Source organism: Coloeus monedula (genome assembly GCF_965178545.1).
Source record: "Coloeus monedula genome assembly, chromosome: 23".
Lineage (NCBI taxonomy): Eukaryota > Metazoa > Chordata > Aves > Passeriformes > Corvidae > Coloeus > Coloeus monedula.
In genome coordinates, this window is record NC_138803.1 from 1,167,307 (window position 1) to 1,237,951 (window position 70,645).

Consider the following 70,645-nt stretch of genomic DNA (forward strand, 5'->3'; position numbering starts at 1 on the left):
CTGGTGTCCCCCTGTCCCCTACATTTGCCACCAAAAGGGGCAGCAAAGGCAGGGAACCAGGAATGTGAGCCCATGGAGGTCCAGCTGACAAGGGCAAGGGCTTGGCCTGCCCTTCAACCCCAAGGTGGTCCGGACTGGAAAACAGGAAACAAAGGAAAGGCTAGGAGAGCTGGGTTTGCTCAAATTGGAGAAGGGAAAGTTTGGAGAGATCTTACAGCTCTCTGCAGCCAAGTAACAGAGTTGACAGAGAAGATGGAGCAAGAGGCCATGGAGATACCCCAAGGGCTGAAGCCCCTCTGGTCTGGAGCCAGGCTGAGAGAGATGGGGATGTAGACCTGAAGAAGAGGAGGCTCCACCTCAGAGCTCCTTCCAGTGCCTAAAGGGGCCCCAAGAGAGCTGGAGAGGGACTGGGGACAAGGGCCTGGAGGGACAGGACCATTCCCAAGGGGGAATGGCTTCCCACTGCCAGAGGGCAGGGTTAGATGGGATTTTGGGATGGAATTGTTCCCAGGCACAGGGTGCCCAGAGCAGCTGTGGCTGCCCCATCCCTGGGAGTGTCCAAGGCCAGGCTGGACTGGGCTTGGAGCAGCCTGGGATGGTGGAAGGGGGTGGAACAGGATGAGCTTTGAGGTCCCTTCCAAGACAATCCATTCTGGGATTCTGTGATGATGGAATCACACCTTCCAAGGTGCATGGGGAGAGGAGAGACAACTGGAACAAGCTGGGACATGGGAAATTCCTTTTCGATACCTGAAAAGCAATTCACCATGAGGACAGTCAAATACTGGGAGAGAGGCCTGAGAGGCTGTGGAATGTCCATCAAACCTCCCCAGGACAAGGTCTGGAGCAACTGGGCCCTGACTTGGTTCAGCCCTGTGCTGGGCAGAGGGGCAGCCCCTTCCTAACTCACTCATTCCATATTTCTGTCAGGGAACACCCCAGTGATGTTCCTGGGTCTTTTATCTCCCCTGCACAGCCCAGGCTTTCAGCTGGCCAGATGTAGCTGCTCTGCCTGAGGCATCCTTCTGTTTTGGGAAGAAATCAAGGATTTCCTTACTTTCCAAGATCCCATGCACACTGGGAGATCTCTGGGACTGGAGAAGTGTCCCTGCTTTGCCAGGGGCCAGCCCATGACCTGCCTGGCACTGTTGCCTTCTTGTCCTCTCACAGCACCACCCCAAAAACCTCTCAGTGCCACACATGTGCAAGGAGTGGAGGGGAGGTTTTGCTCAAGAACAACCTGGCCACAAGTCTCAGCAGGCTTCTGCCTGGCTTTCCTCACCATGGCAGCTCTCTGTTCCCTTCCAGCTGGATCCTGTTACTCTGTTGGATCTGAGCTCTCCATCTGCCCCCTTCCTGTGGTGCTTTCTGGTCCCACAAAAGAGACACTTTCAAGGCAGGCAGAGTGAAACCAAGGTGTGCAAATCTGAAGGGCAGGTTTCCTCTTGGAGAAACCTTGCCAGGCTCTGTTAAGTCTCAGCTGTGCTGGGGCGAGGATGAATCACTGCTCAGAAAATGGCATTATCCTGGGAAATACAAGAAATTCCCAGCATCCGCACCTCTGCCCCTCCTGGCGACCACCTTCCCGGAGGAAGGATCAACCCTCAGTGCTGAAATAGGCCCCAAGAGCTGGACTTCCTGACAGCAGGGCTGGGGGCAGTCATTCCCCCCAGCAGAATTCGAGCGCTCTGCAGACACTTCAGCTCAGGAGCGCCCGACAAGTTTGAACAGGGAACCTGCGCCTCTCTGGGAGCAGCATTGGGCCAGCGAGCGCTTTGATTGCGATCAGGCAGCTGGCAGGAATCCCAGGAACTCGCACAAAAATGCTTTGAAGAGCCCAGATGCACAGGGCGTGTCCCGGAGTGGGTGCGGAGCGTGAGTCACAGCCTCGCCAGCGCTGCTGGCCGCGCTCGGGCAGCGCCGGGACCCCCGAGCCCCCAGAGCACCGCCCGCGTCCCGATGGCACCGCTTCCATCGACCCTCCCATCTCTGCCCATCGCACCCCGAGTGCGGCACGGGGGGTGCGTCCCTGTCAGCCTTGCCCGCTCTGCCCGTGAGCTCCAGACACAAAGGCAGACAGGGAATTCGCTCGGGGCGCTGCTGGATGAAAGCTCTGCTGCTGCTGCTGCTGCTGCTGCGCCGGGGCTGCGCTGGGCTGGCTGGGCTGATGTTCCCCGTGCCCCGCTCAGAGACACCCCCAGCCCGACACCAGAACCGCAGTTTGCACAGGACTGCAATAAAAGCCTTTGTTTGGGCACCTTTTGCTCTTCCAAATGCGGGTTTGGAATCTGTTGAAGAATCCTGGGAGATTCCCTCCCTTGGGCTAAACCGTGCGAACTCGCCCCAAGAAACCATTGTTTCCTGAAAGCCTCCCTAAGCTCCTTGTCCGCAGCTCCGCAGCCCAGCTCAGCATTTTGGGCGAGTTATGAAACAGGGAGATGCCAGAGCGCAGTGACGGGATGCGATAAACACGCGGCTCTCCCTCGCGGGGACAAGGGACAGGGCTGTTCCTCGCCCCGGGCCAAGTGACATTACAGGTTTGCGAGAGCTGGCACTTTGTTGTGCAGGAGCCACCTGACGCTGACAGCCTGTCATTGATTTGCGAAAACACCGCTTGGCATCGATATTGAGCTTTCAGGAGAAACAAGTGGGGCAGAGGAAAACAACAGCTGGGCTTGGCTGCGCTGCTCCTGCCCGCACCGGGAGAGCACGGCCTGATCCCCGCCTCGTGAAACGCTCAGGAGCAGCGGGAAAGGAGGGCACCCACTCGCTCCATCCACTCCATCCCACTGGGCAGCACCCACCCGGCCCTGGGCAGCACCCACCCACCTCCAGGCTGGCCTTGCCTGGACATGGTCTAAAAGTCCTGCCTGGTTGGGTGATGGAGCAGAGTAAAGCCTCACCTTGGTGAGGTGTCAAGGTGGGGAGAGGGGACCAAAGGCAAATAAATACCCTGCAGTTGCTCTACTGTGTCTTACTGACAAAACCTGGCTTTCTACTCCTGGGTTTCATGGGAGGAGCATCCTGGAGCATGGAAAAGGACAGTGCACAAAGCTTATCTTTCCCAGGAGCCTGCTCTGTGCTTTCTGATGCTGCTCTGGTTCCTATAAAACATGAAATGGGGACACAAATCACCAGGGAAACACAAAACCTGATGGATGGGAGTGAAATGAAGCACCAGGCCTGAAGGCAGCCAGACCCTGGGCACTGCTGATGCCCACTGGAGAGAAACTCCACACATCCTTTCTTCCACAGCTGATCCGTCTGGCAGCACGAAGGGCTCTGCTCCTCTGGCTGAGTGTTGGCACAAACACCCAGCTCCTGGTCCTGGGACACTCAGGAAGCCTCTGCCCTGGGCATCTTCCCCTCGGCCACCCTCCTGATGGGGACTGTTCCTCTTCTCCTGTATCAGCCTCTTGTGGCTTGGCAGGAGCTTTGTCAGCACTTGCTGTGACCTGAAACTGGTCACACCAGCAGCGAGGTGCTCAGTTCTCTGCAGACGAGTTGCTGCAGTGTGGCTTGGCAGAGGGAGAGCTCTCTGCTCGCAGTCATAGCCTGGCGTGTCATTTCTTGCACAGCCATTTTATCTCCTACTCTTGCTAAATGTCCTCTTTTCCTCCCTGCTAGCCCAAGCTGCATGCAAAGATTGCCCCAATTGTGCCCCGATTTCTTCATAGGCCCGTCCCTCAGATGAGTGGGACACCCTTTAGGGAGAGGTCCTTGACTCTCCAGGGCACTTCATCAGGATCCTCCCTGACCCCTAGAGCCGGTGTTCTGCAGGAATCCTGCATTCCTGGGCTCAGAGGGGTGGATTTGCAACCTGTGCAGGTAGAGCTGGGATCTGGAATGGGTGCTGTGGGCAGTGTTGCTCCTACAGGCAGGGCCACCTCTTGCCACTGTGACACGGGGTTGGTGCAGTTTGGACTGAGGGAAACACTGGAACCCAAGAGGAGCCGTGTGGGAGATGCCCCAGCCCCCCGGCAGCCGGGGAGCACCGTTTCCTACCCAGACCCACTGAGCCTCACCCCGGACCCTGCGCAGGGACCATGTCCGTGCCCAGCCCTCGAGCCCCCACCTCGCCCACTCCCCACTGGCCCCTCCACGTGCCGCGGGCCCCGCGGGGCTGGGCAGGGGCTGGGGGAGGTCCGGGAGCTGCCCCGCAGCGGCGCGGGGGTGCCGGGGCTGGCGGGGAGCGCGTGGGTGTGTGCGGGCAGGGCTGTATATCCAGTCTGGCAGAGGGTGTGACTGCTCACACGCCGGGGAGCCGAGCTGCGAGCAGCAGCCCTGAGACACCCTGGGCCAGGGGACGTATGGCAAGGAGGGGTTTGGGGGACTAAGCCCAGCACAGACGGTGTTTGGCGGCCTCGTGTTGTCCGTGTGAGTGACGTGCAGCCCCTGTGCCCGCGCTCTCCAGCCATGCTCCACTCCCCGCTGAAAACCGCGCTGGCCTACGAGTGCTTCCAGGACCAGGCCAGCTCCACGCTGGCCCTGCCCTCGGACCACAAGCTGAAAACCAAGGGCACGGGGAAGCAGCGGGTCCAGGAGCAGGTGATGATGACGGTCAAGAGGCAGAAGCAAAAGTCGTCGGTGTCATCAAGCGTGGGCCACTCCAACCGAGGTAAAGTCCCACAGCGAGAGGGGCCCTCTGGGACAGGGCTGGTGCTCTGGGGTGCTGTGGTGGGGTTTGTGGGGAGGGGACAGACCGCTTTGCTTCTCTTCTGGGTCACCTCAGGCAGGCGGTGCCAAAATCTCTTGCACTGGATGGAAGGGTTTAGGACAGGACACAGAGCTGGATGCATCAACTCCTTCCTGGCTGGAGCTGATCGCTGGGAATGCTGCTCTGCTCCACATCCCTGAGGCACTTGGACATTTCAGTGTGGTGCGATAACCAATTTTTCCCTGGCTCTAAAGCTGAAGTAGCTGTCTGGTTTTGCAGATCCTTCCTCTGCAAGTGCCCCCATGGCTGGAATTCCCCAGCACCCCCTCCCGTGGATGGGCAAAGCTGGCAGTGCTCCTCCTCCACCCTGCCATGGGCTGGAGCTGGGGCTTTGCTGCCTTCTGAGCGCTGGGCAGCTGCAGAGGAGGAGGCTGTGCCCGCACACAGGACACAGACCTCGGCTCGGGACTTGCCTCTGGAATCCCAGCGCATCTCCCATTTGCAGGCTGAGAAGTGTGGAGTCTCTGGGAGCCTGGTGGGAGTGGTAGGAAGGAGATGAGTTGGGAGAAGTGTCCCTGGTGTTGGTTGGTGGGGGTGTCTCACAGCCCCCTCCACTTTGCCACTGTTGGGGTGCAGGCAGCCGTTCCACCTCTGTGCACTGAGTCTGTGCCACGGAAAGGAGCAATCAGCTGAGCCCTGCAGCCTGGTGTCCCGCTGGAACCCCTTCCTCTTTGGATCAAGGCTTGGCAAATGGTTGTCTCTGCCATCCTTGTGTCTGGAGAAATCTGGGCTGGAGGTAAAGCCCAACTTTCCCCAGCTGGAAGCTGCAAACCCAGAGGGTTGTGACAACCTCTGCGCAAAACCTTCTGGCTCTTGGAGGTTTCTCCAGCAGCCACAGACCTCTGGCCTGGCTGAGTCCACCAGGGAGAGGAAATCCCGAGGCTGTGGGGGTCATGGGGGTGCTGGATCTGGGACTGAGCATTCAGAAGAGTCTGGAGTGAGCAGCGTGGAGAGGGGTGCTGGGTGAGCTGGGCCAGGCTCTGATACCTCCTCCAGGAGCTGTGCCTTGTCCAGCAGCTCTTCCAAGCTGGATTGTGAGGCTGAATCCTGTGCTGGTGAGGTGCCATGGTCCAGGGACGTGTTTGGGGCTGGATTACCAAGAGGAGCTGGGTGGCTGTAGGCTGCTGGGGGAAGTGTGGAGGTGGTGCCTCCACAGGAGCCATCCCTGCTCTGGGAATTGCAGTTGCTGGAACAGAGAGAGTGGAGCAGCTCCACAGCAAGCGCAGGGGGGCTCTGCCAGGAACAAATCCCTGCTTCCTCTGGTTTTGTGGACACAGACTCCAACGGGTGAGGGGGGACTGGGGCAAGGAGAGCTTTCCTCTGCCACCAAAGTGGAAGATGGGGATCTCCTCCCACCTCTGGAGGGTTTGTTGCTTAAGGTGTCACAGTACCAGACCTGACAAAATAAAATACACAGCAGGATGAGCTGAGGGGCTCTGGACGGAGAGGGAAGCGGGCAGAGGGATCCATACGCAGGAAGGAAGGGAGGCAGAGGGGGATTATCCTGCTTGGAGAGGAGCCCAGGTGAAACCTGGGGAAAGGGAAAAGGGAAAAAAAAAAGGCACATTCCCAAACTGCCTGTTTCTGCTCAGCAAGCTAAACCCCTCCTCCAGACACTTTGGGGAATGTCTGGGAATGGGAATTGCGTGGAGATGTGCAGCTCTGGTTTCTGTGTCCCAGGGAAGCTGAGTCACATCCCACTCCCAGGAGTTGCCTCCAAACACAGGGCCCAGGGCCCCCCTCCCCCAGTTCCCACTGGGGGTGATTGGCCTGGGCTGATTCATCCCAGTGCATTCCTGGATGGAATCCCAGGAGGGTGAGAAGCTGCTGTTTGTTCCCAGGGCTGTCTCCTGCTTGGTGTTGGAGAGAGTCAGGCTCAGCTTTCAGGTGTTGGGTTTTACTGCTCTTGCCCAAAGACCAGCTGGGCAGCCCCGATGAGAAAAATTAGTTCTTCCTACAGAGAGGCTGTGTGGATTCTGCCTGTCCAAACCCTCCTCCAGCTTGAGCTCCCTGCATTCCCTGGGATTTCTCAGGATGCTCCTCAGAGGCAGCACAAGCTGGGGAATTCCCAAAGCCCCCTGACAAGTGCCTGAGTGCTTCGTTCCCTCTGCTCCCAGACAGTCCCACAGTGGGGCTGGGCAGGGGTTGGGCCGGGTCCAGGTTTATTGCTGTGTTTGGAGCTGTGGTTTGAGCTGGAGCTGGAGCAGGGCCCAGAGCTTCCCCCAGCTGCAGAAACCATGTCCTGGTGTGTGTAGGATGGGGAACATGGACACGGAGCTCTCATGCACACAGCAGGGTGGGGGTGTTGTATCCCATCACTGGAGTTCCTTTAGGGGCTTGGCACACACTCCCTCAGTGTCCCAGGGATTGATGGAGCCATAAATGACTGGTGATTTGGAGTCCAGCAGCTCAAGGTGTTGTGGCCACTTTGGAGATCTGGTGTCCCTCAGGGCAAGGTGGCCAATCTGGGCCCAAACTGGTGTGCACTGGGCTGGGACAGTGAGCAGAAACCTGCTGCCAGCAGAATACTCCTGCACCCAGTGCGGCCTTGGCTCAGCACAGCAGCTTCAGCTGCTGCCAAGGGTGACTGGAGTCTGGCATCTGTGGAGTCTGTGGGGTCTGTCCTTCTTGGGGGTTGGGTCTGTGGGCTCTGCTGCTGGGCTTATCTGTCCTTCTCCCCATGGCAATACCAAACTAGATGCCTCCCCCTGAATTTGTGAGTAATGCAAATTTCCAGGGAAAATTAATTTCAGTGGCATGGCAGAGGAAAAGGCCAGGCCAGGCTGAACCAGCTCCTCATAGCCAACAGCTCTGCTCTGCAAAGTCCTCTGGCTAAAGGAAAGTTTTGCCAGTGATTTGTCACTGAGGAGACAAATCCAAGGAGTGTCAGATCCAACTGTCCTATGGCTGAGCTGGGATTGAGAAGCTTCTGTGCTGGCTGTGGCTAAGAGGAGAGAAATTGCACCAAGCTCTGGTGGGATCTCACCTGGCTTTGGTGGGGATCAGGACTCTGATGTGAAAGGAAGAGGAGATTTGGGGGATGAAAAATCTTTTGAAGACTTCGGTAACTTCCCCCAGCATGAGATGATTCAGTGAAAGGTTCCACTCTTCCACAAACCTCAGATTATTGGGATACAAAAAAATCCCCAAGCCCATTAGCTCATAGGCTGGAAGGCAGAACTGGAGTTTTGTCATTCCTGCAGGAATTTCAGTGTCTGGGATTTCACTGATACTTCTCTCCTAGAAGGCACCCAGGCTTTGCTTTGTGCCTCCCACAGGCCTCTGCTCTCCCTGTGTTTTTCCTATGTTTAATCATCCTTATTGTTTAAAGCCGTGCATAGTTTATGATTTAACTTGCCAAGCCTGCACTGCAGGTGCCTGGTTCTTGTCTTGCCTTTCCCTGCCACAGATTAATATTTATTAACAGGCATCCTTTTCCACAATCTCCACGTTGGCTCTGTGTGTCTGGCTGGCTTTGGGAAAATGGCGCTTTGAAGCCAGCTCTCCTCCTGCCTTCAGTGCCAGCTCCAAGAGAGGAGAGTTGCCTTTGAGGAGAGGAAATAACTCATCAAGAACAGCTACACTGGGTTCCGTGGCAGCCTCAGTTTGCTCTGCAATGATGGATAACAGGGATGGAGAAGGGGATGAGGGCAGTGGGAGCAGTGTAGGGGGCTCACAGAGATGCACTGCAAGGTCTGGCACTTCTTATCTGCTGTAATTGGATTTTACCCTCATGAATTGTCCCACTGAAGAGAAAAGAGATTTTAAAGTGTCTAAGTTTTAAAGGAGATGCCATGGGGCAATGACAATTTGGGGAGGGGGGAATCTGAGCAGCCTTCAGGGGTGTTTTCTGCCCACAGGGTCACTGAGAGGCTGCACCTCCTCTGTGGGGTTCTACCACATTTTTCCAGCTCTGTCCCAGCTATTGAAGGTCCTCTGTCATGAGAAAAAGCTGAGGGATCTGGGGGCTCAGCCTGGAGCAAAGGAAGCTCAGGGGGGACCTTGTGGCTCTGCACAAGTCCCTGACAGGAGGGGGCAGCCGGGGGGGTGTCGGGCTCTGCTCCCAGGGAACAGGGACAGGAGGAGAGGGAACGGCCTCAGGCTGGGCCAGGGCAGGCTCAGGGTGGATATTGGGGAAAAATTCCTTCATGGAAAGGGTGGTCAGGCCCTGGCACAGCCACCCAGGGCAGTGGTGGAGTCACCATCCCTGGGAGTGTTCAAAAGATGTGTGGATGTGGCACCTCGGGCACGGGTTAGTGGTGAACATGGCAGTGCTGGGGGAATGGTTGGACTCTTTGATCTCAGAGGGCTTTTCCAACCTCAGTGACTCTGTGATTCCATGGTTCTGTGTTATCTGCTCTGAGTGCAGTGGTTTGAATTGGCTCTGTGCTTGCCCAAGTGCACATGGGCCCTTCGGGGACCTAAACAGCTGCTTGGGTGACAGCAACTGGGACACAGCCATGGGGACATAGCCAGGAAAAAGCACGAGGGCGGTGTCTCCCACTAAGAGCATTTCCACCCTGGCCCAAATGGTTTTTTGAGATTTTCTGGATTTATGCCGAATTCCAAGGACCTGTGACCAGGTTGTGTGGTCTTTACTCTTGAGGTGTTTGAAAAGAAGGATCTCCTTCCTGTCCCTGAGGGCTGGGGATACAGCTCCCAGCTGGCTGTCAAGATGAACCAGGCAGAGAAGTGTCCAAACCTGTACAAATAAAGATCAGGTTTTCTTCAGCCACCTCCACCAGAAAGTCCCCAGGTTCTTCCTGGCCTCAAGACTGAGCTCTCCAAGCAATAAATCCCAGTTGTGTGGTGGCAGGAGAAGCATCTTCTCCAACCAGCAGGGCGACTTCAAAATGCCTTGAACATTTGAGGTTCTGTGTAATTATGTGTTTATAAGCTCTTGTGTACAAGTTCTGGGAGGTGAAGGCAACCCTTCCACAGCTGGAGAACATAAACTTGAACCAACTGTCTAATCCCCTGAATTTGGCCACTTAGCGGTGAATTTATCAAAGAAAATTACAGATGTGCCTAAACTGGCGTATTTTGGGTGTCTCTTTGCTCTAACCCCAAAGTGTGGAGTGCATGGCAGGAACAGATCCTGAAAGGAAGAGTGTGGTCCCCGGGCAGGACTGGTCAGAGGGACCTGTGAGTCAGCCACAGATCCCCTTTTTACAGCTGCTCACCCAGGAAAATGCTCCAGGTGCTCCCACCTGCAGTTACAGGATGTTTACAGAGAACAAGAGGCTGATTCGAAGAAGGAATTCCCAGGAAATTACCATGGAATGGCTTTACCTTCGTGCTCAGATATATGGTTATCAGATAACTCTGTGTCCTGGGGAATCACCTGGCCCAAACTCGCCAGCACTTCCAGCACTGATGTGGAGCTGAAGGGAGGCACCAGGGTGGAGAGGGAGCACAGGGTGAAGGACATGCCTGAATCTCCTGTTGCATTTCCATGGCCACTTCCTTGCCTTATCAGCAAGTTCTGTGCAACTTTATGTGCATGAGGCACTCGGGTCTGGGGAGATCTGGATGAGGAGCAGTGCCCCCTGAGTCTCCAGACTATGGAGAAGGAGCTCCTGTGGTTTCCTGCACAGGTGCAGGGCTGGGAGCTGGCCTGGCTGTTGCCTGTTCTCCATCCAGAGGTGATCTCCAGGTGCAGTCCCACTCCTCTCCCGCTGACAATAGAAAGCAAATCTCATTATTTACACCACATCCACGGGAATCATCTTCCTGAGAAAATGCAAGAATTTTTAGCCACAAACCAAATCACCATAACAGGTTCTGGGTGCCTCAGGCAGGGCAATAAATTAGGTTTATTCCAAGGATCAGTGGCTGGAGGAGACCAGAGTGGCTCCGGGGCCTTTGTGGTCGAGCTTATCCAGTTTATCTCAGAGATGAGTCTTATCAAACAATCAGAGAGATTAGGATATTTCTGACATTACCCACCAGTTTAGGTGCATAAGTTAGGACAGGTAAGTCCTGATTTTGTACTTTGTTAGACATTCAGAGCGTCCCCTGGAAGTTAATTGGGGTGTAGGGTTTGCACTTCCTCATAACGGGACCTGGGATGCCACAATTATTGAGCACTTCTGAAAATGAAACTGGAATCACCCTCAACTCCTTTGGACCATCCAAAGGGGGTTAAGGGAATTCCACTGTGGAAAGAGAATGATTCACTCCATTTGTCTTGTAGTGATGAACATGGCATTGAGTAAAATACTTTTAGGAGGGATCCAAATGTTGCAGTGCCAGAGACTGCGGGGAGAGCTCTTGGAAGGGCTGGGATAGGTAAATCCAAACTGTGGTTAAAGCACTGAGAAATAGGAAAAATGGCTGATGGGTTCCTCCTGATCCAGGATATTTGCATCTTTAAAAAACATACCTGAGAGCCAGTCTCACTTATTCCTCCAGCATCCCCAAAATAATGATGGAGATCTATACATTTTCAGGAAAAGAAAGTATAGACACATGAAGTGATCTTTTAGAGACAAGATCGGAATTCAAAGAGTGCGATGAGGTTTTGTGGAGTTTGACTGGTTTAGATCCCCAGGTGTTAAATAGACTGGATCGTCCTTTGTCCGTGGTGGTTGTCAGTGACTGTTGATTGAGTTTAGCAAGCCTTGCTCAGGCTGCTTGTGCTGATGGGATTGGTGGGATTCAGTCATGGCGTGGACTGGTGAAAGGGCTGGGGTGGGTTCTGCCTTCAGAGAGGGAAATTCTATTTACTGCAAGTCTTCCATGGCCAGACATTCTGGGACATGCAGCACAAAATACCCTCAGGTTCTTTGGTACAACAGCGAGGAGGCCACCAAGTTAATCAGGGGAAAGGAACCCCTCACCTGTGAGGAAAGGCTGAGAGAACTGGGATTGCTCAGACTGGAGAAGAGAAGCTCAGGGTGACCTAATTGTGGCCTTCCAGTACCTGAAGGAACTGACAGGAAACATGGGGAGAGATTATTTACAAGGACCTGGCGGGACAGGACACAGGGAATGGCTTCCCACTGCCAAAGAGCAGGGGTAAATGGGATATTGGGAAGGAATTCTTCCCCGTGAGGGTGGGGAGGCCCTGGCACAGGGTGCCCAGAGAAGCTGTGGCTGCCCCTGGATCCCTGGAAGTGTCCAAGGCCAGGCTGGATGGAGCTTGGAGCAACCTGGGACAGTGCAAGGTGTCCCTGCCCATGGCAGGGGGTGGAACAGGATGAACTTTGAGGTCCATTCCAACCCAAACCCTTCTGGGCTTCTGTGATTCCATGACCTCAGACACTGGCCCCATCTCTGGCCCTTTCTGCTCCTCTGCTTTGGGTTTTATGGCACTTGGTCTTTTGTGCTGCAAACCTTTGGGTGGTTTGGGGGCTCTGTGGTCTGAGGGCTGGAGTTCCCAGCAGTGACAAGGTCTCCCCTTGCTGCCTGTGTTCCCTATGTTCCTGTTGAGATTTAGAACTCTGACACTTTTCCATAACTAAACTTGCTGTTAAAAAAGAGCTCTGTGCTCTGAAAAGGGCCTGCTGGGAATGCTTTCTCCTGGGAATGCTTTCTCATGCTGACCATGCCTTTTCCATTTGCAGGTTCCATGTATGATGGTTTAGCTGATGGTTACGGCTACGGGACATCCCGGGGCAGCTACTACACCAAAACCCAGACAGGGAACAGCAACTGGGGATACCCGGTAAGACACTCCTTTATCTGGGAATTGTGCATGGTCTGAGGTGACCTGGACAGGAAGAACCTCTCACAGTCACACAGGGAGGTCACAGTACTTCAGAAACTCGCCCAAGAGAGATCTTGGCTCTCTTAGCAAGGGATTCAGTGCAGTGGAGGAGGAGGATCGAGGGCCCCACAGCTGTTTCATGTGGGGATTTTAGAGTGGACAAGATTTAGTTTGGATTTGTGGGTTGATATCCAATGGCACAAGAGTTTGGAAGCTGCCTGAAGGATCGGGGTTGGGTTCAGACTATCACAGCTCAGTTCAAGCCTGGAGCACATCAGTGCCCACCTGGAGGAGTTCCCATCTTTGTTCCTGTGCACCAAAACGTGGCTGTGAGTGACACGAATGTGGCTGGGGAATGTGGATCAGGGGATTTGCATCAGAACTGTGCTGCTGTTCCCAATCTCAATGCTACTGCAGACCCTTCCCAGATATAATCCATGCTCACAAAAAAGAGGGTCCAGTTCTTCCACAGTGATTTCCAGAGAAATTATTGCACATTTCCAGAAAAAGCACAGGTGAGATGGTACTTGTCTTTGTGCAGTGTGAGTCTGGACATCCCACAGAGCTCCTGGTCCTTGGTGACAGACCCCTGGGACACAGGGAATCGCTCCAAACCACTCCACAGTCCACTGGGACAACTTGTGCTCATGTTGCCCCTCCACTTCAGACCTGTGTTCTGCTCTTCCCTGCTTTTCATCAGCTCTAAAGTAGAAAGGAGCAATTCACAGATCTGGGATTTGAATATGAGAAAAGCAAAGGGCTCCTTTCAACAACTCTGGGACTGCAAAGCAGCTCCGTGTCAGCCATCAAAGGCTTGAACCAGGAAAGGTTTTGGTGGCTCCAAGCACACAGACAGGGCTGCAGCTTTTCCTGATGGTGGCCAGATCCTCTGCCTGTTCAGAGCACCAGCATTCCTCAGCTTCAGAAGGATTTATCTGGGTCCTTCCTAATGGCTCTGTTGTAGCATGATGGCTTCAAGGCAGTGGTGTCACTTGCTGGGTTTGCATCACTGGGTGTTCAGTAGGAAAACTGGGAGCACTGGAGTGTCTTTGAGATGTTTATTTCCAGTCTGTCTGTTGGCCCATTTCAGTGTCCTTTGCTGTGCTGGTTAAACCCCAGCCAAGGGGGCTTCTGTCACCAGAAGGGAAAAGCGAGTCCAGAGGAGGCACCAAGTTGATCAGGGGGATGGAGAGTTCTGCTGTGAGGAAAGACTGGGAGAGTTGGGACTGTTCAGCCTGGAGAAGAGAAGCTTTGGGGTGACTGTACTGTGGCCTTGCAGTACCTGAAGGAGGTACAGGAAAGATGAAGAGAGATTATTTTCAAGGGGTGGAGTGACAGGAGAAGGGGGAACGGCTTCCCACTGCCAGAGGGCAGGGATAGGTGGGATATTCTTCCCTGTGAGGGATGGAAGAAATTCTTCCCTGTGAGGGTGGGGAGGCCCTGGCACAGGGTGCCCAGAGCAGCTGGGGCTGCCCCATCCCTGGCAGTGTCCAAGGCCAGGTTGGACGGGGCTTGGAGCAGTCTGGGACAGTGGAAGGTGTCCCTGCCCAGGGCAGGGGGTGGGACTGGATGGGCTTTGAGGTCCCTTCCAACCCAGACCATTCTGGGCTTCTGTGATGGGTCAGAGCACGGCTCCATCCATCCAGGTGTCCTGTCTCCGTCCCTGTGGTGGAGCCCTGCAGAGCGTCCAGCCATGGTAACAAGGCAGGGTTTTCGTGGCCACCAGAAAAGTACAACTGAGGCAGCTCCCAAGGCAGAGGCAGAGCATCTGAGCTTCACAAGTCAAACAATTGGGATGTTTTGTTTTGATGATATATTGCTGTTTGCCTACTGTGATTCCTGAATGGAGTTTGTTGTGCTTTGTCCAAGCAAAATTGCTCTGTTTCAGCCATTCCAAGGGTTTGTAAATGGGTTTTTTTGTTAAAGAGGGAGGAAGCCAAGGCCCAGCTCTGCTCATGCTGGCAAGGTGCTACTGCAGCTCCTGTTGCTGGTGTGAGAGTTATTGCTTCCTCTTGTTAATTCCTGATTTTGTTCCAAACCATTGTGGCAGCTGGACAAATGCTGGCTAGGTGGGAATGCCACTGGCTGCTGGGGGTTCCAGTCAGCAGCGTCGGTGTTCCGGGGAACAGCTGGAAGGTGGTGATGAAGGTGATGAAGGTCAGGACCTCCATTAGACACCAGAGTCCTGTGGACACAACAGTTCAGACCCTTCTGGCTCAGCGGGGATTTAGGCAGCTCTGTCTGTTCTCTGAGAGACTCCTCTGCACTTACTGAGGAGGGAAGGTCTTCCTCCAAATTTAAGTGTCATGCAAGCCTTTAATTCTAAATATTTTTTGTAAAGGTCTTCAGGATCATGGGTTACTTTAGCAAAAAGGACTGGGACATGTGAAGGATTCACAGTAAAATTTGTCTTACCTAACTGAGTCTATCTGAGAATCAGCCATTTAGTCCTGACAAGTTGTTGACTCCTCCCCTGGCCAACTAATACAGAGGTAGGGGAGGTGATTCATCTCCTCTATCTGGGACATCTGTCAGGTCAGGATGAATCAGCCCCCCTGGATCCCTATCTCCTGCCACTGGAGCTGGATGGAGCAGGGAGATGAGTGCACTGGGAGATGACTGCACTCAGGGGCGAGCAGGCCCAGGTGCCACTGGCACTTCGGAACACATAACCTCAAGCCTAAATGTGCTTAACAAGCTCAACAGACAGCAGACACCCCAACCACACTGAGCAGCCTCCTCCATTCTGCCTCTTCCAGACAGTGTTAAAGGTTCCACACATCCACCACCAGCCTCCAACTTGAGATAACTTCAGCTTTTGTCTACAGACCTGTTTGAAGTCTGTGCAGATTCCAGGCTTCCTAAAAAATGTTTCCTGTTTGTAATTCCTGGGTTGTAAGACAAGAAACCAAAGATAAAGCAAATCTGCTTTTGAAGGCAAAGTTGCTGAACTTATTTCCAGCTGGAGCTCGTGCTGTGAATATGTCTGGAAAGTGGCAAAGTCCTTTGAGGTGCACAGGCAAACTCAGATACTTCAGGGAAGTGACCCAGTGTAATATTGAGGGGCATGGCTGACTCCCAGTCCCCCTGGAGTTAAAAAGGTGCAGCAGGGAATCCATGTCCAGGGTGTTGCTCCACAGCACCTGCACCTGAGACACTGCTCTTGAAGCACCTTAATCTAAGGCACTGCCTCAGATGGTGACCCTAAAGGTGTCCTGTTCCACCCACAGCTCCTAAAAGCTGCTGTCCCTGACTTCCTCCTTTTGTCCTGTTCTGTGTCTTCCTGGAAATTTCAAACTTCTCATTTCTGTGTTTTCTTTCCAACTTTGTGAGACTGATGTTCAAATATTAGAGCAAGAGAAATGATGGATCTGAAGGAAGAGCTCTTTCTGGATCAGTCAGTGTGGAACAGGCTGCCTGCCCAGGGCAGTGGTGGAGTCCCCATCCCTGGAAGTGTTCAAAAACTTGTGGATGTGGCTCTTGAGGATATGGTTTTGGGTGAACGTGGCAGTGTTGGGTTAATGGTTGGACTCTTTGATCTTAGAGGGCTTTTCTAATTTAATGATTCCATGATTCTTTGTTTCTAACACTTTGGATTAAACCCTTTGATTCACCCATTACTACAGATTATTTTCTATGAATTCCCCTTGTGGGGTGCCTCGTTTGCACCCTCGCTGTCCCCAGTGAGCACCTTCTCACTGCCAGTGCAAGGAACACTGAGCCAGCGGGGCCACCCCAGAAACTTGGAGGCATTTGGAGGGCAGTGGGTTTGCTCTTGGCTGCAGCATTTCCTTGGCTCGTGTGTCACGGGCTGGCTCAGCCCTCCAGGATGTTCAGCCTTCGGGAATTCCTCTGCTCAGATACCACACTGGGATGCAGTAACAGGAGGATCTGTGACTGCAAAGCCCTCTGTGTCAGGGTGATACCTCAGCCCAGGTGCTGTGGAACCTTAGAGACATTTGTCACTCTACTGCCACTGTGAGCTATGAGTGGCCAGCAGTTCCCAAAGCCCTCCAGCCTCAGGAACTGTGTCCTGGTATGAGCAACAGCTCAGGTCCCACAGGAGGGTCCGTGGTGACCACGATTTACACAGACAAACCTGGGGAAGGGTTAAGGAAGCTGGACTGGGCACCTAGAGCAGTGCAGTCATGGCAGAAGCCTCAGCATGAGCTGCACCCTTGTCTCTGACAGCTCAGTTCCATCCCCAAAATAGGGTCTCTCCAGCAGCGTCGCAAAGCCACAGCCACAGTCAGGGGGTCCATGGGCTGCAGGGACTGTGGTGCTGACCCCAACTGCGGGCACAGCTTTGGAGAGGCACAACCAAATCCCACACACAGAGGGCAGCACGTGGGGTGCCACCAGCAAAGACCTCTGAGGTTCAATTCCCACCCTGCTCTTGCCTGGGTCATGGGTTGGCAGGTCCATCGCTGCCTGGGGGTTGGGGCATTCCCAGGTCCCACAGCATGACCAAGATGAGGCAGGACCAGGACAAGGTGCAGAACCCACCTGGCTCTCTGTGCTGCTGCTTCCACAAGAAGGAAATCCCCCACATGACATGGGTCTGTCCCCAGCGTGTCCCCCCAGCACTGCCCCCAGCGAGAGCAAACAAACCCTGGATGTGCTGGGGAGGGAATTTCAGATGTGTCCTGTCTCCAGCAGATCCTCATCCCCACAGAGCTGAGCTGGGGCTTTGACAGAATCATGGGATCATTGAGGTTGGAAGAGGCCTCTGAGATGATCGAGTCCAGCCTTTGACCCATCACCACCGAGTGCCAGGTCCAGTCATTTCTTGCACACGTCCAGGGACAGTGACTCCACCACTGCCCTGGGCAGACCATTCCAATGTTTAACAACCTTTTGCATGAAGAAATTCCTCGTGATGTCCAACCTGACCCTCCCCTGGTACAGCTTGAAGCCACTTCCTCTTGTCCTGTCCCTGTTCCTGGGAGCAGAGCCCAACCCCCACCTAGCTCCATCCTCCTGTCAGGGAGTTGTGCAGAGCCACAAGGTCCCCCCTGAGCCTCCTTTGCTCCAGGCTGAGCCCCTTTCCAGCTCCCTCAGCTGCTCCTGCTGCTCCAGCCCCTTCCCCAGCTCCATTCCCTTCCCTGGACACGCTCCAGCCTCTCAATGTCTCTCTTCCGGGGGGGGCCCAGGTGTTACTTTAACAATGCCCCTGGGAGCAGCTGTGCTCCCAGACCAAGGAATATTTGGCTGGGCTGGTGGTGCTGGATTGAAGCAGTTACCTGCAGTAATTACATCCGTTATGGCACTAATGAGAAACACACACCGGTGATCCCTCTGCACCAGAGACTGTAGGAAAATTTTTAACCAAAAGTCCTCTGTGGGAGGAAGTGTCAGAGCTTTCTCTCCCAAGAGCGTTACCTGAACAAGAGGTGATCGCTGCTGTCCCTGCCTGTCTTTGCCTCTTTGGACAAAACCTCTCGTTGTCAATGGGAGCTTTGTTCATAAGGATTTCAGGTCAAAATTTGTCATTTGTTGTGACGACCTATCCAAGTTTAAAAGAACCCCAAAAGAGAGTGGTTTGGATAATCGTGCCAAAGAAGACAAAGGTTTAGAGTCACTGCACATCATTGCTTGGTCAGAGCCTGGTGTCCCTGGGAGGTTTGCACGAGGCTTTAGGCTTTGGAACAGCAAGTTGGACATTGCCTTCCTTGGCCAGAACAAACTGAACCAGCAAGACCTAAATCTCAGCAGAATGAAAAAAAAACAGATGAAAAATCATAGGGAAAGGCAGCTCCTGGGACAGGTGGGAAGGAGCATTTCAGAAATAGATAAACAACGTATTTGCTGGTTTTGCAATTTTTCTCCCTGCCATGGAGGGAGCAGCAGTCGGAGGGTTTCGCAAGGAGCTTGAGGTGTTCTCCCCACCCAGCACTCAGGGTGGGACCTGCTCAGGTTGCATCTCCTGTGCTTTGCCCTCCAGCCTGGGAGAAACCTGCTCCTGACGTGTTTATACGGAGCCCTCACTTCTCTGTCTGCTGCTCTAGAAACAAACAAATTGCAAGGGAAAAAAATCCAGCAGGTAATGAACTGATGGCGTCCTCAGATGCAGAATCAGAACCACCCAGTTCTCTGGGAGGGCTCTGACGTGGGAAGGCAGAGCTGGATCCAGGCACCATTCCCGGGCTGGTGCACCTTGCTCCGTGCTTCTGCTTCTCTGGAAAGCAGGGGCAGGACAGAGACTTTTTCTGCCAAGCAAAAGGGTTTATGGAGGAAAAAACCAGAAAAGGACTCATGGCTGATGGCTGGGAAAATGCCATTTTGACTTTCTCTCTAGAACCAGTTTTATTGCAGCTGAAATAAGAGGTTAAAGGTGTCTGTTTACCTGTCTCGTGTGTTGGATATTCCTCTTGTTGTTCCTAGAACATATTGCAGGCTGAGAACTGGAGATCCACAAATGCTCATTAATTTAAAGGGAGGTCTGTACTGCCAGGGAGGGAAACACTTCCTCCCTGAGCCTGACAGCAGCACCAGTGCCACCAGTGCTCATCTCTGACAGGAGCACCAGTGCCACCAGTACCCATCTCCAGTGCCTTTCCTTCCTCCCTGCCTTCCCTGTCTGAGTATGAATGAACAGCTCCCGGAGCCTGGCCTCACACAGACTCATTGCACAGTGGGGAGGAGAAGTTCAGGCTAAAATCAGTATGTGAGGTGGCCTGGCTGCACCTGAGCATCTTCCTGCATCCTAAAGCCACAGGGGACTGCCAGGGCCTGATGGGATGGCTGGAATCAGAATCATAGGATTGCAGAAGGGTTTGGGTTGGAAGGGACCCTACAGATCTCATTCCACCCCCTGCCATGGGCAGGGACATCTTCCACTAGCCCAGGGTGTTCCTGACCGTGGACACTCCCAGGGATGGGGCAGCCACAGCTTCTCTGGGTACCCTGAGCCAGGGCCTCCCCCCCCTCCCAGGAAGGAACTTCTCCCCAATATCCCATCTATCCCTGCCCTCTGGCAGTGGAAGCCATTCCCCTTGTCCTGGCACTCCAGTTCCTGATGAAGGGTCCCTCTCTATCTTCTCTGTAGCGCCTTAAGGTCCTGGAAGGGGCTCTGAGGTCTCCACACAATCTTCTCTTCTCCAGGATGAACATTCCCAGCTCTCCCAGCCTGCCTCCACTGGGGAGGTGCTCCAGCCCCTTTATCATCTTGGTGGCTTCCTCTGGATTTGCTCCAACAGTTCCATGTCCTCCTTATGTTTGGAGCACCAGAACTGTGCAGAGTATTCCAGGTGGGGTGTCACAAGAGCAGAGGAGATGGGAGAATCCCCTCCCTCCCTGCAGCCCACACTGGGGGATGAGCCCAGGACACGGATGGGTTTCTGGGCTGCCAGTGCACATTGCCAAGGAGCTGTGTGCTGGAAAGAGACACCTTCCAAGCTGCCCTGGCTTCTCAGCTCTTGTGGGGAGAAGCCTCAGTGACAGCCTGAGCCTTTCAAAATGCTTCCCAGATCCTGCAGTGCAGAGAGAATCACTGCCTTCTGTCTCCACCGCACTTTGAGGCACTTCCTGGTCTTTCCCAGTATTTGCCCACACTCCTAAAGGGCAGAGGTGTGGATGGCACACCATGCACACACCCACGGGCAGTGGGCAGAGGCAATTCGGGGCATTCAGAAATCTGGGCACTGATGAGGTCTGAAGGCCAGAGATTGATTCTTTCCTTTCACTGCTGCTCTTCTGCACAGGGAGAACTCCCTGCACATGGAGTGGCATCAGCAGAAGTTGGGAGATGTTGTCAGGTGGCACTTTAAACCATAGACTGTGTGACAGCATCACCTTCACCCTCAGAGATGGCATCTCTCCAGACAGAGGGTGCTTCCCTTCTTCCTTGCTGGGCATGCTATCTCACTGATGGTTGCAGGGAGTTCTCTTGGCCACATTTGCTCCAGTGCTAGAAGTGACGGTCCCTGACTTAGCTGGGTCAGCATCCAACACAGGGATTTAGGTTTTAGTGTGGGGAAGCTGCTCTGTGGCACAGACAGGGCGCTTTGCCAGGAACAGGAAGGGATCAGGTCAGCCCTGGCCATGCAGGGATTCATAGAGTCTTTGGCAAGGTCTGAGATCTGCCGGAGCTGGCAGGAGGATCCTCATCGATCTGGAGCCTTTGGATCAGGCTCCTGCTGCAAAAAGGAATTCTGAGATACCAATTAGGTCCGTGCCACTTGAAAGAGATTAAAATGGGCTCAGCCAAGCATCTGGTAGAATCAGCAATAAAAGTCGTGGACTGCCTTTGGTAATGAGCTTCACATCACACGGGAACGATTTTCCCATGAGTTTGCAAAAGGCTCCCCCGCCCTGCCGGGACCTGCTCGGACTTGCAGCCCAGGGCTCCTGTGTTGCAGAAGGGTGTCTTTGCAAACAGCTTCACCCATCTCGGGGCTGCCAAGGAGGAGGACAATGCTACAGCCACTCTAAAACCCAGCAGGAAATCTAGAACCGATGATTCTGTTTCAGTAAACAGAGACACTCTCCCCCTCCCCTCGGTGAGAGCACTGCAGAGCAAACCCCAGCTTTAGATAAACAAGTTCCTCTTCCAGGCTTCCCTGAGTCAGTTTCAGCAGATGCCCAGGGGCTCCACAGCTCTGCCAAGCTTCTGACAGCCCTACAGAATAATCCCAGCTTAAACTGACTCATAAAGAAAACCAGCAGGGCTCACATCTAACAAGCTGCTTTCTGTCCTGCAGCCTCTGCCAGCAGCTCCACTGAGCACAAAGTCCACCCTGCACCTTCCCACTGCAGCCCTGTCCGTCCCTCACTGTCCCCAGGGTTTCTGATCCCAGGAAAATGAATTGAAGTGAGGATGATAACACCTCAGAAGGACATACACGGTAGATCATGACTTCATGGAAGGTCACTTTGCTGCTGCTGAGTGTGCACTGCATCCCAAGCAAACCTGGGATGGAGAGAGCCTGTGTATGTGGCCATCCTCGATTTTATCCTGGGCAGCACAAGGCTTGTCCCACTGCCAGAGAGCCCCTGAGACTCATCACATTTCACTCTGATGTGCCTCACTCTGGCTCTTATCTTCACCTGCAACCTGTCCTTCCAAACCCCAGGAGCTCTGCAGGAGACTCCAAACCTGCCCCTGCCCCACTCAGGTTTGTTCTGTGTCCTCTGGAGAAGACACAGAGAGAATTTGCTCCCCTTTTGTCCCCTTGCAGCCATTCACCTGTCCAGGTGCACACCTGAAGGTCTGGAAACTACTCAAATAACAGTGATCTGGGCATCAGCAGAGCTGGGTTTAGTCCCACCCAGGTGCTGCCAGGCAGCCCCTTGGGAAGGGGTTCAGCCGTTACCTCTGCAGCTCTCCGGGACACAGCCGAGAGGATTCCCTGCATTCCTGAAGATCAGTTTGTTAATGGAAATATTTGGCTTAATTAATTAACATAATGACAATTCTGCAGAGTGTTGGAGGCAGGAATGATGCTGAGTGTGCTGGGGCTGGGATGGAGTTAGGGCAGAGCCGAGGGACTTGGGGTGAGCTGGCAGAGGATTCCCATTTCTCTGTCATGGAGTGTTTCTAGGTTAGGAAATATGGATTTTTTTTTAGTGACATGAACTATTACACCAGGCACAGGCTTTTCCCACTTCCAAGGAAATGATTAGGAGCCAGTGTTGACTTTTGTCTCCCAGCCAAAGGGACCCTTGGGTGGCCTTTGCAGAAAGCAGCACCCAAAGTGCCAGTGCTTAGAGTTAGATGAGAAAAACCCACTTTGATCCAACAGGAGACCATGGATGAGCTTTCCCAGGACAACCAAAGGGGGATGGGGCAAGCAGTTTTATTCCTTAGTTCTTTTTATCCCTGTTTGCCGTATGTCTTAGAGCTCTCTTTGCCAGACTGCTGAGGGGATGCAGAGCACAAACTCAGCACCACGGGCCAAACAGCACTAAAACAGTGTAATTTATTTTCCTTTCTGGAGGACACACCTGAGTGAGTTGTCTCTCATTTGGACATAACCCTGCAGGCCAGCACTGACATCCCAAAGGTTTAACATTGCAGAAGAAGATTGAGTTCAATTCTGGCGTGGCAAACTTGATGCAAATCTGGAGGACTTTGGTAGAGTGGTTAAGGCATTTTGAACTGACAGCAGGGCAGCTAAAGCCATCTTTTTGTTTTGCTAATTGTAGATGGTTTATTTTACCATCTTTTATCTTTTCTTTTTTACTTCCTGTCTTAGTCATCTCAGTTTTTATTGCACATTCCCCATTGTTCCCAGAGCATCCCATTATCTGAGCAGATACTACACACCTTGTAACTCATAAGAAGATATTCATTGTCTCCACTTGTTTCTTGGCACAGTTTGATTCCAGAATCCCTTCTTACTCATTTTTCACTCCCTTTACTCCCTTTCTAAGAAACTAATAGATGGGAGGGGAAGAAGAGAGCATAAGGAAATTAAAAATAAATGCAGGCACTGCTGGAAGGTCAGAATGGGGCATCAAGCTCCATGATGGTGAGAGATGTGCAGTGAGCTCCTGTAGTTACAGGGTGGGTTAGACCACGTGTGTTGGGAATAAAGCACTTTCTCTATTGCCCAACTCACGTTTGAGCTTTCAGTTCTACTTTAAAGCTCCTGGATCCCACATCCTGATCCCTCAGTATCCCTGATACCCAGGTGGGGTTTGGCTCCTTTGTATGGGCTGCAGGTTGGATAGCCTCCCATAAATTTTGGGCACGAAAATGCCTGAGAGGCCCAGGAAGGCCGTAACAGCCAGCCAGGGCAGGCCTGGCGGTGCCGAGCTGCAGCTCAGCCCTGACCCGCTGTGTTTGCTGTTCGCAGCTGTACAACGGGACGCTGAAGCGGGACGTGGAGAGCCGGCGCTACAGCTCGTACAGCCAGATGGAGGGCTGGGCCAGCCGGGCCCACGGCAAGGCCGTGTGCAGCCCCCGCGCCGGCAGCGACTACTGCTTCGTGCAGAACATCAAGAGCAGCCGCAGCGAGCCCGACCTCTACTGCGAGCCGCCCCGCGGCACCCTGCGCAAGGCCCAGGGCGGCGGCCGCGCCGAGCACAAGGCCACCCTCAACCGCCAGAGCATCTACAGCAGCTGCAGCACCCAGCAGGGAACCAGCAGGACCAGTAAAAAAATGCCAGCGCGGGCCCTGTCCTGCCCCTCGAGCAACAAGCCCGACGTGGTCTATGCCCAGCCCATGATGAGCTGCAAGCAGGACGGGGTCTATGGACAGGCCCAGTCCAGCTCCAAGTAAGTGCTCTGCCCCTGAGGGAGTGTGGACGGTGCTGGGGAGCTCTGGCCACCAGAGCTGGGCACCTGAGCTGCCTTAGAGCCGCTGCAGAGCTCTTACCAGTGCATCCTGCAGCAAAGTGGGTCAGATGAGTCACTCTTAAGGGCTTTATTTCGTTTCCTGGGCTGTGGAGGGGAACTGATAGGGCTGACTCGGTGCAGATATCTCTGCTGTAGCTCTGTGATGTTGGGCAACACAATCCCAGTGTCTGTGGTGGCATCAACCCACAGTGATATGAGGGTGGGGAGGTGAAGAGCAGAAGGCCTAGTGTGCAGTCAGGGTGTCTCTCCTGGCTGTCCTGCTGTTTCAGTCTGGCAGAAAACATACCCCAAAAAAAACCTGTCTTGGAAGGAATCAGTTCCTGAGGGTCTGACTCAGAGTGGAGCTGAGAGCCTGCTGAGCAGTGGTGTTTCCCTCTCTTCTCTCCACCCAGCCCCTTCTCTGTTTGCCCAAAAGGTCTGATTTGGGTTCCAGAAAAAAACAGACTCATAAATTGAAATAAATATCCTAATTGGAATAATCTGACTAATCAGGAAAGAGAAGCCAGTGGAAGGTGTTTAATTCCTTCCTGCCCAGAGCATCCAGTCCCATTTGGGGTAGGATTACATAAGGGTGGAAGATGGTCCATCATGTTTGAGCATCAGATACCTTCTTGTAGATGTTGCTTACAAGCACAGGCTGTGTAAAACACAGCAGTGAGCTCAGAGCCTCCCAAGGACGTACCTGTGAGTGCAGCAGAGCTCCCACTGACAATCACCTCGTTTGGGTGGTGTTACAGGGGTGGGGGCTGAAAGCTGCCTCCAGCTCTGAAGCACCAACCATGCTCTGCTGCAGTCTTGGGAGAGACTTGGTCTGCACAAATCACAGTCCTGGAAGCCTTGGAAGACCATGTTTTGCATGTTTTGAACTGCAGAACATATTGCAGTGAAAGCTGGAGAAGGAGGGGCTGCAGCTTCCACAAGAGTCCCCAGGGCTGCTGCACTTCCCGTGCTGCATCACTATCACGCAGGACTTGCTCTGCACTAGCCCAGAAGCTCTCACAACTCCCTGAGAGAGGGGGAATTTTGTCACACAAACCCTAAAAGCTCCCAAACTCATTCCTGGTGGTCTCTGGTCCCAAGGAGAAATTTCACACTGCAGGATAAGTGTGAGGCTGTTTACCAGGACTCATAGACTTTGTCAAACTCCCACCAAAGGCCTGAAACTGTTGAGCTGTTTCCCCAAGGAATGATGGAGATACTGAGAAAATCCCCTTCCCTGTCAGCAGTGTGAGCCAAACCATGCCCTTTTCCACATCTGAATGTCCCAGGTTACTCTGGCTAAGCCTCCCTCCTTTAGGATTGAGCAGGAGGGTGTGTCCCAGAGCGTGGATGCCAAGAAATGTCAGTGTTCCATTAGAATGTTACCATGAACCCTTGGCTGCCCATGAGCCCAGTTACTCCATGTTTGACACACGCCAAACTAGCCCTGGCCAGCCTCGAGCACTGGTGGCCTTGGCTTGCTGCTGTCAGCAGCTCTGTAAATCCTCTGGAACAGGAACCAGAGACATTACACAAACTGGAAGTGACTTAGGGAATTTCTGACTGAAGAGCAGAAAGGTGCAGTGGGAGGGATGGCAGAATGCCCTTCTCCTAGGGAGGACAAAGCTTTGGAGCTATTAGTCCTGGCAGGCTCTGGCCAAAGCCACAGTCAGGGGCTTGGTCGTGGCTTTGGAGAGGTCACTTGAAGAATGATGGCATTTTCTGAGAGGAGAACTGCTGTTGTGAGAGGGATCCTCTCCAGCTCTGGCTGCCCTTGGTTAGGGAGTGGCTCCATTTACACACTCCTGGCTTGGGGCACGGCTCATCTGGCAGAACTGGTTCTGCTGTGGAAACGTCGGGCTCCAAGTCGGGCTCCAAGCTGGGCTTTGAGTCGTGGGCTCAGCTGGGGCTGTGTCCCCTGGGTGAATCTGATGTGGCTGTGGCACAGCCCCTGCTCTGCCTGAAGCTCTGCAGAGCTGGACTGGTGCAGGGGGCACCTGGTGCGGGAGTTCTGCTCAGAGGGGAGAAGGTTGACAGTAGCTGTCCTTAAAGCTTTGGAGATGTACAAAGGAGTTGTCCTCTTTGGAAAAATGACTCTTCTGGATTACTCTAAGCCCTCAGAAGTGTCTTGCAGGGCACCGTTGGCCTTGCTCTCAGTGTGCTTTTGTTGGGGAGGGGCTTCAGAGGTGTGTCAGGACCAAGTCTGGGCTCTCCTTGCTGTGTAGGGCTGTTGTGTCTGGAGGATTCTCCACCTGGAGATCTCAATCTTCACTTGGCTCCCCCGATGTTGGGTAAGGAGAGCTTTGCTTGTAGGTGCCCCATTATTAACCTCCACATGCAGGGACAGGGCTCAGCTGGGTCACAGCTGCTGCCAGTTCCCAGTTTGGGGCTCTGTTCTTCCATTCTGGTCATTCTCCAGGTGGAGTTTGTACCTTTGTGACATGGAGAATTATGTGTTCAGTTTTTGTGCTGCAGATCTCCTGTTTAGGGATGTGCTGGATATCTTGCCTGCAGGTTTGCAAACAGCCTGCAAGAGCCAGGGGAGGGCTGGATGCTTTCCATGCTTTCTGAGGTGATCCATGGGGTGATTTCCATTGCTGTGAGAGGGATTGCAGTGGGACCTGTGATCCACTGGGTCTGTCTGTGGTACAAAACTCTGAAATGCCCATGGACAGTGTCAGTACCAGCTCAGGAGCAGTGCTTCTCAGGCCTCCTCTGCTGTGGATCTGATCTCCCCAGATGGTGTGAGAGGAAAAATGGGTCACTGGGTGTTCTCAGATGGTGAAAGTGGTGTGCAGGTATCAAAATTCTGAGTGTGCAAGAACTGTCAAACTGTCTGTGCTGAGCAGTCCCTCTGCATTTGGTGACAAAGTTATTTAATTTCTGCAGCTCTTCTTGATCATGTGGTTGCTGCCGTTTAATGAACCGGCTTTGGCTGTGTGAGACAGGGAAGAGCTGCCCCTGATAACTGATATCCTTCAGAGTCCTCCCTCTTACAGCAGCAACTCTGACCAAAGCCCCTTTTCTGTCTGATGAGCAGTGTAACACTGAACTGTTGCTCAGGAAAAGCCATTCTGTGATTCCCTGATAAACTAAATCATGACACAGGGGTTTACTCACCCCATGCTGTTGGTTCTGGTGATGAAATCTGAGTTCTGCACTGTTTGCCAGATCAGGAGGTTGAACACTATTGAAAACTCCTCATGCAGTTTATTCTCCTCCACCAGCCCTGTTGTCATGATCAGTGAGCAGAGAGCATGTCTCAGTGAGCGACCTTCTCATGTCCCTTCCAGTTCTTCCATGAAGAATTTCTTCACAGAAGGGGTTGTTAAACATTGGAGAGGGCTGCCCAGGGGGGTGGTGGAGTCCCCATCCCTGGAGGTGCCCAAGGAGCACCTGGATGTGGCACTGAGTGCTCTGGGCTGGGTGACAAGGTGAGGATCCACAGGTGGACCCGATGGTCTCAGAGGTCTTTTCCAACCTCAGTGATTCTGGGATTCCAGACATACTTCTCTGAAACCACTCAGGGACTTGAGCCTTGGTAATCATTATGTCATATCTGGATTAACATTTCCAAGCTCAGCACCTTTGGCCTGGGCTCAGACGTTCAGGGTTGTCTCAGTGGCTCCTGCCCAAAGGCTGCTCTCAATAAGCAGCACTCATGTTTTGCCAAAATGCAGCTCTCTGGAGTCTGGTAGAGCTGGAGGAATCTTCTCGGTGTCCAGGACTCCCTCTCCTCCACAGAACCCTTCTCCTTCCTGATCTCTTGTGACATCCCTCAGAGCTGCAGCATTTCACCCTGGAAGCTGCAGCACCAGTGGTTTCAGCAGCTGGTGGAGACTACCATATTTTCCCACTTTTAGCCATTTCCTCTGCTGGGTGGCACTTGCAGCATGCTCCAGGTGAGAGGGTAGCACCCTGAGCAGGCAGCTTTTGGCTAAATTAATGTTGCAATGTTACTGGTGTTGTTTTTGGTGTTATTTATGCCCACTCAGGATAAAAGTTTCTACATCCTGCTTGGTCATCAGGGAGCGATGATGAGAAGCAGTAACAAACAATGGGATGTTTAATTCTCCTGGGAAATTTGGAGTTTTGTGCCCCTCCAACTGGAACCTGAGGTACAAGAAAGCTGTGTCCACCAAGGACTGACACTGTATTAGTTCTGCTTAGAGCTGTCGTACTTTGTGCTTCAGGTGCCACACGGGACAGACAGGGCTGGACAAGGTGGTGGTCGTGGTGTCTGCGGCCCTGCAGTGGCCTGAGCTGGTCACACCACTTCAGGGGATGCCTCTCTCTGAGCTGAGGTGCCCAGTGGCCACCAGGAATTCAGAGACAGGTCCCTGAGTTTCCCCCTAACAAAGCCAACACCTCTTGCTGATCTCAGGGAACCCCAGATGGCTGAGCTGGAGGCATGACTGAGAGCCCAGACTCATCCCACCCCTGGAGAAGGATTGGGGCTGTTCTCCTTCAGGAGCATGGAATGGGGAGCTGGGTGTCTGCAGACGGTCCCCAGCTGAGGGTTTGCTGATCTGGATCAGGAGCCTTTAATGGCCACCTGCAAACCCACACTTACCTTTGGCCCCGTTGGGAGATGTGGATGCTCTTCCCTTTGGACTTCTCTGTGTGTGGAGAAAGAGACTGAAACCCCTCATTAGAGACCACGTGGAAGCAAGTGTCTCTCCAGGCACCTGGGAATCCGTACCATCTCGGAGTTGCTCTCAGAGAGGTCTTGGATGCCTCAGTTGGCAGCTGTGGAGGGGGCAGTAAAGACTGGGGCAACCCTTTGGGATTTCTCAGTGTCACATGTGGCACTGCCCTGGCCCTGAGCTGCAGCAGTCTCTGTGCTGTGGCTGAAGCTCAGGGACAATGTGTCCCCTACAACCATTCCCTCCTGAGCTCAGCTTCCCTGGAAGTACTGCAAACACAGAGAAGAGAGGAGTTATTGAAATAGTCAGGAAAGGTACCAAGGGTGTTTTCTGATCTATCTCTTGTCTTTTGGGATAATTAAACGTGATCAATATCAAAACATTAATTCTTCAGGGCTAAGCCACGCAGTGAAAGCAGAGCCGAGTACGATGAAAGGCACCTTCATTTTGGTTTGTTTTTATTTGGGATGAAATGCTGGGATGTGCTGAACACTGTTTTGAGAGTCTTTACTCTGATTTTATTAATGAACAGTAGAATTTGTTAAGAGTTTTCTCACTCCCTCCTCTCTTGGAACTTGAAACTTGGAGCTTGGAACAAGCAGGATGGAAACGTAGATGGGAATTAACACAAAACAATCTGCTCATGAAACGTGAGGGAATTTGCCTTTCTCTGATACTGATCGTCTTCAGTATTTGTTTCCCTTCCACTGCAGAATCTGATCATCTTTGTCTCCATTGAATCATTTCTAGCTGAGGTCTCTTCCTACCCTGCTGCTTTCCTGTGGAGCAACAACCTCTGGAGCTCTTCCTACCAGGCACATTGCCCAGGCTGGAGATGGCTCAGTCCAAGAGTTTGTCTTGAAGCAGGTTGTTGTTCCCACTGTGTGGATCTGGTCGGGAATATCCCTGACTGAGGAACAATCTCCCCTTTGCTGGGCTTTGCCAGGGTGATTTTATTCTCAGGTAGGAGAAATCCCTGCTGCTTCCTGGGCAGTGTGACTGAGCCTGTGAACTTCTGCTGAGGAGACAGCAGGGAAAAGGAAACCTTCCCCATCTTCTCCCACAGAACTATACCTGCATCCCCAGTTTTTCCCAGCTGAAGGAGGGTTTGGCCCTCTGTGGAGTGGGCCTTCCTTGAGCTGCTGGACCAAGTGGACATCCTTCTGTCTCAGAAAAAGTGCATCTGATTTAATAATTATAAAGAAAAAGAAATCACTATGATCATACAGCCACTGACCTGGTATTTTTACTAATCTGCCTCTCTCCCCACACTGCCAGTCCAGGTCCCAATTCCCAAAGGAGAAGCCTCTCCCTGGTGTGGGAACCATGAGGTCTCAGCTCAGTTATGTCTCAGAAGCATGAAAAAAACCTGAGAGAAAATCACATCCTGGATCCAACCCAAGGATTTCTTGGGCTCCATAATTTCTAGTTTACTTTGTCTTTCCAGTTTCATGTCTCCTTGTTGCAAGTTTAATGGAAGTTCCTTGGTGCCAGGTTTTGATAGAGGTTCAAACTGATGAAAAGTCTTATGAGGAAGAGATGTTTTATTGCAGTGTAGAAATAAAAGTGGAATGAGGTTCACCCAGCCTTAGACATGGAATGCTTAAGGTCCAACCCCAGACTGTTGTCTCTCATTCCTGCATACCAAGAGAGGCAGAAGTGTCTCCAGAGGGCAGGGCTTCCTTTCCTAGGAAAAATGTCCAAGACACAAAAGGCAAGGTGGTTTTTGGAAGCACTGGTTTCTCTCCACTGACTCCACAGGTGCTTGAATGAGTGATGCAGACTGGGTGTAACTTTATGCCAGTGAGGGCAGTGGAGACCAGAGTCCTTCATGCTGCCTTTTGTGTGAAATTCCCTGTGGAACTGTGCAAATTACTCACTGCTCTGTGCTGTGTGGAGGGGAACCCTTGGGTTCATAAGGATGAATGTTTTATGTCACTGTAAGTGCTGCTGGTGGTGACCAAGTGTCCTTTCAAGACCTTTATTCTTTACATTTCTTTGGCACAGTCAAAGCAACTCTGTCCGTCCCATGCCTGGAAGTGCTACTGTCCTGTGGTGATATTTAACACTTCAAATGTAGTGGGTTCATTTAAAGAACTTATTAAAAATCACTATGCTGTTGGCCTGTGGCATTGTCTGAAGATGAGCAGCCCCTCTACAGAGTCACTCCCTGGTGTGACATGTAGCAAAAATGTGTATAAATAAATGTGGTTCAATCAGGGACTGATTTCCTGATCTCCGGGTAAAACTCCTTGTCAGTCCCAGGGGATAACATCAGCCAGGCATAGCCATGACCTGGGAAAGCCCTCACACTTTTGGATTCCATCCACTGCTGATGAAGCCTTTCCCATTTGTATCCCGTCACTGCTGACAGTAAAACCAAACAGGAGCTTGCGTTTGACTCTCAGTCCTGGGCTTTGCAAATGAATGCAGCCACCACTGCCGTGAGCTGAGATCCCCATGCAGCCTCTGCAGGATTCAGCTGCAAGGGTGCTGAGAGGAGACAGGAACTTCCAATTACATTAATTTCTATAACTGGAAGCACAGACAAGCTTTGCAGTTCAGACCCCCTTCATCAGTCTGAAAGTTTGGATCCTTTTCTAATTTTATGTGGTTAAAACATCACAGATGGTACTGAATAAGAACAAGCCAAAAAGAGCAGGACCTTCACGTTTCTAAACAAGTGGAAGAACCTTCAGATGTTTGTATTTCTCCTGAGGTTCCAGTCCTGCCCCAAGCCAGAGGAATTCATATCCTTCCTCTGGAGTTGCAGGCACATTCTTTACCTCTAACAGGGATGATGACAGTGGTCAGCTTTTATAAGAGCTTGGAGACAGCCAGTGTGAACATCCCCTGGGAGCAGGATGTCTCAGAGCTATTATTAGCATTTCATAAACTGCCTATTTGTCCATCCCATCACTCCAGACAGGCCTTTTCCTGTGGGATCTGCTGGAGCTTCCCGAGACCATCAACTGCTCTCACATTTCTGCTTCCAGCACCTCTCCCATGCTGTGAGAAAATCACCTGCCTGTGTTACCTTGTCCTCATGACCTGGCAGATGGTTTCACTCCTGTCCATTCACTCCTTTATTTGGGGAACAGTGAACTGGGTCTCTGTTCATTAAACTTCCCCTTTCGACATGATCAGACATCCACCACCTCAACCCAGCTTTCATTTTCTGTCTCCTTTGCTTGTGAATAGACTGGATCTGGAATTTATTACCCTTAGTGCTCTTCACTGTGTCTTTTCCATCATTTACCATCTCTTTTTTTGAGGCAGAGAGGTCCACTAGAGGTGCACTGTGTGTGCTCTATGTGGCAATGTGATAATAGTTTATGTTTTATCATTGATTCCTCCGCAGTGACTCTCAGTCCTGACACAGCTGTTTTGGCTGAGCAGTCACCCAGTTCCATATTTCTCTTTGACACAGGATCTGTGGTGATGAGATTGACGCTGGCACCATGACCATCCAGAAGGCCATCCAGCTCCTGTGCTCCTCTGATGACAAGTACCAGGCCATGGGGGCTTACTACCTGCAGCACACCTGCTTCCAGGATGAGTCTGCCAAGCAAGAGGTGAGGAGACTCCTCCAGTGCTCTGCTGCCACACCTGATGGCACAAGAGAGGGGTGGGACTGGTTTTCCTAAGTGCCAGGGATCCATACATTCCCTTGGTGTTCATGAGGGTGATTTATACCTCATTAGTCAGGCTCAAGTATTAATTAAGTAGATTTTTCAGCTATTAATGGCCACTTTCTCACAGCAGCAGTTGGTCAGGATTTAACACCTGAATAGTTTCTGGCTAGCAGAGAGAGTGTTCCTGTTGTCACCACGAGCTGCTGTGGCACAGGGTGATGGGGTTTGGCAGTGTGGAAGCTGCCATCCAGTGTCCTCTTCTGGGGGGCAACTGCACCCAGTTCCACATCAATCTTTCACTATCTCAGAGCTGCAGAGTCAGAGCCAGACAAAGCTGCCTCAAGTCCCACTGTGAGCTTTGTGGGGCATTGCTCGGTGACTCTGCAGCCCTTTGCCAGCCTTTTTCACAGCCCTTTTCCAGACTATTTCAGCCACCTGAACCAATGGGTCAATTAATGATCATGTACTAAGATGATTTTGCACATCTATAGTAGTGGCTGCCCCATCCTGGAAGTGTCCAAGGCCAGGCTGGACGGGGCTTGGAGTAAACTGGGCTAGTGGAAGGTGTCCCTGCCCATGGCAGGGGGTGGTACAGGATGAGTTTTAAGGTCTCTTCCAACCCAAACCATTCTGTGATCCTGTGATGCTTGATCACAGAGAAGCCCTTCTTACAGCACAGGTTATTCTTCTGATGCTCTTACTCCTCAACTCCTTTGCCAACATGCAGCAAAGGAGGCAGCCTGAAGGATCTGCTGCAGCAAGGATGTCACCAAAGTTTATCCCCACCCTGGATTTATTGAGATGCCAACCCTTTGGAGGTGGCTTTCCCTGTCCTGACACAACAGTGGAGCTGGAAGTGCTGGCCCGGTGTGGGGCTGTGTCCCTGTGCCCTGGCTGCGCCTGGATGAGTGCAGGTGCCCAGCCCACGTTCACGTGGCCAACTGTGGGGTGGCCACACCCTTTGTTACCGTTGCAAGCCCTCTCTGAGCACTGGGCTGTCCCATCCTTCCCAGAAGGATGTGCCGGAGCAGTTCTGTGACTCATCCCAGCACACGCTTGTTTTCCTTCCCTCCTGAAAGCTGCTCATTCATTGTCCACTGTCAGCAAACCTCAGCCGAGGGGGTGTTTGTGCCAAGATGGGCTCGGGGCGGGATCACGGCCGGTGCAGAGCACGTCCCACAGCAGGAACACTCAGCATTTGGAGAGCTCAGCTGCAGGGATTTGCCTTCAAGGCTCCGTGTGCTGTGTGTGCTGTCCTGCAGGTCTGGGCTCCCTCCACTGCCTCTGGCTGACCTCGAGGGTGGTGACACTGGCCATGACCATCCCTCTGAGCTCAGCCTGTGATCTCAGGGTGCAGATAAATGACCACAGCATGTCACTAGGTGGATATAAATGACCTCTGCACATAGGCAGGGCAACATTTCCACCTGGTGCAAACTGTGGAGGTGGGTGAAAGTTTGCAGGAGCACATTTCCATCAGCAAAGGACTCTGTCCATGGCCATTACTCATGGACAGCCACTCCTGCTGTTTAAGCTTTTGGCTCCAACCTCCAGGCCAGAAGGAGGTTCTGGTTCAGGCCTCAGGTCATTTGTGCTCGTGACCTATGGCCTGAGCCAGACTTGTCATCTCTGGCCGTCGTTCCCTGGCAGCTCTGCTTCTCCAGCTCCCCCAGGATGGACTGTCTGACCCCTGGCACTGCTGGGGCAGTTCTGAGTGTCCCTGTCCCAGCAGTGCCCTGTGCCCTGTGCTGATGGTACATGTCTGTCCTGGTGCCATGCTTGTGGCAGGTGTCTGTCCCCTGTCTGTCCCATGTCTCTCCCGGTGCTCCATGCTCATGTCCCGTGTCTCTCCCCTGTCTCTCCTGGCCAGGTCTATCGGCTGGGGGGCATTGCCAAGCTCGTGGAGCTGCTCCGCAGCCAGAACCAGAACGTGCAGCGGGCAGCAGCCGGAGCCCTCCGGAACCTGGTGTTCAAGAACCCCACCAACAAGATCGAAACCCGGCGGCAGAACGGGATCAGGGAGTGCGTGAGCCTCCTCCGCAGGACGGGGAACACTGAGATTCAGAAACAGCTCACAGGTACCCGGAGCCTGCTCAGCCCCGCCAGGGCCCGGGCTCCCCTTGCCTGGGGTCCGTAGCCCTGGTGATTGCCTAGCACAGAGAGGGGGGTTTCTGCTCCTCTTGCACCTAAATCAGAAGGCAGAGGGGTCCTGGCCCTTCCATGTTGCATAAGGGTTCCTCACTTCCTAAGTGCAGCCCCTGCCCCAGGTCCCCCCCCAGTTATGGTCACCCTGCCATTCCCATGCCTCCCTGCACCCTGGCCCCTGTGCTGTCCCCAGGGAGGGCCAGGGGAGCTGCCAACCCCAGTAGGGTGAGCTGGGTTCTCTCACTGGTGCCTCACCTTTGCCTGAGGAATCGATGGGAGGTTTTTGGTGCAGGTCACCCTCAGCTGTGTCCCAGGTTTTATGTGCAAGCCTTTCCAAGATCCCTGGAGAGATGCCAATAAACAAGGGCAATAAACAGCAATTTTGGGAGGAAGGAGGATGCTTAAATGCCCACCTCCACATGGACCCATCCTGCCTGTCTCCCATAGGGGTGGACAGGTACTGGGGTTTCAGGCAGTCTCTGCACCCTCAGCTGAGAGGGGTGAAGGGAAGGAGGATTTTGGTGCTGGAATCACCCCGACCTAAACAAAGTCCCTCATGCACATGACCCTGTGCTTGAGCTTGTTTCCCACCTCCTTCCTAGGACTGCTCTGGAACCTCTCCTCCACTGATGAACTAAAAGAAGAGTTGATACAGGAGGCTCTGCCTGTGCTGACAGACTGTGTTATCATCCCTTTCTCGGGCTGGTCTGATGGCAGTTGCAACAGGACACGAGAAATTATCGACCCAGAAGTGTTCTTCAATGCCACAGGGTGTTTGAGGTGAGTCACCAGGGAGGGACTGACTGCAACTTGTGTCTGTGGGCAAAAGCTGAAGCCATCTAAATCCTCTTACAATGAGCTGAATTCATGCTGATTACAATTGTGTTAATGAAAAATTCTCCTTAAGAAAGTTTTCCTGACTAAAAGAAGGTGCAGAAAAAAATTACATGTAAAATACTTTTCTAGTAGCTTTTTATTTTTAATAATTTTATTCTTGCTAAGTCTCTTCTCAGATAATATGTAAGTTGTTTTGTGCACCACTGAAACCCATCAGTGTTAAGCTCAGACCAGGAAACTGGACAGATTTTGCCTTTAGAGTTTTGAGGCTTCCAGAGAAAACAAACTGGTTTAGGGTCTAGGTGACAAAAAGACAGACTTCTCTATGTGGGGAAAACAAGCATTTTCCCACTTCTTTTGATAACTGTTTTAGCACAGAGCAGTCCCATTGTCCTGGACTTTTCCTGGCTCACTTCATCAGGAGACTCAGCTACAAAACAGGAGGTGCAGCTGAGCCCAGAGTAGTTTATTTTGTTCACGGGAAACCAGAGCCCTTTTGCAGAGGATCTTCGTCCTGACTTGCTGTTTCTGCTACCTTCCTCCTCCACTTGGATGTGAGCTCCTTGTCTCAATGGAAACAAGTGGGGCCAAAAACCTTCCCTGTATAATGAGGTACTTTCATCAAGGGAAGCTCTCCCTGAGGGAGGCAGCGCCGGCCGCGCCCTTCCCAGACATGCAGCTCGCAGGAGCTGGGGCTGCTTATGAAACGAGAGGCTGATCATGGCAGGGCCTTTGGAGACCTGATACCATCGGCTTCAGTGGCTGGGAACCGTGTCTGGGAGATAGGGAGTGCTGCTCCCTCCTTCCCTGTCCTGGAAGGCAGGGATGTGTGGGGTACAGCGGGTATGAGTGCTTTGCTTTAAGGCCATCCCAACCTACCAACACCATAAAATATCCCATTAAAATGAGGGAAAGACAATGGCAACAGCTTGTAAAAACGCTGTGGAGTTTAACTGAAAGTAGGCTCTGCCTCCTGAGACTGATCCCAGCCTGTGGCAGCAGTGCCCAGCACCCCCAAGAAGACTGCGAGCTGCAGGTCAGCGAGGGAGCAGGACTGGGGAGCAGGCAGAGTGAGTGAAGCTGGGAGATGGATCCGGAGCCCCGGCTCCAAGGGCTGAGCCAGGACTGCTCTGAGTCACTGCCCTGCCACATCAGAACACAGGGATGAGAACAGCCCTGGGTTTGCCCTGGGCCCGAGCCATTGCTGCTCAAGCATTTCTGGATTGCAGATGAATCCATGTTAATGAGGAGGCTGCAAATCACAGTGAACATCAGATCCAGTTCTGGAACGCCTGCAGTGAATATCTCACAACCACTGCCAACCTCTCTTTGTTTTTCATTTGCAAGCTATAAGGCAATAAAATAGGGAAGAAAAAAAAAATCAGAACAAAACAACAAAACCCATATCCTGTTACTGGAAAAACTCCCCTGTCCTGGCAGCCGCCGGTGTCCAGGAACCCATTTCAGCCTCACAGATGGGTCAGTCCCTCTGGTCAGAGCCACTGCTGCTCTCCAGCCTCTCCACCCCGTTTCTCACACAGACATTGCTGCTGACCATGGGTAGGTCTGTGCTTACAGCCCTGTGCACCTTCCTGATGATCACAACAACCCCAGATGGTCTTTGTCCAGTGTTCCCTTTGGAAACTCCTCTCAGGAGACAGAGTCTGTCTAGTGGCACATGCAGAGCCTCTGAGGCAACCTCCTGCTGGTGACTGTCCCTAGGAGGGTGTCTTCTATGCAGAGCTCCTTACACGACATGTTCCAGGTGAAACCAGTCCTAAAGAGCAACAAGAGAGCTGTGCACTGGTGCAGTCCCACCAAAGGCCTCCAGAATGGGAGCAGTTCTTCAGCCTTGCTGAACTTGCCAAAAAATCCCTGAATTCAGTGACAACCATAGCCAGAACAGAGCCCAACTCACCCTCTCTCCTCCTTGTCCCTTGTCATGCTCCTCGACGGCTTCCTCAGGAACCTGAGCTCTGCAGACATGGGGCGCCAGACCATGAGGAATTACCCCGGCCTGATCGACTCTGTCATGACTTATGCCCAGAACTGCGTGGCCTCCAGCCGCCCCGATGACAAGGTACCAGCTGCTGCCCTGGGCTGTGCAGCCCCACGGTTAACAACTGCAACCCTGGGAATGCCTCGAAATCCCTTTCCAACAAACACAAGATGGGGCTGCACTCTCTGGCTGCTCTTGCCCTTCCAAGCCCCAGTGGGATCTGTTGGAAGGTTGCAAGTCCTTGGGGCTCTGGGCCTGAAGTAGAGCTGGGCTTTACAATTTCCCTGTAACAAACACAGAGGAACAGTAAAATACTTTGGCTCCTGAGTCCCCAGGATACTTCCCTTCCCTTCCCTTCCCTTCCCTTCCCTTCCCTTCCCTTCCCTTCCCTTCCCTTCCCTTCCCTTCCCTTCCCTTCCCTTCCCTTCAACATTCCAGCATCCTAATCTCCATCTCTTGCTCTTTACCCCCCACATCTCCTTATCTGGCAGGACTCAAGTGTACAATCCCCAGCTTGGCACCATGTTCAGCAGGAAGCCAGGAGCTGGCATCTCTCTGCCAGTCCCCTGACTGTGACTGATGGCTGTGTGTGAACAGCACTGACAAAATAGTATTTGTAGACACCTTTTGGGGAGTTCAACACCTTCAAAGCTACCAAAGTTATTTTGAATTCTCTCCGGATTGAGCAAACCCTCTTTTGAGAATGGCTTTTGCAGGAAGCCCCTTTCCAGCAGCACACACACAACACAGCTCTTTGGAAATGTAACCACAGGTTCTGGTGTTGGTTATGGGTATCCAGCCAAAATTCTCCCTTGCTTTTCCCATTGGGCACTCTGACATCCAAGGAAAGGAGGCTTAAGGCCTGTTCTTGGTGCAAAGTGTCACCTGATTTGTACCTGTGACTCAGAGTCACTGGAAGTTGACTCTGGCAAGAGGGGGATTTCAAGATTTGGAATTTCATCATTTGATGCAACCACTCTCTCTTTTCCTGTTTGCCAACTTGTCTGTGGCAGTGAGACCTCCTGAAGTTCTCTGGGTCAGCAGCTCACTGAGACCCTTCCTTCACACCTATTCCAGCTCCTCCCCTCCCATTCCTCGCTCCCTGAACCAGGCTCAGGAGCATCTGTGGTGCTAAAAAAGCTGATTATGGCCCAGTCCATGTCCTCTCTGGTGCTGCTCCATAGTTTTCTGCCTAATGTGATGTTTGTGTTTTTCTTCTGGGGGTGATGCAGTCTGTGGAGAACTGCATCTGCATCCTGCACAACCTCTCCTACCGCCTGGATGCTGAAGTTCCCAACAAATACACCCAGCTCAACCACATGGCCCGGAGCGTTTACATGGACAAAACTCTCACGGGCTGCTTCAACAGTAGGAGTGGGAAAATGGAGGTAGGATGTGCCACAGAGGGATTGGGAATGTGACGCTCAGCCCCACGCAGGGGCTGCAAGGGAAGAGCAGGATCTGAGCTCCCTGTTTCTCATGTCTTTGTAGAATGATGAGTACGGGGTCCCCCTTCCCGAGGAGGATTTCAAACCCAAAGGCCCCAGCTGGCTCTACCACTCAGATGCCATCCGCACCTACCTATCCCTGATGGATCAGAGCAAGAAGGATGCCACCCTGGAAGCTTGTGCTGGAGCTCTGCAGAACCTCACTGCGAGCCGAGGGCTGGTAAGAGCTTCCCTCCCCTCCACATGTGTGTACCCAAATGTGTCAGCACTTCCATGAATCAGAGAGTCAGTAAGGTTGGGAAGACCTCTAAGGTCACTGATCATCATCACTTCTCAGTCATGAAAAAGGAAAATGTCCTTCTTAAACCTCAGGGCACCACAGCCAGTCTTTCTGCAGTGTTTGATCCAGTGGGATGTTTATTAACTCCAAACTCAGGGTCTCCTGGGGGGCTATAATCGGCATCCCAAGGATCTGTTCCAGACCCATACACTTCCAAGCTCCAAGTTTGTTGGGTTTCCAAGTTCCCTCAGTCTGTTGGTCGCCCTTCCCCAGGGCAGCAGTGAGGGTGAGCCCAGATGTGCACCTGTAGCCAGATGTGATGAGAGGCGGGAGAAGGGCTGAGCCACTGCCTGTGCGTGTGCTCCAAGGGGAGGTGGCCCTAATGACAGGGCGGGTTGTGCTGTGGATTGTGGCTTGTCCACACCTCAGAGCTGCCTGTAAAATAGCTGTGACAGATGTCCTGACCCGTGGGCATGGCAGCGTGGCGGTGCCAGGGGCTGGGTGATGCTGTGGCACCGTGAGGGACACGTCACAACCACGGCCCCGTGGGCCCACGTTGCTGCCCTGGCAGGTCCTCGCAGGCTGCCTCCACTGGGACAGCCCCTGACTTGTCTGTTTGTGCCCAGCTCCATCAATCCCAATTTAAATAAGATGGATGGGGAGATAAAGCGATAATGATTCCAGAGGTAGGAGAGGCGTGTCACGTGTGGGGAGTGTCCCACCCAGAGACACAGGTGACTCACACAGAGCCTTCCCTGCTGGGATGGCATTAACCTGCCAGCTCTGATCTCCTTTTGTCACAACGATTTCCATGCTAAATAATTGTGCACCTTGACTTTTGGCAATTTAACTAAGCAGTGCCACAAACCAGAAGGTGGAGAGAGGCTGTCACGTATGGGTAGAGCTGGTCAGAGAAATGGGGCTGGAGTTTTGTGCTCCAGGGAAAAGAAAATTTCAGCAATCAACATTGCACAAGAGAAAAACAACCAAACCCAGCTCTGACAGTGCTGGAACAACTTAATTCAGCCTCCTGGAATGGAATGGCTGAAATTTGGATGTGCAGAAGTGGCTCCTCCCTTCAAGGGTCTCATTCCAGCTCAGAGCTGGAGCTGGAGTTGCTGGGTTTGCTTTCATTTGATGGAAGGGGAATCTGGGGAAGAACTTAAGGAGCTTGCTGTGATCCTTTAGCTCTAAGAGGATGGCTCTGAATGTCCTTCAGCTGCACTTTACACACCCCAGTCCTGCTGGTGTCAACGTGGAACAGGGCACATTCCAGCCCCTTCTCTCCATTCCCATGTCACTGTTGCTGGACATGTGTCTCCAGCAGCCTTTCTGCTGGGCAGTAGCTGAGAAGTTCAGTTCAAGCTCTGTCAATAAGGGCAGTTTATTCAGGGGATGTGCTTGAACTCTGTGCTTGAACATCTGCCCTGGCTGCATCCTGAGACTTTCTACATTTACAGGAACGAGATCACATCCAAGATGAGTATTTTTGGTCCTCAGATTGTTTTTTAAAGGCATCCATTGTCTGTTCCTGCTCCCCAAAAGCCCACTGTGGCGTGGCAGGGAGCTGTGAAGGGCCAGGGCAGGGAGCTGCCAGGGGGTTGTGAAGGGCGAGGGCAACGTGGACATGAAAGCAAAACTTCTCCAGCTTTTGGAATGTCAGTTGAGTGATCAGCTGCTCCACTGGGGCTCCAAAGGACAGCAGAACCAGCTGCATCACAGCAGATGAGAGGCTGACTTTTCAAATGTCACAGAATCATGGAATCATTAAGCTTGGAAAAGCCCTCTAAGATCACTGAGTCCAACTGTTCACCCATGTTCACCACTAATCCATGTCCCCAAGTGCCCCATCCACGTATTTTTTGAACATTCCCAGGGATGGTGACTCCACCGCTGCCCTGGACAGCTGCGCCACTGCTCAGCAACTGCTTTGGTGAAGAATTTTCCCCGATATCCAATCTAAACCTTCCCTGGGGCAGCTTGAGGCCATTTCCCCATGTCCTGTCCCTTGTTCCCTGGGAGCAGAGCCTGACCCCCTGCTGGCTGCACCCTCCTGTCAGGGAGTTGAGGAGAGCCAGAAGGTCCTTCCTGAGCCTCCTTTTCTCCAGGCTCCTGTAAGTGTGGGGAAGAGAGGTAAAACTGACAAAGTGGGATTATGGCAGCAGGAGAAAGGATTGTACAGTGCTCATTTCATGGTATAGTCACATTCCTCCAGCCCTCACCATCATCCCAGCTGTTTCCCGCTGGCACTGGAGGTCATGGACATCTCTGCTCTCCCTCAGATGTCCAATGCCATGAGCCAGTTGATTGGGCTGAAGGAGAAGGGGCTGCCCCGCATCGCTCGGCTGCTCCAGTCCAACAGCTCCGAGGTCGTCCGGTCCGGGGCCTCTCTGCTGAGCAACATGTCCAGGCATCCTGTGCTCCACAAAACCATGGGTAAGTCCTTCCCCCATGCTGGATCCCAGCTTTCAGCTTTGTGGGGTCTGCCCAGCTCGCTTTGTAAGCCCCATAAGGAGACTTAGCCAAGCTCCAGAATTGGGCAGAGCAGTGTCATTTCCTCTGGCCCCAAGGACAGTCCCCAGTGCTGTGTGACACGGGCCATGCTTTACAGACAGTGACAAATCTGCAGGACCTCGAGGGTGGCAGTGTTTTGGGAACTGAGTTGGACTTGAGTGCACATGGCCAGCAGCACTGCCCTTCCAAAGGCCTGCAGTCCTCTTTTTGTCTTGGAAAAACCCACTGATGACATTGATGCCATTGCTGTCCAACACTTGGATGCCTCCCTGCAGAGATAACTCTGCTTGCTGTTAACACGAATAGCATCGTTCACTTGTGCCAGATTGTGTTTGATTGTTGATTGGAACATTCCTCCACCTCTTTAGCTCACCAGGTGCTCCCAGATGTGTCCCGTCTCCTGTCGTTCCAGTCTGGAAACACCAGCAGCTATGGGGAGATCATGACATCAGCTTGTTACACTCTGAGGAACCTCATCATGTCCAACCCTCACCTGGGAAAGTCTTACCTGTCCAGCAACTTGCTAAATAATGTAGTGAGCCTGTGCCGGAACGGGTGAGTGTGGGGCATGAGGCAGGGGCAGCGACAGACTGACCTCAGAGCCTTCCCAACACCCTTTGGAGCCAGAGTAGAGCATTATTCCTTCCTAATAAAGGAACTGGGCATGGTGGTGGGCAGAAATCCTCAGCACTGGTTTCTTGGAAACAGGCAGGAGCCATCCAGGGTGGGATTTGCAAAGGGGCCTCTGGAAATTTTCTGATTGAATTTTAGGAAATTCTAAAAAGAACTTAAGCAGCAATATCTTAAAATCTTTTAAAAATAGTACTTATAGAGGTTATAAAAAAGAGGAGTGACTTTTTACACAAGCAGATAGTGACAGGACAAGGGGGAATGGTTTCAAACGAAAAGAGGAGAGATTTATACTGGATATGAGGAATAAATTCTTCCCTGTGAGGGTGGAGAGGCCCTGGCACAGGGTACCCAGAGAAGCTGTGGCTGTCCCATGCCTGGAAGTGTCCAAGGCCAGGTTGGATGGGGCTTGGAGCAACCTGGGACAGTGGAAGGTGTCCCTGCCCATGGCAGGGGGTGGGACTGGATGAGCTTTAAGGTCCCTTCCAGCCCAAACCACTCTGGGATTCTGTGATCTATGAAAAATTCCAGCCCTCAGAACAGGGGATGTCAGTGACTTCCTGGCTCCTGGGCTTCCCTCAAACCTTGTCATGAAGGTCAGGTCTGAGGTTCAGCACTGCAGGTACACAAAGATTGTCCTTAATTTTTATGTGCAAATCTCTTACTCTTTTTGTTGAATCATCCTCCTCAAGACGCAGCTCTGAGGGAACATAGACAGGAATTATTTTAAGTACCTCCCTGGTCTACTCCTGTATTTTACACCAGCTGAGCAATCTCATCATATTTTACCACTTTCTATTTTAGGACTTGGTTTGGGGTTTGGTGGTAGGAATTCTGTCCTGTTTGTTATCCATATTCCCTGAAGCACAAGCCTGTCAAGCCTTGCCAAGTTCTGTGTTCATTTCTGGCCAAACTGGTGTTATACTTCCATTATCTTTCACCATGTTCTCTCCTTCCTAGGCTTTCATCTCTCCTGCCATCTGTCTTTGTTTTAAAATGCCTTAGACAAGTAACCCATTGTTTTCTGTTGTGAAAAGCCATTTGCATGCCTTCATCATCCTTTGATAAAGTTCTTCCAATCCACCTCTTGTTCCATGGCAGAGACACTCTCAGTCATTACACGGGGCCTCCTTGTTTAGTTTGGGCCTGAGCCAAGGAGCATCACTCTATTTGCTGCTTTTATTTGCTTCCACTCTTCAACGAGCCCAATTACCATGAAACCCAGCCCTGTCCTAAGCCCTCGTTGTTTTGAATGGCATTTACTCGTGCTGAAGTCCCACTGTGGCTCCCTCAGAGCAGTGCTCAGTAATTTGCTGCTCCAGCACAGCCTTGCACAACCCGGGCTGGGAACACTTTAATTGCCTTGGCTGCTGGGGATGAGCTTTGTTGGAAGTGACTCACTGAGCTGTCAGGAGTTACCAAACTCTGGAGATGTCTCCAGTCTTGCCTGGATCACAAAGTCCTCCCGAGAAACTCCCCAGTTCCTACAAAGTCCAAAACTTGAGTTGTTCCTTTTCCTTCATTATTCATTTTTGTCCCAGAAGATTTTTATGCTGTTCAGTTCTTAGGAAAAAAGAAAAGAGAACAATTTCCACCCAGGACTAATCTTACTTGTTCAAGCTGTATTATTTCAGGCTGTTCCAGTAGAGCAGATGTTGGAGAGACTTTGGACTCTTACTGGGTCACAAGGTGAAATTTTCCCACTGTCACGTGTTGCCTGTGAAGATAAACAAGAAAAATGAGGGTGGGATTTGTCCAGTCCTACATCAGAAGGAGCCTCCCCCCTCCCCAGTGGAAATCAATAAGTACCCCACCTCTCCTGGGGGCTGGCTGAGGCCCCCAGGTCCCCACTGGGGTTCTGCATGTGGTGAGTCCCACATCATCAACCTCCTCCTCCTCCTCAGCACCGCAGGCAGCAGAGAGAGGGGGGACAGGGGCTCAGGGGTGACCCAGTCACCAGGGAGGACACAGGGACACCCTGCACCCTGTCAGGATTTTGCAGTTTTCTCTCTGAATCTGCCTCAGTTCCCTGTGGACGTTCCCCGGCCCCCAGGCTGGGGTTGGTGTCTGGGGCTCCCTCCCTGTGTCTCCTCTGCCCCCCACAGATCCTGCCCTGTGTTTCTGAGCTGGGCTCTCACTGCGTTACCAGGAGCAAACCAGGAGCTCAACCTGCTCAAACAGCTGTAGAGTCATAGCTTAGAAAGAGACTCCAGGTTCCAGACCAGTGAGTTGTGGATCTTACCCTTTCCCATGTCCTCCTCTCTTCCCAGGTTTCTTTCTCCTCATGTTTCTCAAAGCTGGATTCTGACTGAGAGGCAGAAAGGGTTCAGCAGTTTATCTGATGGATGTGGTTTCTTCTTCTTCCTGGAGCATCCCAATTTAGTAATTGTGTCTCCTGCAGATGCTGTCATCTATGGTATGGGGTTCATGGTCATGTGGGGTTCCTTCACTCTTCATTATTTTTAATCCAAGTTGCCAAAATATTGAATATTTCCTTCAAATTTTGGTGGTGTTTCTGAAAATCAAGCCACTGGACCTGATTTATTGCGGTGTTTGGTTTCCTTTTCATTTTTCTTCTCCAACTGTCTGAAAAACGTTTCTCTGCTCATTTTCAAGCAACATTATTTCACTAATTAAATTTAAATTCTCCTCATTAATTCTACTGACTGCACGCAAAGCTTTGTCCAAAACCTCTCCCTGTATTTAGAGCATCACATTTGCAGTTCATCCCTTTACCGTGGATTTATTGCTGTTTCTCTTTGTTCCTTCACTTTTCACACCTTTGCTATTGCAGTTTTATTTTGCAGTTGAATTCCACCACAGCATTTCACCAAAATTAATCTTTCGAGAAACTCAGGTCTTCCTTTGATTGTTCCCTGTGCCAGAGGGTTCTTCTCATCCACACATTTCCAATTTCCCATTTCTTCCAAAGACTGCACCTTGATATCAATCTTATAATTTTCTCACATCCTGAAGAAATCCTTGTTCTGGGAACTCCTTGGCATTCTCTGTGACACACATAAAGTTCTTTGTACTTTTGTCCTTTGAGGAAGGATTCTTTCTCCCCATTATTTGATATTTATGGACAAAATTCTTGTCTTTCTTGCCACCATTCTGTTTCTCCCCATTCCCCACCATCTCCTTCTGATTGTGTCTTGTTTTTGTTGTGTTGAGTCTGTAGCTTTTTGGATGACTCCTCCCACTGCCACCAGGGGACATCTCCCTCATTGCCTTTCCACAATTTTTCATGAATAATTCTATTTGTAAAAAACAGACTGTCCTTAAAATCAACTTTAATTTTCAGGCAATTTATTTTTAAGGAATTTTTTCCCCAACTCAGCTGTCCTTGATATTCTGCTCCATGTTATCCACTGCTATATTCCCACTATTTTGTTTGGGATATGCTGTTTGCCTACTGAAGTTGGCATCACGGCTCTACCAGTTCATAATGAGCTTTTTATACCTAAATTCTAGCAGTCAATGCTGTATGAAACAGTCAGTGCCAGTCCTTCAAATGAAGAGTTTAGAAATTCTGCCTGAATTCATAAATGACTCAGGTACCAATGCTGGTAATTTTGGCTTGAAAATACAAAACTTTTGAGGTGTTCTCTGGAGACAGTCACAAAAAGTACATATTTAGCATCATTAGAAGTAAATTATTTCTAAAATAAGAGAAAATTACTCTGGTTTAGAAAGAGAGAAACAACTTGAAACTACAAATCCTTGAAAGAGAGAGTCCAGTTCATGTTCTGCCTGTCTGGTCACAGCTACCCTTGGGTTTGTAGGGCTTGAATGGCTTTTCAGCCACAGACAACATTTCAGCCAAAAAATGTTTTACAGCATTGTCATTCTGGTGACAGAGCGTGGGGTGGTTATAACTAGAGAAGAGATTGGGCAATAAAACCTGTTTTTTCTGTCCCAAAGCATTGCTCAGGAATTTCTGGCTCTCCTCCAGCCAGGAGCTGCACAACCCCTTTGAAGTTTATGACCAAGTTAAACTCGATCATTTCTTTGGTAACAGCTGCTGTGTATGTCAGAAAAATGCCCCAAAATTTACTGGATGTGGTTCCATCCCTGTCCTGCCACACTCAAAGTGCGGAGTTGATGTCCCAGGTTCCTCACGACCTATTGGTCCCATTTCTTGTAGGCCTTTGGGGACTGTTTTGAGGAATGTTTTGGGGACTATTTTTGAGGACATGAGGTTTTGTAGAGCTGTATCAGACAGGGAGGGTCATGAGCTTGGTCCTGTTCTTCTCCATCACTCTGGGTGGGACAGGCTGGGGCTGCTGCCCTGAACCCAGAGCAGGAGTCTCCCACAGCCAGGAGGAGGCCCAGGAGATCGGGAGCAGCGATGGGAGCCAGCAGGGAGGGGATATCTGGGTATGAAATGTTCCAAAATTATAAAAGGTCCTGCGATGACTCACGGTTTCGAGCTGTTACATGAGCAGGTATCTGTTCCCTTGTGCTGAGTAAGGGCTCTGGGCTGCTTGCAGATGTTGTTATTGCAAAGGCTCCCATCCCTTGTCCTCTCCAGGCAGCTCCGAGCCCGCTCCTCTGCCCCCTCCCAGGAGATCCACCCACACTGTCCCTGCAGACTCCAGCGAAGGGTTGGCACCGTTTTCCTTCTCTTTCCCTCTCTCAAATTTCACATTCAGCTCAGTTTCATTTCATTCAGCTCATTTTCCCACTCAGATCCTCCCCTCTCCTTCATTTGCCCTGCTCTGGTCACAGTTGTTGTCCCACAATATTGCTGAGAGAGCAGGGAGGGTGTCACTGACAGTCCTGCTCGTGGCTGGCCAGGCTCCCAGCTGGAGCTGGGTTTGTCCAGGTGGTCAGCAGTGTCCATGGGGTGCTGCTCTGCACCTGCCATAATCCTCCTGTTGCTTTCATCTTCCCAGCTCCTGTCCAAAAGCGGCCGAAGCTGCTCGACTCCTCCTGACAGACCTTTGGTCCAACAGGGAGCTCCAGAGTGTGCTCAAGCAGGTGAGGACAACACTCCTGCTTCTGGGAGTCAGGAACAGCCCCGGGCTGCTCACTTGCTGAAGTGGGGAGCTGGTAAAGGCCCTGAGTAGGGCAGGGCCCAGGAGGAGCCCGGGGCACTTGGGGACCCGCCTGGGATCTGGGCAGTGGCAGGGGGTCGCTGCTGGGACTCGCTGTGGGGATGGAGCAGATGGTGACGTGCCTGTGTCAGGCACCTTCCTCACTGGGGATGGTGCTGGGATGCTCCCCAGCACAGCCCTCGCTGGGGCTGGGACACACTGGGCGTCTCCCCCTCGTTTAGGGGATTCCCTTCATTGCAGTCCATCGGGTCCCAACAGGTGCCTGTCAAGGTCCCTCCTCTCTTTCTCCCCATTTTCTTCTGTGTCCACGGCCCTGCCCTGTGGTTACAGCCCCCCTGCAGTCAGGGTAAGCTTTAAAACCAAGAGGAGGAGTAGCTGGGATTTGTTTTGCTCCCTGCAACAGAAGCTGGGAAAGTGCAGAGCCAGACAGGCACTGAGCCAGCTCCAGCTCCCAACTCCAGCTCCCACTCCCAGCTCCTGCTCCCAGTGGCTTTCTTTGAACAAGCTGGGTTTTTCCAACTCAAGAGCAGCAGCACCTGCAGAGAGTAAAGGGCCAAATTAAAGAGAAGGAGGAATGCCTACAAAGGGGAGCACCTGGGGGCAGGAGCAGAGCATCCAAACTGTTCCCATATTAACAGTGAGGGACTCTCTGCACAGGAGCTGGGGCAGTTTTGTGCCAGGCTCTGCTCACAGCCTGTGCCAGCTCATTTTGGTGTGACTCAGTCACTCTGGCGTTCACACAGAGGCTTATTGCATAGCTAAACATCAGGGGAGGAGGGTGGCAGTCTGCAGGGGCACATCCAGCATGCAAAGACTTCTGCTCCTGTTTCAGGATGAGGAGCTAAATGAAACAATACTCAGCAAATGATAAAATAAAAGTTCCCTCCAAAAACCTGGAGTCCAGCTCTGGGTTGATGGAAAGCAATGCAAGGAAAGGCAACCTGGGCTAGTGGAAGGTGTCCCCTGGGGACATGGCAGGGGAGAGGGAAATGAGATGAGCTTTAAGGTCCCTTTAACCCAAACCATTCCGTGGTTCTACGATTCTATGAAGTTCATCAACAAAGGTGACAAAGGCACCCAGAGGGCTGACAGAGGAGGTTGGCTGAGAGTGAAGCACACTTTGCTCAGTAACTGCTCTCAGTGTAGAAACTGATATGCACTCACTGCACTTCCTGTGTTTCTGCTTTTTCAGCAAGGGTTTGATAAGAACATGATGGGATCTTTAGCTGGAACGACCTTCAGGACCCTCTCCTCCAGATTTTAGAGCCTCTCCGTGCACGTTCAGGCTGCAGGTGAGAACATGGCCCTCATGGTGGATTTGGGGCACAGGAATCCTTTGAGATTGTTGCTACTTTCGATCGCCCCAAAAGTGTGTTTGTGAGATTTTCATCCCAAATCTTCCCAGCCCAATCTGTGAGAGGTTGGGGGCTGTGCTGTCCCCAGGCACAGGACAGACAAAGCTGCTGGGCTTGGCTGTGCCTCTCACTTCCTTTGCCAAGCAATCACTGATTCAGTGCATTTTTCCAAACCCTCACAGGTGAGGCTCTTCCTGGGATTCTCCCTGGCAGTGCCCTCTTTCCTGAGCTTTGAGCGGTGTTACCCAGCCAGTGCCAGTAATGTGCAGTGAATCCCAGCACAGCCATGCCTTCAGCCATTAGCCTTAGCAATTGGTTGAGCCCTTAATCCAGCTGTCAGCCTCAGGTCAGAATTGAGAACCACATTCTGTCAACTGAAAATTCCAATAGAGAATCCAGGGAAGAGGAACTATGGGCAGAATTTCCAGGGCATCGTTATGGGTTTATATTCAGCGTGAAATGAGGATTGAAGCCATCAGGCACTTTTCACTCAAGATTCCCACTGAAGGGAAAAGCTTTAAACACTTTGCAAATACCAGAGGTCTCTTGGGTGGTGTCTGAGATTATGCAGAGGGAATGATTTGCTCCCTTCCCCAGCATGGGCCTTCTGATCAAACCAAGAGGAAACAGTGCCAAAGCCCCTTCCTCCCCTCTGCCCAGGAATGGATTTCACTTCCTGCTCTGTTGGGATGTTTTCACTGGGACTCTGAGGAGCATGGAAGTCCAGGGTGAAAAGCTGTGGGCACCCAAGAAACTGCAGCCAGGCTTGGAGAAAAGATTAAAAGCTGGGGTTTGCTGTAATGAAAAGATCTCTTGAATGCTTTAATTATCTGGGGGGTTGTTTTTTCTTTGTTTTATTTTTTTTTTCCCATTTCAGAATTTGGAGTTGGTTCATGTCCAGGAAGAACAACCCTTCCACGATTCCTTAGGATGTTAAACATGTAGAGAGTTTCTGAGTTCAACTCAACTGTAAAGCAAACCAAACACGTGGATTTCATGTGGATGACACTGATATTTTTAAGCATTTTCTTCTTTTTAGGGGGGAGAAGGGACTTTGATATACTTTCTCGATGTCAATAATTATTTTTTTGCCAAGAGTGTGTCTGTGTAACTCTGGGTGTGATGTGGAGGTGTGTGCAGGCAGCACACACAGAGCACACGTGAGGAGCAGGATCTTCCTCCAGCTTAGTCCCCTGTTTTCCACCCAAAGTTGGGGTGATTGTGCAGTTTAACCCCTTGCAGGGTTTTATTCCAATTCCACCCTATCCATGCATCAAACACTGCCATGCTAAAAATTTGTCACAGCATATTTTTATGCACAAACACAAAAAAAAGTCAATTTTAGGTCAAGTTGCCCCTTTGCATCTGGCCATTATTAACAGATACACACAAGGATGCTCTTCTTTCCAAGGCTGGTTATTCCTAACAGTTATGAACAAGGGCTTCTTCTCTGCTTAGGATTTTTCTCTGATAATTGTTAGCATTTTCTTTCCTGTCACATGAACTCTTTATCTCAAGAAGCAAATTGACACCTGCAGATTCTCTCCCAGGCCTCGGTCACCCTTCTTTGTGAGGGGACAGTTGGGACACAGCTGCAGAGCTCGAACATTCCCAGGTTCTGATCCATTCTGAGCACCAGAACAATTCCAGTTCCTGACTGTACCTGGACAGAGGTGGCATTTGAGAAGCTGAGCAGGACAAGCCAAGTGCTTTTCCACTGGAATCGTTGACTGCCACAGGAACGAAAGAAGGGGGGATGTGGCCTCTTTAATCCTATTTTGTTTTTACTGATCAATGTAAAGAACTGGTATTAGTGTGCAAAGGAATGTGAGCACTTGTGTGATGTCAGGTTTGGAAATGTTTTATTTCTCGGGATCTTGAATTGCATTAATCTGCCTGTGATGCTGAGGCTGTGATGAGGACCTGCTGAGCTCATTTCAGGGCAGCTCAATTCTTACAACCTTCTTCTCTTCAGAAGAAAAATATCCTCCCTGCGGAGGGGACACAGCTCAGACTCATGGGGAGGGAGCAGCTGAGGCTGTGTTTGCTGCCTGTCCCATACACAGGATTGTTGTGCTGGTTATTATTCCTCAAAGGGGGCAGGGGCACAGGGCCGTTTTTCAAACATTGGGGGTTAAGGAGGTGCTTGGGAAGGATGGATTATGAGCCTGGAAATGGAAAAGCAGTCTCACTTCAAGTGTCAGGCTCCTAAATTGGTGGGACTCAGGATGTTCAGTTCACATCCATGGGGTGATTTGTGCCCACTAAAGAACCGCCTGTGAAGTTTGGGTTTGCTCTGCTGCAGCTCCAGGTGGCCCTTGTTGGTCCCCGTTTGGAGCACAGGGAGCTCTGCCCACAGAGGGAGATCATTTCCAGCTGTTTTTCCTCTTGGGCTACAAAGGGTGGCTTCATCTTTTGCACTTTAATGAGCAGCCCCTCTTTGCCCACGTTCAGTCGGGAGCTCTCTGTGCTGAGGTGCAGCCAAATGAGAGAGGGGAAAAAGCCCCTTTGAAGTGGAGAGGCAGAACCAGGAGAATCCAGTAGGACAGAAGTGTTTCAGGAGGGTTTAAACAGAGCAAAGAGCCCCAGCCCGTGGGCAGAGCCCTTCCACCCCCCAGCAGTTCCCTTGCTGGATGTGGATTCCCAGATGCAAAATGTTCCAAGTGCTTTGGGCAGGACCCATCCGTGGATGTCCCCCAGGGCTGCAGCATCCACAGGGTTGGCTCCGTTTGGGTGTGAAGTGCTCGGTGCAATTTTGCATTCAGGTTTGTTTTGTAATGGCACATCCAGCACAAGTCCTGGGAGCGAATGCTTTTCCCTGGAAAACTAATCGGGGAAACAACTACAAAATGGAATGATGGAATGTTGAGGAAATTCACTCTAATTGGCTGTGATTTAGGCTGTATTTTAAAACACTGCAGCTGCTTTCACCCCCAGTGCAGTTACTGAGTCACGGTACAAGGCACAAAGAGCCGTAGCTTTATGATCATTTACTCACAATTAAATTTACAGGTACTGGAGATTTCATTAGTGAGTATTGGACTCCAGGAGACAGATCCATCATTCACATAAATTTTATTACAAAAACCATTGTTACAGTTGTTTTTATTACAGTTTTTTTTTTCAAAGCTAACAAAATGATAAAAATAAAATCTGTCTCCATGCTCAGAGCTCTTCCAAACGTGACTGGGCACAGCCCTGAGCAATCTCACCTGGCTGGGATGTTGTCCCTGCCCTGAGCTCAGAGGTTCCTCCCATGGAGCTGTTTTTAGGATGCTGTTTGTCACTGCTTGCAAACCTCAGGGCAGAGCTCACTCAGGAGACCTGTGGGCTGCAGGAACCACAACCATTCTGCCATCCCAGGGCTGTTCTGCAGCTGCACCTTCCCTGGGAAGTTCTCTGGCAGCCTCTATTTTCCTCTCAGTCTCTCTTTAAAATCTGAACACCAGACTCCACTCAAGTCAGTGAAGTGACTTTGATGCCCAACGGTGAGAAGCGAAGGGAAAATCAGACTTAGTGGAATAAGTGGTGTTGCTCATAACCAGCAATTCTGGGAGCTCAGTGAGGTTCCCTCCAACATAAATTAATGCTGTTTTCACCTCCAGTATAATTTTTTTTGCATTCTGGGGAGGTATTTTTTTTAAGGCGTGATTTTAACTGTGCCATCCTCTCTGATGAGCTGGTTTCCTGTTCCTTGCTCCTTGAAGAGCCAGGGTAGGGCACACCCCCAGGACAGGGACAGGGCAGGTCTGTGGCACAGGGATGGAGAATTCCTGAGGGGGAAGAAGGAGCGTGGCCAGCAGCAGCAGCAGCAGGAGCAATGGGACACCCAGCCGTGTAAATAAACACCACCCTCATTGTCCTGGGTGCAGCAGAGCTTTTTTGGTCTATTTTCTTACAAATGCTTTGTTTATTCTGTGTGTGTACAATCCCACCCCGGCATTTCAGAAGCCTCATGGATGAGTCGAAGGCAGTTTTATTCCTCTCTGAACACACACCACTGTGAGACCAACTCAGCCTTACCAGTCTGTAGCTCTACAGTGTATTCTGTAAGATATAGGTATGTGAGAAAAACGTCTCAGAGTTTTGTTTTGGCTGCACTGTATGTATTTGCTTCATTGGAAAAGCTGAAATCAATAAAAATTGCTGGAATTTCTTCAAGCTTCCTGGTTTGGATGATTTTATTTTGGTTGTTTTGCCAGTGGTAGGAAATAAGAAAGGTCTGAAAGGTCTGAAAAAACCCTGTTACCCTGCAGCAGGAATCAGCTTGGACTGCTCTGCCTTATCCAACAGGAGTAAGGAAGCTGTAAATCCCATTTCCTCCAGCTGGGCACTGCCAGGGATGCCCAGGGTGGGGTTGCTGGGGTGTCTGGGCAGGGCCAGGGCTTGGATCAGTGATCCCTGTGGGTCCCTTCCAGCCCAGGATCTTCTGTGACTCCATGATTTTGTCCTCAGTGGGTTTCTCTCCCAGCAGCTTTCCCAGCCATCACTTCAGTCCATGAAGTTAATTACCATTGCAGTCATTTGTGTCACTGCTGAAGGGATCCAAAGGCTGTGGCAGGGAAAACTGACACTGAACCGTGCCATAAATCAAATCCCTCCTGATGGGAGAGAATTTTCTACACGTCCTTGCAAGGAGTTTCAAAGATAAACTGAGACTTTTCCCGGAGTTTCAATGCTGCTGGATAGTTGTTTATTAAGTCTTATCAGAGGAACAGAGCCACCAGCGTGACCCAGGTACAGCACAGAGCACAGAAGGCAGGAGTGAAGGCTCTCATTATCAAGATTTACACGGCCTTTTAAAGATAATTTAACTAATGGTTACTAAAAACATACATTATTTTCACTTTCCTACCAATTATTCAGTAACATGGGCAGGAACTGTGGAATTCTCTATCCAATCATTCCAAACTACTTTTACTGCAGAACATGGAGCAGTAGAAGAAGGAGAAGAAGGTTTAGAGAACAACAACAATCCTCCATTTTGATATTTTGTACTCTTATCTATGTACTACAAAGAGAAGCCCAAAACCTCTAAATTTTTCATCCTGTGACAATCTTACATAGTAGTCTATCACCTAATTCACACCACTGTATTTTCTAGTTCTTGTCTGATCGTTGGTAATTTTTTCCAAGGTTGGAGGCTAAAACAGTGTTGTTCAGGGGGGTAAGAACCCTTAAAAACAGGCAGAGAAATATTCTTGGCACTCTGGGTTCCTACAAAAACCCCTCAGTTTCTTCTGGACCTGCCCCACCTGAGCTGTGTTTGAAGCTCCCTGGTTCTGCTATTTCAGAGGTGTGGTGAGGGTGAGGGGATCCTCCCCAGCTTCTCTCTGGGCCAGGTTGGGCAGGCCCAGCTTGGAGAAGTTCCTCACACGGAGCCAGCAGCTCATGACCCTCAGTGACCTCCTCTGGCCCCTGCCCCATGGAATGATTTCCTTCCTGGGCTGAGGAGTCCAGGAACAGCACAGGGCAGAGGGTGTGTGAGCCTGGGCTTGTGCTGGGACATCACAGCCCTTCCTGATCTCTGCTCCATCCCTGTCCATACCTGATGTTCCCTTGGAGTCTTTTTTGAGCCGTCACTGGGATGGGCTGTCCATGAATGGTCCATGGAGCCACCTCTATGCCCATCTCACAAAAGGTAAGATTATTTCACCCCATGTGTATCACTTAACATTTCACTGTGCTGATGTTTGTCTGTCATTTATCTCCCTTTCCTTACTGGTCTCTAGTTCCCCAAAATTCCTCCATCCTCAGGAATGTCACTGATGTATCAGGTACAGGAGCTTGTAGGAATCCTCCCCCTTTCTCACAGGCATCACAAAATGGAAAAGGTAAATACCTGCTCTTGTCTGCTCTGCTCCTTCCTGAGTGCTCCTTCTTCCGATACCCCCTGACCCCCCAGTCTCCTGGCAGGTTGTTCCCCTCTACTGGGAGATGCTCTGACTTTTTGGCTCATTCTTCTGGCTCCAGCTGGTTGTTCCTTCAACTGCTTTTGGCAGCTTTGGTGTAGTTTATGTTGAACTTGGAAGAGGTTGTGAAGCCTTCCCTATTTTTGTCTTCAAAAAAGAAATAAAAACAGCTGTTTGAAAACCACCCGCTGGTACCTTTTCCTCCTGCTGCTTACCCAGGCCAGCTGCCTTCTGCCCTTCCTCAGGGAATTCCTCGCTGCTGGGGTGTGCTGGGATTGGGCTTCAGGATGATGAATGCAGCCCACATTGCCTAGAAACTTCAACTCTCCCTTTCCTTTTCCCTTTAAAAGCATCTCCGTCTCAGTTGCTGTTTTGGAGGATGAGCCTGTGGTGGTGGATATGAAGGCTTTTGTTGAGCCCAGGCTTTTCTGCTAGTCAGGACCAAATTGGAGGCTGCATCTGCACCCTGTGGGGACTCCCAGCCTGCTCCATGGAATTGCTGTTGACAATATCAAAGGATTTGGTCTCTCCATTAGACCCTGCAGGAACAGGAGCCCAGGGGAGAGCTGAAGTGCAGGATGAACAAAGGGCTTTGGATTCCCAGTGCTGGGGAACACTGGGGTGTGCAAGCACTGCAGCAGCCTCACAGAGGGATTAAGGAAGCAGCAGCACTTGATCTCCTTCAGAAGACTCTTCAAAGCACACACCTGGCAAAGGGGAATGAGCTCAGCTCCGAGCTGTGTTTGGTATTTACTCGAGGCAAGGCTGAGGAATAATCCTGTACCACTGCCAGGATCTCATGAACAGAGGATCTGCAGCCCATCAGACAGGCTGGGCATGGTCTGTGAGCCCGTGCAAGGGACAAGGGACAGGGGCCACCCCCTGCACGTGGCTCAGAGCTGCTTTCCAGGAGCAGCCTCTGCTGCTCTGCTCAGGCTGCTGAAGGGTGGGTGAGCGCTAAAGGATTAAGCACAAAGGCAAAGCACCCAAGCTCAAATGTCTAAACCAGCTTTGGGTGGACCCAACAGCCCTTCAAAACCTAACTGCATTTCAGCTGTGATCACTCCTTCCTCAGACTGCTCCTGGGCCCTGGCACAGCAGGAGTGTTTGTGACTGGCTTTGAATGTGGTACATCAGTAATTGTTTTATAAAAGCTCTTTAGGGAGCAGCACATCCAGCAGTCCTTGGGAGGATTAAATTTGACATCACAAACATCACTAGCTGGGGATGTCCAGTCTGCAGCTTCTTCAGGAATGAATGCCACCTGAAGTCACATCTAAGGAAGGTCATATCAGTGACAGGCTGGAAGAGTGAGTTGCCTTCTACCCAGTCAAGAGTGTCTACAAGGGATGCAGGTGAGTCCTCCTGTCCATTCCTGAGTAGCTCCCTGGACACTGGAGAAGGGCAGGACGTGGCAGTGTGGCTCAGCACACACCTCCAGCTGGGAAATGAATTCTTGCTCACCAGTGGAGCCAACAGACGACCACATGCTTGGATCTCTGTCCATGTGCCAGAGGTGAAATGAATCCCAAGAAACCACTGGGTCTTTTTGGGGTTGTATCCTGTGTGTAGACACATGACAAAAGCCATTTTTGGACAGGGAGCTCTGTGGACATGCACAGAGACCACGGGGAGGTTGCAAGAAAAAGACAACGGAGGTGTGATTCAGCCATGCTGTGGAACGTGTCCCTCCAGAGCCCGGCTCCAACACTCACAGATGCACTGATTCAGCTCAGGTGTAACGGGACTTGCAGCAGGATTCAAGGGGACAAAGTGGGTGCTACAGGGTGCAGAGCACCCCCAGAAGCACTCGTTGTCCCAAAGAGAGCAAGCACTAAATCCTTGGACACCGTACAGGTCTTACAGCCCCTGTGATCTGCAATAATCCACGGGGCTGCAAAACCTCATCCCACCAGCCAGGCAGCCCCAGGCACGGCCCCTTCCCATCCCACAGCACAGCATCTGAGTCCTCTTGCTCTGCCTGTGGTACTTCAGGGCACACCCCACGCTTCATTTTGAGGTCCATGGGATTCAGGTCCATGGGATTCCGTCCCACACGTCCCAGGCACCGGAACTTCCTGACTTTCCCAGGCCACACCACTTCCCATCCAAGAGAATTCCATGGCCCACCCTGACCTGTGCAGGGCACCTGCAGGAAGCACCAAGCCCAGGCCAGAAACCTCAACAGCCCCAAGGACCCCACAGCACCAGCACCTCCTGCAGGGACACATGAGGCTCCTGCTGGGACAAGCTGGCTCAGCAAAGTCCCTCTGTCTCAGTTTCCCGGGTGCTGGGTGGGATCACCCCAAGCACAGGCTCTGCTGTGGCCCCATGGCCAGACACAGTGGCAGTGCCACAGCCCCACAGGGCACGCTGTGGGGCACACATGGCAGGAGGCCCTGCCCCACAGGTGCCAGTGCACAGGAGTTTGGCACCCAGAGCCCCCCAGCACCCACCCCAGGGCAGCTCCTCTGGGAGTGGGGCTGGCTCGGGACAGGGCAGCAGCCCCACAGGGACTCATTCCTGCCATTGCAGGGCAGGGCTTCGGGCTCCTCTGTACAGCCCCCAGGGGTACCTCTCCCTCAGTTACCCGGCCTGGCAGGCTGCATCTTGCACAGAAGTTGTTACAGATCCCAGAGTGTTCTTGGCCCCTTTTTCAGTGCTTCCTAAGCTTGTCTTTGTCTCAGGAGAGCGTTTTGAGGGACCCCCAGGAGGCAGCCCAAGCACAGGGCCGTGTCCCTCTCATCCAGCACCAGGAAGCCTCTCCTCTGCACTGCTGGGATGCAGAAAACGCTGCAGCTCTGCCTGAGCCTTCACAGCACCTTCCCATCAGGGTGGGGGCAGCAGTGACACCCAGAGCAACATTTCCCAGATAAAGAAAACTGAGAGCAGTTTGTCAGGATGTGGCATCTGCTCCCGAGCCCCAGGAATGCTCCTCTGACTCCCATCACAACTCTGCAGCTTGGTCCTCTCATGCAGCAAAGGCTTTGATGAGAGGTTGTTGAAAGGAATGAGAGACTTTACAAACAAGCTCTGGGCCTGCTGGTTGATGAAATTAGTACTGAGACATAAAAGAAACAATGAGAAGGGTTCCAATGATTGATGAATGGAAAGAGATTTGTCTCTACAAAAATGTGTAGGTCTGCTGATAAATGAAATTGGATATTGAGAGATTAAAGAAACAATGGGAAAATAATAAAATTCAATAAGAACTAAAAATAAAGGGGGGTTATACCTTAGAAGGGAACCTTAGGTATCAGGAATTCCGGGAAGTCTGTACCTCTCAAGTACCTCAGCCAATGGGGAAAGAGAGAGGGAAATGCGGCTGGGAAATTCGGATAAAAAGGAGGCTGTGCCCTCCAAAAATCTGAGAGACCCCAGGGGAATGCCCCATGGCCTCTCCCTTTATTCGAATAAAGTAACAGGACTCCTCTGTCTCCTCTTTAGACATAAACCTCTGGTGTTTGTGGATTAATTTTCCTGACATTGTGGTGTAATTACCTCCCTCTTACCCCCTCCTGGATGCGGTGGCAGGAATGAGATGTGATCCCTGGTGCAGAAATGAGATCCCTGGTGCTCCCAGCCTCCTCATCCCAGCTGATGGAGACCAAGAAAGTGTTTCAGCACAAAACGAGCACTGCAGGAATCTTTGCAGGACACCAGGGAATGCCACTGGGAAGGTGGAACTGCTGACAGGCATTTTTAGGAAGCAGATCTGGTCTTGATCAACACTTTGATCAATATTTCAGGTCCTGGATGAGATCTCGGGTGTCCCAAAGGTGGGAGGTGGCTGGAGCTGAGCGCAGTTCCTGCAGCAGTCCCAGAGCTCAGCATTGTGTGGGTGCAGAGCCTGCAGGGGCCATGCCTTGGCTGCATTTCTGCAGATGAGGAGCAAAGCAGGCAAACCCCCCCAGGCTGGGCAGCAGGGAAGAACCCCCTCGTGTCCAAGGTGGGTCTGGCTTCCCCAGGGAATGCCATGGGAAAGGAACAGGTGGAAATTTTCAGAGGTCATAAATCTATTGGAGGTTTCTGGCACTGCAAAACCAAATACTTACCCAGGGAAGGAGAGTTCCTCCTGCCTTTCCCTGGCGCTTCTTGTCGGTGATTGAGCACGGACTTCGCCGGGTGCATGCAAAGCCAAATTTTATTGTACAAGGCACATCTTTATATACGTTACAAACCAACAGTTCAGCAGCTACACAACTTCACTTTCTAAGGTTACATGTTTTACATGTCCAACCATCACCGATTACAATCTCCTTGCCCAATCTCCCGTTAACTATCCTGCTCCTTGTTTCGCCTCCTGCTCTTTTGCCTCTGCCAAACGTGGCCTGCCCGTCTCTCGCAAAGCCCTACGCCAGACAGAGCCATTCTCCGTGGCCACACTCTGAACCCCCACACTTGCCTCCACAAAGAGCCTCACAAGGTAAGGGTCTTACTGAGAGAGCTGAGCTCAGGCAGTCCCTGTCACTGCTTTTGGCTCCCCAGGCCAAGTTTCAGCATGGGAGGTGCCCCAGCCTGTGCTGTACCATGAAGGGCAGCAGAGATTTGCTTTGTGCATCTCAGTGCTTTCTTCCCAATGTTTTCTACTCTTTCCCCAGTTACCTTTCTCTCCCAGTACCGGTAACTCCTGCTTCAATCAGCGGGGATCTCTCCTGGCAGAACAGGAAAATCAGTCCCACTGATTTTCCCAGGGCTGAAATAAATGCTCAAAAAACGTAAAGGGAAAAATTGGAGATTATCTGGGAGCCTTTGAGTTCCACCCTCAGCTTTTGTTTAGCACGTTTTACCCATGGTGAAAATCGATTCCTGCTTCCTTCCAGGGGAGGAGACGCAGCCAGGAGGGGAAAGACACTGGAAAGGATCACTGGAGCAGGGTCATTGGCAGGATTTCAGCGGGACCCTGGATTTCCCAGGCTGCAGAACATCTCCTAAATGGCTTCTGTCATTTTTGGCTGTGCAATGAGAAACTGGCTGTGCCTATCCCAAATATTTTCCTTTTGTTTTCCCAAGGGTAACCCAGAAGTCACACAGAAATTATTTCCCACAGGAGGTGCCGAAGCAGGAGAAGAGGAGCCAGGACAGAGGGAGCAGGAGGAGATGTCTCAGGGAGTGTTTGTGGTATTTGCAGTGACGGCTCCTTGGTACACAAGCAAATCCCACACCCAGCACCCTCTACCCCTCGAGCCTGCCCCAAGCTCCCAGGAGCAGCAGCAGCACCTCTGCAGGCTCAGCCAGCATGGTGGGAAAGGAGCAGAGCCACCTTGAGCCCGGCCAGGGCTGAGTCACTGCCCCGCCCTGCGGGAAAGCGGCAGAGAGAGCCTGGAGAGGCTCCCAAAACAGGCAGAGCACGAGATGGGGGTTCAGAGGCACCATCCCCACCACTGGGAACTGCGATGGGATGGGATGGGCTGAGGGGGGGAGGGAGGAATGGATGGATGGATGGATGGATGGATGGATGGATGGATGGATGGATGGAGGATGGAGGGATGGATGGAGGGATGGATGCATGGATACATGGACGGATGGATGAAGGGATGCATGGATGAATGGATGGATGGATGCATGGATACATGCATGGATGCATGGATGGATGCATGGATACATGGATGGATACATGGATGGATGCATGGATGGGGGGAGGGATGGATGAGCTTTTCCTCCAGCAACTGAGGCAGGGACAGGCTGATGGTGGCTGTCAGGTCTTCAGGAAGGGGATGGAATGGGATGGGATGGGATGGGATGGGATGGGATGGGATGGGATGGGATGGGATGAGCAGACACCTTTACTCACCTTTACTTACCTTTACCTGGGACAGGTCAAGCAGAGCCCAGTGCTGACAGAGCCAAGAGCATGGGATGTGGGAATATCTTCCCAGTGAGTGTCCCCTGCCACCACCCTCCTGCCATGGACCATCCCTGCAGGGGGAAGTGCCAGCACATTTCTGGGGCTGTGCAATCCCCAGAAACCAGGGCTGGGGCTTTGTCCCACACATCTTCTAGGGTTTGGCAGAGGGAAAGACCCTTTTCCCCTCCACCTGAGCTGGGGGACAGGAGCAGATGGTGGCAGGGGACACGTGCACTGTCCTGCAGCCCCGTGGCTATGCTAAGGACAGGTGGTGACCGTGATTGGGGAAGCAGCAGAGCCACAGGCACTTCCATGAACTATCCAAAGGGGAATGCAGCCTGCCCAGGAGTTGTCCAAGGGCAGCTCCTCCACATCTCCAGTGCAGAGCTGGGCTGCTCACCACAGGAGCACCAGAGGGGCACAGCCCAAGGCCAAGCCCTGAGGAGGAGCCACACCAAAGTCATCGTTGTGTCCAGCTTTCCTTTGGGAAGATGCTGCAGGGACAAGACCCATGTGAGAGCACTGTGGCTATTTCTGTCCATGTTTATGGATGCGCCACTGGGCTGCTCCTCCTTCCCAGGAGCACCAGGAACACGAGGTGCCCATGCCCAGGCTGTTGTCACCACCCTGTTGCCCTCCCCTGGAACCACAGTAGGCAGAGGAGTGGGTACAAGCAGAGACACTGATGCTGGCACTATGACTGCCTCTTTCCTTCAGCATTCAAGGCCCAGCAAGGAGTGGGTTCCTCTCCTTTCCAGGTGCCTGTTTGGGCCCCTGGGTGTTTGTTCTGCTGGGTTTGGAGAAGTCCCAGGCCATTAACATGGGGAACGTGCTGAGCTGAGCTGGCTTCACAGCTCCCTGCAGGAGAGGCAGCTCAGGCATCCTAAGTTACCTGTGCCTCCTCCTTCCTGGAAATCCTGGCAGAAAACTCCTCACGTAACCTCAGATGCTCTGTGATACCCCCAGACACCTGTTTGGAGCAACCTGGTCTCGTGGAAGGTGTCCCTGCCCATGGCAAGGGGTTGGAACTGATGATCCTTGAGGTCCTTTTGTGGGGAATTATAAGAGAGAATTGAGCTGTGAGCTGTAAAACCTGCCTGCAGAGGCTCATGGCAGAACAAAGGAGCACAGGGCGGCACAGAGAGGCTTGTCTCCAGGGGCCCTGGGGGAAGGAGGTGTCACATGGCAGACCCCTACGAAGTGCGTTGCTGTTGTGGCAACACGAGACAGGTCACACCATATAGGGAAACGCTGTGCCTTAGAAAAGTGTATAAAACCAACTCACTGCTTTGAATAAACGATTCCAATTCCCTGCCGGTCTGGGTCCGAGATTCAATCGCTGACAAATGGTGCCCCGTGTGAGGAATTTATTTTACATCTATCTGTGCGTCCGTCAGTGAGCCCCGTGGGACTTGAAGTGCTGCTGAAAGAAGCAGGAAAGCTGGCCAGTGATTAATCCCTGCAAATTGTAGGTGAGCCATGGGGGACGATGGGGGATGGTGTATCCTAGAAACAGAACGTCACAGAGACATTGGAACGGATTTTAAAGAAACGCGGCAGGAAAGTTGAGTCTACAGATTTGGACAGACTCTTGTTCTGGGCAAAAAACTGGGGTTCAACTTTAGATAGTACCAATATTTTTGATCCTCAGTCATGGGACGCTTTAGAAGCAGTACTGACAAAGCTTTTGTGTCCGTGGAGGAGAGTGTGTAAGGCGCTCACAGCGCATGCGGCACCCAGAGACCGGACAAAGAAAGACACTTGTGCCACCGCGGCAGCTGTGCCGAGCCCTTCTGCTCTGCCAGCAAACCATAAGTCTGTCAGGGCTGTGGGAGAAGAACCAGAAGATGGCCCCTTGTCCCCTGACCCATTTGACCCTGGAGGAGAGCCAGACAGTGTCGTAGAAGAGCTCGCACCGCCCCGTGCCATGCGGCATCAGCTGGAGCTGGGTCACGGCGAGTGGCTGGAGCCAGGGGGGCCTTTCCTGGTAGTGTGTTCCTTCTCCATTTGCCCTCTGTGAGAGTGCAGTGGGGACGGCAGATATGGCAGAGGGGAAAGCGAGCGTGCGGCGTCGGCGAGCACATGGCAGCAAGCACATAGCAGCGAGCACACGGCAGCGAGTACACGGCAGTGAGCACATGGCAGCGAGCACATGGCAGTGAGCACATGGCATTGAGCACATGGCATTGAGCACATGGCAGTGAGCACATGGCATTGAGCACATGGCAGCGAGCACATGGCAGCGAGCACATGGCATTGAGCGCATGGCAGTGAGCACATGGCAGTGAGCACATGGCATTGAGCGCATGGCAGCGAGCGCATGGCATTGAGTACATGGCAGTGAGCACATGGCACTGAGCACATGGCACTGAGCACATGGTAGCGAGCGCATGGCATTGGGCACATGGCAGCGAGCGCATGGCATTGAGTACATGGCAGTGAGCACATGGCAGTGAGCACATGGCACTGAGCACATGGCAGTGAGCACATGGCAGCGAGCACACAGCAGTGAGCACATGGCACTGAGCACATGGCACTGAGCACATGGCATTGAGCACATGGTAGCGAGCACATGGCATTGGGCACATGGCAGTGAGCACATGGCAGTGAGCACATGGCAGTGAGCACATGGCATTGAGCACATGGCAGTGAGCACATGGCATTGAGCACATGGCAGCGAGCACACGGCAGCGAGCGCATGGCAGTGAGCACATGGCAGGGCCATGCCATGGATGCACCCAGCAGCCACCCCCATGCCACAGATGGGCGGGATCAGCGGCGCTGGGAGCTGGCGGGGCCGCGGCTCCGCTCAGCGCATGGCGAAGGCTGCGAGTGGCTCTCAGCATGTGAGAGGTGAAGAGGAGAGCCGGCGGGGCCTGCACTGCTACAGCCAAGGCTCCTGCTCCTTGCAGACTCTCAGGAGCTGATACTGTGCTAGAAAAAAGGACTGAGTGGACCAATAGCCCCTTCCCCAGGAGTGGGGAGGTTGCAGCATTCAGCATTTGCACCAGCTTGTGCGAGAGCAGCTGCAAGCTGCTGCTTTTTTTTTACCACACCACCTTGTAATACCCTGCAGTTTTGATTGCTTTTTGTGATGGATAATAATTATAACTTGTAAGCTATTTTTTTAAGCAAGAATTAGGCTTGTTACCTTTTGAAACCTTTTGAAACCACTTAAAGAGTTAATGTTATTATAATTGCAATTTTCCAAAGCCTAGATATATATATATTCTGTGAAACAGTGAAGTATTTAAGCAGATAACGATTATTACCTTGCTTTTTTTTACTTAGTACACATCAGATGTATTATTTTACTGCTCATAGTAAGAAAACTGCATGTCATGTTACACATTTTCCTGAATTTAGTAAGTTGAAAGATGTTCATGTTACAGGGGGTGCAGGGATGGGGTGTGCCCCCCGCAAAAGACTGCAAAGAGGTTTATATGTTCTTAATTTTTCAATTGCATTCAGAAGGATAGTAATAAAGTTTTTAAGCAATTTTATAAGTATTTTAGCGAAACCTTCTCAGTCACAGCTTGAGGCTCTGGCCAAGCCTTAGCTCTGGCTGACTGGAGATGATACTGTCAGACCCAAGTGTCTCTGCCCTAAAAGCATAATCAAGTCACTTTGACTTGTTGATTTGATCTTATAAAAGCTGGACCCTCTTTTGAGGTAAACTTGGAAGTCCTGCCTAGGAAAGACTCTCCAAGCCTTAACTATGAAACAGGACCTCCCAGCAGTTGCAGACTCTGAGGGATGGTAAAAGTTTTAGACAACTTTATGTTGTTTCTCAAAGTTCAATGTGTTTAATCACTGTCATAATTCTTATTTGTATAAAACAGAAAAGGGGGAATTATGGGGAATTATAAGAGAGAATTGAGCTGTGAGCTGTAAAACCTGCCTGCAGAGGCTCATGGCAGAACAAAGGAGCACAGGGCGGCACAGAGAGGCTTGTCTCCAGGGGCCCTGGGGGAAGGAGGTGTCACATGGCAGACCCCTACGAAGTGCGTTGCTGATGTGACAACACGGATTAGGTCATGCCATACAGGGAAATGCTGTGCCTTAGTGTCTTGGGGTGACCTTATGATGTGTATCCCATATCGCTGCCTATGCCCAGAAATTAATTCCTGTGCCTTTCTATGCCTCTAAACTGAGCCTGAGAGGGGGAAGGAAAAAACTGAGCAAAACTTTCTCAAAGCAGTTTGCAGCTTGTTCAAGGTCACATAAAGATAGCAGGTTTTTTTTCCCCAGCTGGGGCAGGGGAGCGAGGAAGCACCCGGCTTGCTGCTTTCCAGTCAGCTTTTGGCCAATTGTTTTTCCGGTTTCTTGTTCTCCGGAGAGAGACTGAGAGTTGAACTTTTCCTTGTCTGGAATTTCGGATTTTCTCCCTTTTCTACTGGACTGCTTGATTGCTGTAACATCAGAGCACATCAGGAGGACTTTCCACCGGGCACAGAGGGCCTGGCCCTGGGCCAAGCCCCACCTCCGAGGAGACCAAAGGGAGGACTCTAACGCTTTCCCAGGTTTTTCCTATACAGCAAAAGATTTTACCATCTAACATTATTTTCCTTTCCCGTGTGTTTGTTAAATAAATAGTTTTATCTTCTTCACTTTCCTTCGAGGAAAATTTATTTTTTCCCGAACCTGGTGGGGGAGGGGTGGTTGTGCCTTCTCTCAGAGGATATATTTCTAAATTTGGCCAAACCGGAACACTTAGAAAAGTGTATAAAACCAACTCACTCCTTGAATAAAGGATTCTGATTCCCTGCCGGTCTGGGTCCGAGATTCAATCGCTGACATCCTTTCTGACCCAAACCATTCTATGGTTCTTTGATTCTCTGTTTTTGAGCTTGGGGGTCTCCAAGCATTATTTATTCAGGGCAAATGTGCCAGCAGTGCCAGCAGTGCTGGTGCAGGGCAGGTTAGCTGTGCCAGGTGTGGAAGCAGAGGATGCCCACAGCACCTGCCCTCCCATCTCTGTGGATGGAGTTGCAGCATTGGCAGCTTCCTTGCTTGGTTTTTTTAGGCTGCCACCAACACCTGTCCATAAACTGAGCTCAACATCACATCTAAGAAGGTTTCCCCACCTTCCCGGCCTTTACTGCTCCTTCCCTGTTAGGAGGAATCTCCAAGGGTCAATTCACCCTCACTTGGACTGCTTAAAATTAGACACTGAAGTCTGAGATAGTTGCTCTGGGTTCCCCTCATAGCCAGTGGAGAGAAATAAACTGCCCAGCACGTGGTCCAGCCCATGGCCAGGCAGAGGTGGGTGGAGGGGCAAATGAACAGTTTTCTGTTCCCACTGCTGGCTGAGGAAGTGCAGATTAAGACAAGGAATGCTCAGGCACAGGAGAGTGGCCCAAACCTCACCGTTTATCTTCTGGGAGAGCACAGGCACAGAACCCCCACTCTGAAACTGCCCTGCAAAGGAACAATCTTCTTTCTTTCCAGGAAGCCAGACCAGCTCTGGCCTGGCAGGATGGGATGGCAAACAACATATTCCTTGTGCCTCTGACAGGAGCTGAAACTGCTGCCAGCCCAACAAAGGAGGTGAAACCACAGCAGCTCTGCAGCACTCCTGCAGCTTCTGCTGTGCCTGAGGGGCTCCCACCACTGCAGTGCTGCCAGCTCCTGTCTTGCCATCCCCATTCCTCTGAGATTCCCTCCTCCTGCAGTCATCACCCTTCCCAGGACATTTGCTTTCTTTTATTTGCAAGCAGAACTCTTCAGAGAAAAGCTTGGCACACTCAGCACCACCCTTGTGCTGCAGGGTAATGCATCTTTATGGCCAGGATTAAGAGACTTCTCTGTAAATCCTGAGTGCTCTGACTCATGTTCATTGTGCTCATCCTCCATGAAAACCCTTCTAACTGCATCTCCTCGGCAATTTGTGGCTGCTTTCCCTATCTGTGGTCAGACACAGCAGTGCAAACAGAGGCTGGGCAGCAAAGGAAGCTCCCCCGATTGTCCAGCCCCGCCTCTTGTGGGGCTCTGACCCAGCACCGAAATGAGAGCTGGAAATTGGGAACTGGTGCCAGCAGCCACAAAAGGCAATGAAAAGGAGACATCTTGTTCCCCAAACAAGGAATACCATGAATTCATCCTGGTATCAAGGGGTTAGAGGAATTAATCATTTCTGTCCAGCAACACCAGGAAACACAACTCGTAACAGACTCTGGGAAGGTGAGTGCTAGGTCTGGCTCAGTACAGGGAGATGGTATCAGTGAAACCTGCAGTGAGGAGAGAGCCCTGGCAGCAGCTGGGTATTTAATTCCCATTTATGTGCAGGCCCTTGCACGTGCCCAGGGCCGAGGCTCACACTCAGCAGGGCTTTTTCCCACAGACAGGGCTTGTGGTGCTCCTGGAGCACATCCAGGCCCAGCTGGAGCCTCAGGCTGGAGCTCTGCAGGGTGGCCAGGACAGCCCATGTGCCATCTCTCCCTAAGGCACAGATGGATATTTCTGCTCAGGGATGGTCTAGAATTCAACAGGAGGCTCATTTCGCATGTGAGACCATTGCAATGGGGCCAGCAGAGGTGAAGCACCAATTCTAACACACAATTCCTTGGAGCAGCCCAAATCCCTGCACACCCCGGCTTTCGAAGTGCCTCTGGTGAGATCCCAAGTTGTCAGGAGCAGCACCAGTGCCCAGCTGTGAAGATGGAGTTGTTGGAGCTGCTGCAGTGCCCAGGGCAGTGGCCTGGCCAGTTCTCCTTTGCAGACACACAAACCACACCGTCAATGCTGATTCTGCTCTCTGAGCCAGGCACAAAGAGCTGCTTCGTGTGGACAGAGCTAATTCACAACTCCTCTGTCATACTCCCAGTCATTCTCAGCTGCTCATTCATGGCTTTCTGGGCGGCTTCATTTTACTCCTCTCTATAAAAATGTCAGGTTCTCAGATGCTGAATTTGACCCTGAACACACCCACACCAGGGTAGAAATTGTAAATAACCCACACTGTCTGCAATCTCCCCTTTTGTGTCCAAGTGGAAACAAGTAGAAAGAAGATTGAAATTAATGGCCCAAATTCCAAATTTCCAGATGTTCTGTCAGGGTAAGGCTAATCCTGGGGCTGTTGCTGATTACCTGGGCTGGGATGCTGAGCCCTCCAGTTCTGCCTGGCTGGTGTTAAAGAGCTTTAGACTGAAGAGTCACTGAGCCTTGAATAAGAGAGAGAGAAATCAGAGAGCTGGGCATGAGGACAATTCAGATTTTAGTGCTGTTCAGGATCTCAGGCTGAGCCTGAACTTCATTGCTCTGTCACAAAAAAAGGATTGCAGATAATGAGCTAATAACACTTCACTCTCCCGGCCTGCTTTGCATCTTCAAAGCCTCCACAAGAACAAATAATTAACTGTCCAGAGCACAAGCTCATAACTAAGAGCTGAGAAACCAAGTGAGTCAATGTGCTTGCGACAGCTCTTTGCAGTTTTCAGTAAAAACTCATTTTGGAGGAAGGGCTTTACTGGCCCAACTGGTCGCCCCAATCCACATTCCGGGGACAGACCCAGCCCAGGAGAAGCCCCACCAACTTCAAAAGAGCAACACCTTGACAGGAATGCCCCAAACCCAACCGTGTGGCTTCCTCCTTTTAATTTGCAGGCGCGGGGTGAAACTGCTGAGCTCACATCCCTGTGCTCAGCTCCAGGGAGGGAGCCGGGCACATCCTGCTGCACACAGTGAGCCTCTGGCTGCACACAGCCTCTGCCCAAGACTGTTAACTCCAAATGAACTCCCTTCCAGTGCCTGTTAGTGCAGAATTAGCTTTCCTTACCAACTGTGGGTGCTACAAACTCAGCCTTGGAGCTGCACCTCCAGCTCAAGGAGCTGTGTTAATCCCAGGTCCTATTCCTTGCTTTGGGCAAATTCTTAAATTCCACAAGAACGTGACGTCTCTTGCAGGCCCTCGGCTTTTGGGGAACATGGGTCACATTTACCTGTGCAAAATAGAGATGAGAACATTGGTTTTTTACATGGACAAATGAAGTCAGAGCCTCAGCCCTACAGAAGAATGCAGAGATTTCAGGCCAAGAATTTTGTCTTTGAGATTCCTGCTTAGCTGCATGTACTTCTGCCAGGAAACATCCCTGCTCTGTCTCTGAGGCAGAACCTCGAAATACCATTCCAAATTAAACCCAGTTTCCCCAGATTCCCAGCAACTTCCAGCCCACAGATTGTGGGGGATTGCTGGGGAGGAAACTACTGTGGGGCTTGCTCAAGGGCAGGGGCCTTTCCAAAGGGAGATGCCCAGTTCCACGACACCTTTCAGGGATGCCAGGCCCCATCTCACAACCCCCAGTCCCAGGACTGCTGGATTTCTGTGTAGAACTCCTGGCTGGAGCATGGGTATCCATCCCACCTGGCTGCAGGATGCTGAGGACTCTGCCATGACACTCTTGCCATCCCTCTTTGCTCTCTGAGGCACTGGAAAGCCCCAGTCAGAGCTGCAGCTTCCCCTAGAGGAGTCAGATGCCTCAGAGGAACCTTTCTGCACCTGAACCCTCACACCCTGAGGCAGAACTTATGGGCCCAGTGCTTTTCCGTGGAGCACCGGGACAGATTTCCAAAATATCTGTCTCAGACATTGGGGTCTGGAGCCTGCAGGGGAGTTTTGTGCCTGTGGGAACCTGGTTCTTCAGGAACCCTCCAGGGATGGGTTTTATGCTGTACCCACCTGCCTGGAGCCACCCTGGTTCCTCGTCTGGTTCGCGGGCAGGAGCCTTGGGGACATTTGCATCAGTTTCCTTTCTTCCCAAAAGAGAAGCGCTTCCTTCCTTCCTTCCGAGCTGTTTGTGGGTTTGTGTCCAAAGGGCCTTCAGGCTGCAAGTGGGATTCAAGGAACGCCAACAATTTCCAGAACCCTTTAGTTGCTCTTTTCAATGATGCTGTTTGGAGGCTGCAGTTAATCACAGGGCTCGGGAACATCCAGGACTGATTGCCCCATCCAGCCAACACTCAGGAGCTGGTTCCTGTCCTACCCCAGTGTGCTCCTGCCAGCCACGACCCCGTGCTGGCTCTGCCCTGCCTGAATCACCCTCGGGAGATGTTTATCTCTACCCACTGCCAGGAGAGACCTGGAGCTGAAATCAGGCCATGAGTGGATCTGCTAAGAGAGCTGGGATGAACCTGAAACTTCTGTGCCTGATCCGCTCTGTGTGGCTGGAGAAGTGACAGCTTGAGCCCTGCAGGGAACTGAGGGTATCCAGGGATCAGTTCCAGGGGGGAGATCTGGAGCTCAGGAATGCTCAGAGCTCCTCCACACTGAGCCTGCTCCACCTTGGTGCAGAAAGGCCCCGTGGCAGCCTTGGGGATGTGCTCTGGGCAGTGGGGAGGGACATAGGGAGATCTCCGAGGGGCTCAGCCTGAGGGACCAGACCCATCCTCCTCCAGCACCCAGAAATGCTTCTGAGTCTTTGCCAGAAAGATTCTGGTTGTAATTATATCAAAGGCTTTGAAACAAAACAAAACTCCTGAGGTGGAAAACCTCTCAAAGCCAAATGTTCCTTTTCCAGGATATGCTGGTCCAAAAAACTGAGAATTTGAGAATGACAGGACTTAGTTGACTTTATTAAACAGTTAATTTTCATATTCAGTTGAAGTTGATGTTCTGTTGAATTCCGTGTCCTGTCAGTTTTCTCTGAGGTGTGGCAGGCACAGCTGGGGCAGGGACAGCCCGTGTAGCACAGCGCTGCCACACCACGTGAAAAGTGCCGATAATTGCTCCATTTTTACAGCTAATCAGCAACATCTGATTCACAGGAGAGATCAAAGCGTTTCCCTGGATCAAAGAGTTCCCTCTTTGTCATGATATCAGAGTCGGATCTATTGCTCTGCCAAGGCACAGCCGTGTTTGTTGACATGGGCAGATAAAAGGTGTGAGTGGCTCACAGCCCTTCCCAAACCTGCGGCAGCCAGGAGAGCACGGGATGGAGCCCTGTCATCCCCGTGGGTGCCACAGCCCAGCGGGGCCGTGAGCCTGAAGCACGGGATTTACAGACTGGGGACACCTCAGTGTGGCCTTCTGATACCTACAGGGGGCTTGTAGAAAAGAGGAAGAACAGCTTCTTACCCGGACAGACAGTGACAGGACAAGGGGAACAGTTCCAAACTAAAAGAGGAGAGATCTAGATTGGATATTGGGAAGGAATTCTTCCCTGTGAGGGTGGGGAGGCCCTGGCACAGGGTGCCCAGAGAAGCTGTGGCTGCCCCTGGATCCCTGGAAGTGTCCAAGGCCAGGTTGGATGGGGCTTGGAGCAGCCTGGGACAGTGGAAGGTGTCCCTGCCCATGGCAGGGGGTGGAACTGGATGGGCTTTAAGGTGCATTCCAACTGTAACCACTCTGGGATTCTGTGATAAAGCAGCCCCTCACAAAGACAGGACTGAGTGCTGCAGTTTTTAACCCCACCTCAGCTGAGTTAAAAACCAGAGCTCAAAGCCATGTTTGTATCAGACAAGGACATGAACTTGAATTTTCCACCTCACCAGCAAGTGCTGCGCCCTCTGAGCTGACAGATAAGAGACGCTTTCCCTTTCTCTGCTGCTCTTCCCTCCTCCTCTTTGTTTACAGTTTAAGGCTCAGGCTCGGAGGCAAACTGGGATAAAACCCCTCTGCTCTGTGCAGGTG

The 70,645-nt window shown here is 51.7% G+C and overlaps 1 protein-coding gene across 1 annotated transcript; it reads left to right on the forward strand.

Moving 5' to 3' along the window:
• Positions 1–4,416: 4,416 nt before the first annotated feature.
• Positions 4,417–48,167, forward strand: PKP1 (plakophilin 1; the record flags this gene model as incomplete). The annotated part of the gene is made up of 13 exons (XM_082296376.1): positions 4,417–4,618; positions 12,286–12,386; positions 23,228–23,649; positions 31,786–31,930; positions 33,861–34,068; positions 34,738–34,915; positions 36,938–37,052; positions 38,204–38,359; positions 38,463–38,639; positions 40,982–41,135; positions 41,582–41,768; positions 46,742–46,826; positions 48,096–48,167. The coding sequence occupies 13 exons, from the start codon at positions 4,417–4,419 to the stop codon at positions 48,165–48,167; spliced, it is 2,202 nt and encodes a 733-aa protein (XP_082152502.1).
• Positions 48,168–70,645: the final 22,478 nt, after the last annotated feature.